General features: G+C 43.2%; 1 protein-coding gene and 1 long non-coding RNA gene across 2 annotated transcripts; both read right to left on the reverse strand.

Moving 5' to 3' along the window:
• Positions 1–33585: 33585 nt before the first annotated feature.
• LOC103650034 (uncharacterized) lies at positions 33586–40312 on the reverse strand. Its single transcript, XR_563865.4, has 3 exons — positions 40098–40312; positions 39331–39381; positions 33586–37128 (listed from the first exon to the last, which is right to left on the reverse strand). It is a non-coding gene; the product is annotated as an uncharacterized lncRNA (long non-coding RNA).
• Positions 40313–40800: 488 nt separating this feature from the next.
• LOC100274709 (uncharacterized) lies at positions 40801–44041 on the reverse strand. The gene is made up of 7 exons (NM_001349895.1): positions 43954–44041; positions 43315–43473; positions 43121–43234; positions 42767–42862; positions 42593–42690; positions 42007–42422; positions 40801–41758 (listed from the first exon to the last, which is right to left on the reverse strand). Exons 6-7 carry the CDS (start codon positions 42245–42247, stop codon positions 41325–41327), a joined length of 675 nt encoding a protein of 224 aa, NP_001336824.1. The 5' UTR covers positions 42248–42422; positions 42593–42690; positions 42767–42862; positions 43121–43234; positions 43315–43473; positions 43954–44041; the 3' UTR covers positions 40801–41324.
• Between the last annotated feature and the right edge of the window lie 28048 nt (positions 44042–72089).

Genomic DNA, 72089 nt, shown 5'->3' on the forward strand with positions numbered 1-72089 from the left:
CTTGGAGTTTTTGCAAAAGTAACCATCATTGTTCGAAGTGCAGCAGAATAAAACTAACGGCAATTAAACAGAGAGATGGGGAAGCCTGTCCCATCACTCCTCATGCTCCTCCTCAGCCGAGGCGGGGTCCCACTCGACAGTCCAACCCGGTGGCAAGGCGGACGGCCAAGTCACTCCAGCAACCATGTCCTCCAGAGAACCTGTAAAATTATGCCACAAGCAAGGCTGAGTATACTAATACTCAGCTAGACTTACCTAGTGTGAGGAGTCTACTCCTCTACCTCTAGACATGCAGCTGTTTGGCTATGGGGTTTAGTTGCCAAAAGCACTAGCTGAGTTTCTAAATCAAGTTTTAATTTTGTCAAATTTAAGTGTGACTCTCTTAAGGCTAAATGTGTACTATATACTCATACATAGTAGCAAACATTTTTAGCAATCAACATCTTGTATCCTCTCATCATATTCCCACTTGTTACTCAATGTAGCAGCATGGATCAAGCAGTCTCATTAGCTGCGAGAAACAGACGATTCGAATCGAGTTTTATCCTTGCAAGGTAAACCTAAACACACGACGTGGCGAGGCACTCCGTCCCCACACATATCAACCGTCCCCATCGATTCCCTGGCAACAGAAAGGGGCTCACCGCCTTGGCGTACAATGCCCCACTGACCCCGACTGCCGTCGTGCAGTGGCCGCACTTGTACCCACCATAACCGGAATGGGAGACCACGTCTCAGGTCGCGTGAGGAGAGCAATTTGCGGGCAGGTTCACTCAGGTACTAGGCTTACCGATTTACCATATTTCTCGGCATGTGCTTAGTACGTTCAAACGCTTGACTCACAGTACCACACCTTAATCCTTATTCCAGTTTTTGTCCCGTGAACAACCAATCCCCATGGATTGTTGCCCACAACCAACATCAATATGATAAGAAAGTGGGTACAACCAATTCCTGACCTCGCGCGGGTGCTAGAAAAATCACTCGACTTCTACCGAGATCCTATTTAATAAAGCAGCTACTCGTCTTAGCATACTAGTATTCATCTCAATGGGGTTCCTGAGATCATGCAACTAGGGTTTCAAACAACTCCTACACTTAAGTGCACAGTACAAGCCTACAAACATTAAGTGTAGTAAAATAGCATAAATAACAGGTTATGCATAAAACCGGGGCTTGCCTTCCAAGGCTGTGGCAGGCAGATCCTCTGGTGCAGACTCGGGTGTTGGATCTGGGGCTACCTCCTGAGCAGCTCCTTGCTCCGGCACGAGGACGTACTCTCCGTCAGCGAGGTTACAGTCTATCGTAATGCAATGAACATGTATGTCATGATTATGCAGGATTTAAAAACATTACGCTAAGAGAAGAACACTAAATTAATGAGTAACTTAGGGTTTCCAGGTCATACGTGGCTTTTGGTGGTTTATGTTTATCACCTTTAGGTTTAAGTTTTTATTGAGGATAAGTATAGGGAATTGGTATGGCCTTTATATACTTCAGTGGACAAGTTATAAAGAGTTTTTAGGATGACATCAATTTCCCGTTATTCACTTTTCCCCTTCCTTCATTTTTCTACTTATGGTTTCTAGTGTAGGTTTGAACTACGACAGTGATTTAACATTTTCCAAAAATTCTGTAAAAATTACAGTGGGTTGTCATTTGCTATTATAGCCTGTTGTAAGAACCTGAGGCTTAAAATATGAAGGCTTTGTTTTAGACAAAAATAACAAGAGTTGTGTAAAATGGGCCACTTTGTACTACAACTCTTAACTAGGAGCGGGTTCTGCCCTAAGTATTATTTTTGTTGGCATCTAATAGTAATAATAAACCTCTGTGCCAAAAATCACAAAAAGTTAATTGGTGGTTATTTAGTTGTGATTTTCTAAAGTTTTATGCCAAAAAGGTGCTTATAACTAACTTGTCATTTGAAAAATATCAAACAACAGATTTTGTATTTTTCCTATGTTCATAATAACAAGACATTAGTTATCCCAAGGGTTGGGGTGTTTTCACCTTAGGGTTATTTTTGTACGGTTTTTCTAAGCTTTCCTTGTTTTCTTAAAATAAAAGGGATCTTACTTATTTTATACTACACAAAGGTATGATAGATTTTTCTAGTAAACTACATGGAATAAGTACTCTAACAAAAACAGGGGTGTCCTCTGGTTCATTATTTAAATCATCTTTTCTATTTTTCTTAATCTTAAGCATATTGTAAAATGAATGGCAAAAACTAATTTAATGGGGTGGACAGAGAGGTTTAACATTTTTAAACAGGTCAGTGAGTGGATAGAAACTCTTCCAAATTTTTCTAACCCTAGTCAAAAAGTACAACTATTTTTCCTTCTATTATTGAGCTTTTGGCCAAAACTATAATTAAATCAAAACCTTATAGTTTTCTATAGTACATAGGGGTTTTTATATTTTTATTAAGTGGGTCACATTATTTAGAGTCTGACAAAATGGGTTTGACCAAATTTGGATGAACTAAACAGAAGTTATGGATTTTCCAAGTTTCTGTTCAAATTTAAAATTAGTTTTAATAAGGTTTTATGAAAAAGTAGTTTACACCGAGGTCCCTGGGTTTAAACTAAATCAACCCGCACAAATCTACCCCTACGCCACTATTCCCCTGGGTCGCTGACAGTTCAAAAAGCCCCCTGACCTTCTCTTCCTCTCATCCGCGGTCCTTCCCCCAATGTAAACAGTACCCGCGGGAAAGAAAAGGGTGGCGCGGCTTACCGGCGGCGAGATAGGTCTGGCGAAGGGCGGGGTTGGCTCGGGGAGGCTCTGGCGGTCACAGTGAGGTGCGGCTCGATGGCGGGAATGACCGTAATCGCTCGGTCCACGTGCGCAGGCGGGTGTTCTCGTCGGCGGCGAGTGTACCGGCCAAACCACGGTGATCTGGTTCAATCCAGGGGCACGGTGAGTTTCACGGGGTAACGTAGAGACCGTGTGCACAAGGAATCAGAAAATGGTTGAGTGGATTACCCGGTCCATGTACTCCGGCGGGGTTGTGAACTCCGGCGACCGTGGACTGGCCTCTCCGGCGAAGCAGGCTTCGATTCCTCGCTCGGGGAGCTTCACTGAGCTATGCACACTCATCTCCGAGGGTTGGACGGGGCTGGGAAGGGCTGGGCTGGCCGGTCCACGACGGCAGGGGCTCGGGTGGCCGCAGACACGCCGTGCTCGGGCAAACGACGGCGAGTCAAGCTCCGTGAGGTTTGAGTGTGCGCGGAGGAGTGTGGCCGATGCCTCAGTGGGTTTTATAGGCGCGGGCGCACACAGGGGACACGGGCGCGGCTCGGCGCGGCGCGGGGTCAGGCGCGGCTCGGCGCGGCAAAGCGCGTCGAACACGTGGAGCTTTTCTTCTGCCCTTGTTCCACAACTCACCCAAGTCGCAAACGTGCGAATCTTGGCAAAAATCTGGCGCAAGTCTTTTCCTGGCACCTAGGGCTATCACTCATCTGTGAGACGCCATGGCAGATATGGCCTAGGGAGGGAGATCTTGGGTCGCCAAATCGGGTGTGTCACTCTGCCCACCTCGCGACAAAAACCATGCCAAGGCATGTCAAACGTCCGAGTCTCGGGCTCAGCTTTTTCCAGTGGGTGCCTTAGGTGGTATGCCACATTTTTGGTATAGAACATAGGTGGATTTGGTGCCAGCTTCGAGGTGAACACGACTGATCTTTAGTGTAGGTATAGTTTTTAACTTAGAGAGAAATAGAGAGCTCTAGCTCTCTCTCCTCTTGGAGATTTGATTTGGGGTTTCTCCAGGGGTCTTTTTGCAATATTTCCTTCCCCTAATTGCTGGTTATAAGGTTACTTAAGGTTTGGTTGAAGATTACCCATGTTTTGCACATTTGCTCACTCTCTCCCCCCCTCTTATTCATGGCCTTGAGATATATGGTTAAAGAGAGGTCTAGGGTTTTCCCCCCTCTTATCCAAGGTAGTAAGTGTACAAAGATTTGAGTAATACTTCTTAGGTCATTAACCAACTTTGATTAACACATGATCTCCAAGGTTCTTATGTGGTTCCTTAAGTCTCTACCACATATGATCACAGTCCTTAGTGCCAAGGTGTGCTCTAGCCATGGTAACACCTGAGGTGTCACAGCCCTCCCCCCTTAAAGGAATCTCGTCCCGAGATTTTAGGCAGAGTCCTCAGGAGGGTGCCAAGAAGGTGTGCTGGTGTGTGGTTTCTGCTTTCCTTTAAGTTTTCTTTAGTTAACTGTTCTTCGAATGTCATCCTCTTTGCAACTTCAAAAGGAAGCCCCTTTTAAGTTAAATCCACAACTCAGACTATCCTTGTTATCTAAGTTTTTCTTGAGTTCAAAGGGCAGGTGGGGGTGGAATTTTGGGGTTACGTACCGACTCCTTTGGGCAGAAAGTCGGGAAAGCGAGAGCGTAGAAAATCCTCCGTCTCCAACGTAGCTTCCTCTGTTGAATGGTGACTCCACTGAACTTTATACATTCTAATTGATCTTGTCCGTGTTGATCTCTCCTTCTGATCCAATATCTTGATGGGGTACTCTTGATAGGACAAGTCTGGTTCTATCTCAACCTCCGGTTCAAGTAGCACTTCAGTGGGTAGGCGGACACATTTCCGCAGCTGAGATACATGGAATACATCATGAATAGCTGACATGCTGGGTGGCAACTTCAATTGATATGCTACAGGCCCACAAGTCTCCTGGATCTCATAAGGTCCAATGTATCGAGGAGCTAACTTGCCCTTGATCCCAAATCTCTGGACACCCTTGGTGGGTGATACCTTAAGATAAACATGATCTCCCACCTCGAACTGTAGAGGCTTCCTCCTTTTATCATGATAGCTCTTTTGTTTGGCTTGAGCAGCTTCTAAGTTCTTCTTGATGACTCTGACCTTTTCCTCTGCTTCAAGTACCAAATCTGGCCCAAATATTTCCCTTTCTCCTGCTTGAGACCAATTCAGCGGGGTTCTACATCTCCTCCCGTATAAGGCTTCAAAAGGTGCCATCTTCAGACTGGACTGATAGCTGTTATTATAAGAAAACTCTACCAAGGAAAGATACTTGTCCCAATCCTTTCCGTAGTGTAGTGCACATGCCCGCAACATGTCTTCCAGAATTTGATTCACCCTTTCTGTCTGGCCATCTGTTTGGGGATGGTATGCTGAGCTCCGTATCACAGGGTCCCAAGTGATTCCTGCAATTGTTCCCAAAATCGTGCCACAAATGGTGCTCCTCTGTCTGACACTATAGTCCTTGGTATCCCATGCAAACGAACTACCTGGTCGATGTAAATCTCTGCATACTTCTCTGTCCTGTGGGTGGTGTGCACCGGCAAGAAGTGAGCGGTCTTGGTCAATCTGTCCACAATAACCCAAATGGAATCATGATGCCTGGAGGTGTTGGGCAATCCCACGATAAAGTCCATGCAAATGTCCTCCCATTTCCAAGATGGTATCACTACAGGAAACGCCTAAATTTTCGTAGGCCGATATATTTTCGTCGGCCGGCCCACGAAAATAGAAGGTTATTTTCGTCGGCCTTTGGGACCGACGAAAATGCGGCCTATTTTCGTGGGTCAGGCTGTATTTTCGTCAGCTTGCCGACGAAAATACGAAAGTTATTTTCGTCGGCCTCTAAACCGACGAAAATAATCTTTATTTTCGTCGGTATCCGCTCGGCCGACGAATATACGGTGTTTATTTTCGTCGGTCTCCGCTCGGCCGACGAAAATACGATGTTTATTTTCGTCGGTCTCCGTTCGGCCGACGAAAATAAACTTTGAACGGACCACTATTTTCGTTGGCCCCAATGAGGCCGACGAAAATAAAGGCTGTTATCTTCCATCCCGGCCTTCTCTCTCGTCTCTCACGCGACCTCACTCTCTCACGAATCCGTCGCCGCCGCCGCAACCGCGCCGCGCGCCCGCCCGCGCGCCCGCAGCCGCACCGCCGCGCGCCCGCAGCCGCGCCGTCGCGCGCTCGCCCGCCCGCCCGCGCGCCCGCAGCGTTGCCGTCGCGCGCCCGCCCGCCCGCCCGCGCGCACACAGCCGCGCCGCCGCGCGCCCGCCCGCAGCCGCGCGCCCGCCCACCGTGCAACCGCCGCCGCGCGCCCGTCCGCCCGCCCGCTGCGCCGCGCGCCCGCCGCCGCGCCGCGTGCCGCACCCTCGCCGCGCCGAGCCGCCTACCTACGCCGAGCAACCGCACCATCGCCGCGCCGAGCAGCCGAGCAGCCGCACCCTCGCCGCGCCGCCTACCCACGCCGAGCAGCCGCACCTTTGCCGCGCCGCGCGCCCTCGACGATTGCCCTCGCCACGTTGCGTGCTCTCGCTGCGCGCCCTCACCGCGCCGCGCCACGCCAAGCCGCCTCCCCACGCCGCGCCCACTCCGAACAGCCGTCCCACGCCGCGGCCCCCTCCACCTTGCCACGGTAATGGTTTTACTTAATTTATAGTAATTAGTTAGCTAATTTACTTTATATAATGTATAGATTGATATCTATTTACTTGTTAGTATAGATAGTTAGCTAGGTATTGATAGCTGTTCATTATGTAGCTATCGTGCAGTATTCTGTGTTGGCAACCATCGTGTTGTTGTTTTTTGCAGGTTTTAGAAACATCACTTTATAGTGGAGGTGCTGCCGATTTTTTTATTGACAATTACATTGTTTTCATAATTTCGGTTAATGTGTCATTTATTATTTACTATATAGTTATTAGTCACCCGTTCGGAGGGTGATCGGAGGGTGATGTCTTTTGTTTAATCTTCGAGATATTTTTTAATGTTTAGAGTTCAGTTTTAATCGTTAACCGTAGCGAACCTTATGCGTCACCCGTTCGGGAACGGCGAACGTCACATTGGCTTGTGAGGTTCGCCGTTCCGGAATTGTCCACGTATTTTGGACAGCCTGAGAGTGTAAGCCGATGCTTGTGATTTGTGACATGTGCCTTACGATTGACGCGGAATTTCGGTTGTGTAACCCAGTTGTTCTCCAACACACCATGTTCAGGCGTGTGCTTGGAGAGCAGCGGGGTTATGCTGCCGAAATTTCGCGGCAATCGTAGGCTACACGTCATAAATCACAAGCATCGGCCTACACTCTTGGGTGGGTTTAGGGCCTTTACCTAATAGGGAGTTCACCTAATTAAGCCACGGACGATCGTTGATGTTTTTTTACTTTTGTTTAGCCTTTGAAATGGACGGTGATCGGAGGGTGATGTATGACGGGTGGAGAAAGGATGGGGCACATTCGAATGCATGGATGGGTGTAGCAAAGGCTTTTCTTGAGCACGCTTTCAAAGATGCAACTGGTCGTCTAGTGAAGTGTCCTTGCAATCGCTGCGAGAACAAGTGGCCTCAGAATAAGGAAGAAATGGAGAAACACCTTTGCAAAAGTGGGTTTATGTCGAACTACCTTGTATGGTACCAGCATGGAGAGTCTATTAGACACGTTGACGCGGAGGTGGAGCTTGATGACGATCATGATAGGATGGCCGATATGTTGCATGATCTTGGTAGGGAGGTTGAAATGAACGCTGAGGAGTCGGGGCAGCTTCCACGCGATGCTCAAGAATTCTTCCGGCTACTCGCCGCGGGAGAAGAGAGACTGCACGAGCACACTCCGATGTCAGTTCTTGGGACTCTCACAAGACTAATGGCGATAAAGTCGAAGCACAACATTTCAAACAGTGCTTACAACGACATCGTCCAACTTATGGGCGAGGTTCTCCCGGAGAATCATAAGTTGCCTAAGAATATGTACTTCGCAAAGAAGATGTTGGCTGGTCTTGGGATGACATATGAGAAGATCGACGTGTGTCCCAACAGTTGCATGCTATTCTTTGAGGAGGATGACAAGCTGGACCGTTGTAAGCATTGTGAAGCTTCTAGATATGTCGAGGTGACAAATGATGAGGGTGAATTGGTAGTTACGAAGGTCGCGGCTAAGCAACTTCGTCGGTTGCCCATCATTCCTCGGCTTTCAAGGTTGTTCCTCAACAAGGAAATAGCTCTGCATATGACGTGGCCAAAGAATGGTGTACGTCTCATCACTGATCCAGACATAATGGTCCATCCGTCGGACGGTGATGCGTGGAAGGCATTTGACGAGTTTGATCCCGAATTTGCAAACGACCCTAGGAGTGTACGGCTTGGTCTATCGACGGACAGATTCACACCTTTCAATACCAGTGCAAGCCCTTACTCGTGTTGGCCTGTCTTCATTGTGCCATATAATCTTCCTCCTGAGTTGGTCAATAAAGAAGAGTTCATGTTCCTTGCACTAGTCATCCCAGGCCCCGAGCATCCAGGGCCAAAGCTGAATATGTTTGTTCGCCCTTTAATTGAAGAGCTGAAACAATTGTGGAGAGGTGTGAAGGCTTATGACAGCCATACTGAAAATGAGTTTACCATGCGCGCTGCTTATTTGTGGTCAGTGCATGATCTGCTGGCGTATGGAGATTGGTCTGGATGGTGTGTCCATGGTCGGTTGTGCTGTCCCATATGTATGAATGATACGGATGCATTCAGATTGAAGCATGGTGGGAAAGTGTCATTCTTTGATGCTCATCGACGTTGGACTCCATTCAAGCATGATTTCAGGAATTCGCTTACTGCATTCAGAGGTGGAGCCAAAATCAGAAATGGGCCACCAAAGAGGCAAACTGCACCGCAGATAATGGCATGGCATGCTTGTCTGAAGCAAGGAGAAAATGATAGGTTCCAAGGCTACGGGGAGGACCATAACTGGACCCATATTTCATCAATATGGGAGCTTCCGTATGCAAAAGCCTTGATCATGCCGCACAACATAGACTTGATGCACCAAGAGCGTAACGTTGCTGAAAGCATCATAAGCACATGTTTCGATGTGACTGATAAAACGAAAGATAATATGAAGGCAAGAAAAGACATGGCTGAAATTTGTAAGGGGCCGATGCTCGAGTTGAAAGTAAGCGATAAAGGGCATGAAAGTAGGCCGCGAGCTGATTACTGCCTCAAGCCGGATGAAAGGAAAGAAATATTTAAGTGGTTGAAGAATTTGAAATTTCCAGATCGGTATGCGGCAAATCTGAAACGGGCAGTCAATCTGAAGACCGGTAATTTGATCGGTTTGAAAAGCCATGACTACCATATTATTATGGAGAGGCTGATGCCCGTGATGTTTCGAGGCTATTTTAAGGATGAGCTTTGGAGCATATTTGCAGAGTTGATTTACTTCTATAGGGAAGTACGCGCAAAGACGGTATCGAAGAGGTTGATGCAGAAATTTGAGAAAGAAATTCCAATTCTTATTTGTAAATTTGAAAAGGTTTTCCCGCCAGGATTCTTCAATGTGATGCAACATCTAATTGTGCATTTGCCTTGGGAAGCTTTGGTAGGCGGACCAGTGCAATTCAGGTGGATGTATCCTATAGAAAGGGCGTTGAAAAAGCTCAGGGCGTCTGTTCGAAACAAGGCTAGAGTCGAAGGGTGTATTGCGGAGGCTTTTGCCCTTAAGGAGATATCTCAATTCTCAACTAGGTATTTCACTCGAGCCAACAATGTGTTTGCGCCTTCAGTGCGAATTCATGTCGAAAATGAATCACCCCAAAGCACCCTTCAAATTTTTGCGAATCCGGGTAAAGCAGTTGGAAAAGGGAGTGTACGTCACATTGAAGCATCAGATTTGAACACGCTAATGCTATATATGTATAGCAATATTGACAGCACACAGGAGGCCTTCGAGTAAGTTTTCCTCATAGTTACGTCCATTTTCTCATCTCATAATTTCTATAGTGTGTAATCTCCATGTTTGTAATATGTCCAGCATGTTTGATGAAGAATGTTGGAAATCTACTAGTAAACCTATGGCCATCCAATTAGAAAATCTTCGACGTGATGGGTTGAAAGGTGGACCAAACTTCGTGCAGTGGTTTCGTAATTATGTTAGTAATTGTCGTTCTCTCATTGTCCATACTTAATCTTTGAATTTTGGACTTGGAAGATATAATGCATATACTAATTACTTGTATAGGTTTCCAAAAACTCTGTGCACCCGGACTTGCAGCAAATGGCACATACCTCTGTGTCCGTCCGAAACTATACTCGCTATGATGTAAATGGATATCGCTTCCGAACCGCGAAATTGGAGAAGAGTCGACCATTGGCAGCCACCACCAATAGTGGTGTGTTGCCAAGTTCATATGTTGACGATGACAAAGTAGTGGACTATTACGGTGTTCTTCAAAACATTGTAGAGTTGATTTTCGATGGCCCCAAAGAACTTAAAGTCGTGTTTTTCGAGTGCGACTGGTTTGATGCTCATAGTGGGACTCGTGTCGACAAGTATGGTAATGTCGAGGTGAAGCATAGCTCTAGGATTCCGAGCAGTATGAGCGATGTTGTCCTTGCAAATCAGGCAAAACAGGTGTACTACCTGCCATATCCTCACCCAAGCCTTAGGGCTTGGTGGGTTGCAATCAAAGTCAACCCACAAGTCGTCGCTCCAGAGAGTGCTGACTACGTGAGTACGAGCAGGGACAACGATGATGCTGTTTTTCAACCAGAAGCGGCGTCGAATCAAGACATAGCTCACCGATTCCATGTGACCAATGGAGAAGGACTTGAAAATCTCTGTTGCAATTCAAGCGACTTAATTGAAGAACCTAGGTCAAAGCGCAAACGACCTGTCGTCGTTAGAAGATCAGTAAGGATCCAACGAAATCAAGAGCGTATGAATAAACAACGAGCCGACGAAGCATCATCGGATGCGGATGACTTTTGATTAGTATGTTTCTTTTAGTTAATCAATTAAGCTATGTATTCCAGTTTCCACATTATTAATTTTCATATAATTTGTTTTATATACTGTGGTTTGACATTAATTTATCTACAGTTGAACATGTTCAAGCATAGGAGATCGAGGAGGAGTGGGGGCAGCGCGGCCAGCGAGGACAGCTCGGGCAGTGGGCTTTTTCAGGGCACCTCACAGAGCCGACAGAGGCAGCAGCAACTTCTCGACTGTCTAGACGAAGTGCAGGGTGAGGAGGGTGAGCAGGAGACTCCTCAGCAGGATGCTCATGTGCTGGGTGAGGAGGGTGAGCAGGATGAGGAGGGTGAGCAGGATGAGGAGGTTGACCCAATGGGGGCAGGCAGCGCGGGCGACGCGTCAGATGGTTCTACGTCCTTCAGGTATTATTATGCATATTAGTTTAATTGATATTAGTTTCTAATCATTTCATCATATTGAATTTACTTGTATACTTAGGTATAAGAAGAGCAATGCGCTTGGTCTGAGACCTGCCGGGAGGAGGCTCATCCGGCCGCATGGAGAATGGTGGGGCTTATTTCTGTTGTGTTAATTTTTTAATGTGAACGTGATTGCACTAGTTTACTTGTTTTATTAAATTTTGTAGGTCATGGGAAGACTTGACTTGGGACGGTACAGGCAGACGTCCCAAGGTGAACGCGGTGTTGGGTAGCCTCTGTCGCTTCTACTACCCTGGCATGGTGGAGCTGAATGGCGAGAGGTTCGCGGCTATGCAGTGGGCTGACTGGGGTCTAAAGGACTATGTCGAGCCAGGGGAGTCAGGGGAAAGCAGTAGCGGAGGGGGAAGTTCGGAAAAAAAACGAAGGACTTGTCAGGTGGCTGTGTGGGACGAGTTCTGGGTGAGTTTACTTTCGTATATAAGCAATTCATTGAATTATTGCTTCTCCTAATCTTACTTTAACTTAACTTCTACATTGATATGTAGGGGAGGTTCCAATTGCCGGATGACATCGAGGAGGATCAGGCTCAGTGGACACGTGTGAAGAGGCACTTTCGGAAGTGCGCTGATAAGATAATCAAGGATGCCATGTACAATGCTCGCATCGCGGCCGTCAACTACTACTACAAGAAGATAAAGGGGCAGAAAATGAGCAAAGCATTAGGGGCCAATGAGATCTACCTCACAGAGGAGCAGTACCTGGAGAGCGTTGTGGATTGGCTGGCGAAGGACATGGAAGCCTGGAGGTGGTTGGCTAAGAGATGGGCGTCGCCTGAGTGGATTGCAGAGTCCAACAAGCACCGTGCCAACCGTGGCACTGAAGGACCGGGGCACAGGTACGGCGCCGATGGACACCTTGGTACCGCACGCCGCATGGTAAGTATATAAATCAAACTTGTATGTTACATCTATGAAAATTATATGGTTTAACTCTTCTTTTTCATGCAGGAAGCTGAAAGTGGAGTTGCTCCAAGTTTTATGGAGGTTTACGTCCGTGGTCACCGTGGCCCTGATCCGGCGAACCCTGATGTGCTATGCAGCGAGGCAGCAAGGGAGAAAATGGTAAACAAGTTTGTATTTACGAATTAAATTGCATGTTTTGTGTCTAACTCCAACTTTCTTTGCAGAATGCATATGGGGAGGAAATGACTCAACGCCATGGGCCTGACTTCGACTGGATGCATTCAGACTTAGATGCCTCGGCGTTGTACCATAGTGGTGGGGGTAGAAAGCATGGCAGGTGAGGTGTTTGTGTTTGATTCGACGATTTCATTAACAAGAATGTGTCCACTTAATGGCTCAACTATGTGTACCATGCAGGTTTGCCTTTGGCACCGGCGTTGTGGAGTACAACAGGACATTAGGTCAAGGGAAGGCATCGTCTTCGGGAGGGAGTTCTCGCTCCTCCAGGTCTGCTCGAGAGGCTCAGCTGGAGGAGGAGACTCGGGCAGCACAGGAGCAGGCTCGAGCAGCACAGGAGCAGGCTCGAGCAGCGCAGGAGCAGGTTGGGCAGCTGACGCAATATATGGCTTCTTATTTTCAGGTAATTCATCTATCTCATCACGTGTCGTCATTGAATTCAAAGTATAATGTTGCGATTCTAACGTTGCATCCATTTCCAGGTAACACTATCTGAACACTTCAATTCCATAGCAACTTTTTCTTTATTATCAAAAATGACTCGCAGGCACAAGGATGGGGACAGTGGCCAGGACAAGCTCCAGCGTCGCAGCCACAGTGGACCGGTGTTGGGTGGACGCAGGCACCTCCAGGCACTTGGACGCCTCCACCCCAAGGATCGCAGCCATTTCAAGCGTGGATGGCACCGCCACCGACGGGGTGGGTGCCACCACCTCTGGGGTGGCCACCACAACAGTACCCGTGGATGCATGCACAACCTCCTCCTCACCATGGATCACAGGTGACGTTTCATGTTTAGTTTTATGCAAATATTGACCAAACACAGCAATGTATATGTATAGTGATAGCAAAATACAGCCTTATTTGAATGATTGATGAATTGCAGGGTTCAGCGTCACATGCTCATGGATCGGAGGGTGGTGTCAACGTCCAAGACTTCCTCGTCCATGGTGCTGGAGGGAGTGGCCACCTTCCTGGTGGCGGAGGAGGGAGTGGCCAAAACTCCCACAGCCCGCCGGAGTGATCAGTGAGGAGTGAGGAGTGAGTAGTGAGTAGCTTATGGACTTATGGACTCTAGACTTATGGACTAGAGTTTTGTGAATTGTGTATTTGAATGGACAATGGACTTATAGACTCTAGACTTATTTGAATGGACTACGGACTATTTATGTATATGTGAATGTGTTTTGTGAATTATGTATTAGGCTTGTGAATCTGTATATGTGAATTGTGATATATTGTGTATATTGCTGTGAATTATTAATAGGTGCAGAAAAATCTGTTTTGGGGGGGAACCATTAATTTTCGTCGGCCTCGGTGGTGGCCGACGAAAATATGTTCCCAGACTATTTTCGTCGGCCACCACCTAGGCCGACGAAAATAGCCTGCATGTATTTTCGTCGGCCACCACCGGCCGACGAAAATAAATGGTCGACTGCCTATTTTCGTCGGCTTTCCCAAAGCCGACGAAAATAAGTTATTTTCGTCGGCACCGACGAAACTAGCCGCCTATTTTCGTCGAACTTATTTTCGGCGGCTATTTTCGTCGGTTTAGGCTTATTTTCGTGGGTTTTTGGCCCACGAAAATTTAGCCGTTTCCTGTAGTGTATGGGAAGGGGTTGTAGAGGACCTGCTGCCTTCAAATGACTGGCTTTGATCCTTTGGCAGGTGTCACACTTGGATATATACTTGGCAATTTCCCTCTTCATTCTGGTCCACCAGTACAAAGATCTGAGGTCATGGTACATCTTGTTGCTACCAGGGTGCATGGAGAATTTTGAAAGGTGAGCTTCATCCAGTATTTTCTTTCGGAGCTCAGGGTCCTTGGGAACAACCAATCGATCCCCAAACCATAAAATTCCCTTACTGTCCTGACGGAAGCACTTGTATTTTTCTGCCTTCTGCTTGAGCATGTCTTTGATAACCTGAACACCTTTATCCCCAATCTGTGCCTGGACTATTTGCTCTTGCAATGTGGGCTCCACCGAGATATAACTTAATTCACCGGAAGGAACAACTTCCAGGTTCAGCTTACACAACTCATCACATAGGGTGGTAACTCTTGCATCCATGCTCATGCAGTTACACTGGGCCTTTCTGCTCAAGGCATCTGCCACAACATTGGCCTTGCCAGGATGGTAATGCACCTCCATATCGTAATCCTTGATTAATTCTAACCATCTTCTCTGCCTCATGTTTAGATCTGCCTGAGTGAAGATGTATTTGAGACTCTTGTGATCAGTGTACATGTTACAGTGAGCTCCCATCAAGTAATGCCTCCAAATCTTGAGAGCATGAACCACAGCTGCCAACTCCAGATCATGTGTAGGGTAGTTCTGCTCATGGGGTCTGAGTGCTCGGGAAGCGTAAGCAATCACTCTGTTTTCTTGCATCAAGACACACCCCAATCCCGTACCAGAAGCATCACAATAAACTTCAAAAGGCTTGGTGTTATCAGGTTGAGCCAGCACTAGGGCTGTTGTCAAATGCTGCTTTAGTGCATGAAAAGCATCCTCGCACTTCTGGCTCCAATCATATTTGACTCCCTTCTTTAATAGCTCTGTCATTGGCTTGGCAATTCGGGAGAAATCCGGAATAAATCGTCGATAATACCCTACCAATCCTAGAAAACTCCGAATCTGCCTCACTGTAGTTGGGGGTTTCCACTCCATCACCTCTTGTACCTTCTCAGGATCAACTGATATCCCTTCCTAAGAAATTGTGTGACCCAAGAATTTAATCTCCTTCAGCCAAAATTCACATTTAGACAACTTGGCATACAACCGATGGTCACGCAGTCTCTGAAGTACAGTATGCAAATGTTTAGTGTGCTCGGCTTCATTCTTGGAATAGACTAGGATATCATCGATGAAAACGACCACGAACTTGTCCAACTCTGGCATGAATACCGAGTTCATCAAGTACATGAAATAAGCTGGGGCATTGGTCAGCCCAAAAGACATCACCAAAAATTCATAAAGCCCATATCTGGTTGAGAAAGCCGTCTTGGGAATATCACTGGCACGGATCTTGATCTGATGGTATCTCGAGCGAAGATCTATCTTGGAAAATACCTTGGCTCCTACCAACTGATCAAACAGAACATCAATGCGGGGCAGTGGGTATTTGTTCTTGACGGTCACCGCATTGTGAGGGCGGTAGTCAACACACATTCTCAGACTCTCATCCTTTTTCTTCACAAATAATGCAGGACATCCCCAAGGTGAAGTACTTGGGCGAATGAACCCCTTGTCCAACAATTCTTGCAGTTGTTTCTTCAGTTCTGCCAGTTCCGCGGGAGGCATCCTGTAGGGTCTCTTGGAGATAGGAGCAGTCCCGGGTTGCAACTCAATGGCGAACTCAATGTCTCGGTCAGGTGGCATTCCTGGCAACTCATCCGGAAAAACATCTGGGTAGTCACAGACTACTGGGATCTTTCCCACTGGGGATTCTATCATAACGAAGGCACAAGAACGGGTACAACCCTGATCAGGCAAATATAAAACAGTCTCGCCATAAGCAGGGGAATGAATCTCAATTGCTCTGGCTGCAATGTCCAATACTGCCTGATGCCTGGTCAACCAGTCAGCTCCCAATATAATATCCACGCTATCCAATCCTAAGATGAGAAGGGTGGTTCTAATCACAAGGCTACCAAATTTTATAGGCACTTGCCTGCTGATTTGATTGGTGGCAATCCTGCCTCCGGGTGTTGAAATTGTGATACCCCCATTGGTGTGATGAAAGGGCAATTGACACTTGGCACTAAACTTGGCACTAATAAAGCTATGTGATGCACCAGAATCGAAAAGAATAATAGCAGGACAATTTAAAACGGTAAAGATACCAGTCATGACGGGTGCTCCCTCGGGAATATCAGCCATGGTGGTAAAGTTCAGCTTGCCCTGCCTCACTTGCACCTTCTGCCTCTTGCCCTGGTTTTGATTGACATTCTACCCCTACCTCTGCTGGTTCCTGGGGCAATTCTTGGCATAATGCCCGGTGTTGCCACAGGTGAAACACCTGTTGTCATTTTCCTGGCGATACTGCTGCTGTTGCTGATTGTTCCTTTGAGCTGGAAACTGGGTGAGGTTGGGTGCCTGTTGCTGCTGCTATGGTCGGATCACCCATCTCCCTTGCTGCTGCTGGGGTCCCCTGTTCTGAGTGTCAGACACAATCCTGAAACGCTGTGGCTGAGCTGAGGGTCCTGCCACAGGGGTCTTCCTCTTTTTCTCTGCCTGACGAGCTGTGATACAGTCCTCCTGGGAAATGGCCATATTGACCAACTCATTATAGCTGTTGGCCCTGACAGTGTTGAGACGATCACGGAGCTTAGTGCTGAGCCCCCATTTGAACCTGTCCCTCTTCTTCTCGTCCGTGTCTGCATGGTACCCAGCATACTGGCACAGATCATTGAAAGCCTGAGCATACTGCAACACTGTCCTGTTGCCCTGAGTAAGTGCCAGAAACTCATTGAGTTTACGGTCCATGATGCCAGCTGGGATATGGTGTCCTCTGAAAGCTGCCTTGAACTCTCTCCAATCCACTTCATGGTCAGCCGGTTGCATAGCAAGATAGTGGTCCCACCATGTCCGCGCGGGTCCGCGAAGCTGCTGGGTGGCGAACCGGACCTTTGTCACCTCAGAACAAACTCCATTGAGTAGTGGGAATTTAGATTCCACTACCCTCAGCCATACATCAGCATCAAGTGGGTCCTCTGCCCTAGTGAACAAAGGCGGCTGAGTACTGAGGAACTCTTGGTAAGTGACTACGGCAGGGTGACGCTGATGATCTCCACCACCATAGTGATGAGGTGGTGGCTGACGCTGAGCTAGCTGCCTCAGGATCTCATTCTGCTGAGCCATCAGCTCCTACAGAGTGGGAGGCGGTGGCGGCGGTGGAGGAATGCGCTCATTCTGGCCACGGCGCGCTCTCCCGGCCATCTGAAAAACCACATATATTCTCAATAACACATCCTCAAGTTTAAGGTTTAATCACGGCGAAAGAGTCAAGGGCGAATTGATAGATTCTGACATAAATAAAAAGGATTTTTGAAAAGGCATAAATTTTTCTTCCAAGTTAAGAACTAAAAGCATCCATCAATCATGCTTCCAAAAGAGTATATCACGGTTACATTAGTGTCCCCAAAAGACTCAACTCTATCTAGCCTAGTACCCCAAAGGTGCAAAAGCTAAGCTAGCTGTGAGGAGTCCTACATTACCAACCTCTATTTCTACTCCAGCACCTAATGAGCGAACGAGGCAACACTCGACTCGGGGGAAGATGGTCTCCCTGAGCCAGCAGTGTCTACGCTGGAAGTAGGCTCCTCCCCTCCCTCAATGTCGACGTCCTCGTCAGCCTCCCCATCATGGATCTCCTGATGATGCATATCAAGGTGCTCATTAGCCTCTGCGAGCTGCTGCTGGGTGTTGAGGAGCTGATCTTCGAGAACCTCGATGGTGTTCTCCCTCGTCCCCACCAATTCCTCCAGCTCATGGATCTCATCAAACAATTGCTCCACTTGTAAATCTTTTTCCACCAGCTCCTGGGACAAGTCAACCACGAGCTCCTCCCTGTTATCCAGGGTGATCTTGGTTGCCTCCAATAATGCCATCAGATGAGACATTGCCTCTCCACGCATCACTTGCAGACGGTACAGGGCATTCATGCATCGCACCGACAAGTGAGCCGTGTGGCCTGGGTAGAGAGCCCAGATGTCCTTGGCATGCTCCACCCGATCCTTCCACATCGGGTCGTCCTCCTTTTCCGCGGGGAACAAGCCAATGGGGTGGGTAGAGAGCTCCAAGGGATGGAATCCACAAAAAGTCATCAACCCGTGCAGAGCGATCGCCTCAATCATGTCCTCCGCCCGGTATCCGAAAGACTCGGAGTCCAGTGAACGCCAGCCTGGCTGCAGGGGATGAGGCTCCAAGGTCATCCTCACCCTACAGCGGGGCACCCGGTGCTTCTCGAACTGCTGCACAGCGTACTGAGGGGGTGTCATGTACCCAGCCCCCTGAAGTACCTCCCACAAAATACGGGGGAAGCCCTCTCGTGCAAGCCCGTCAGTGTGGGTTAGTGCATTCCCGTCGTCTGAGGATCCGTGGGAAGTCATCTGTGTACGGGGAAGCGTAAGTAAAAGAAAAAGAATTATAAAAAGAGTTAAGAAAAAAAAGAGAATAAGACTCTGCTTCTCTCCATTTATAAAATAGTACTGAGGCACTTAGTTGGTCATCATATTGTATTTAAGTCCTTGCCAAATTTTCCTCTTGTTTAATTTAATGTAAGAATGCATGCATGCTCGTCCTGAACGACCTCACATCAGTATCAAGGGAAAAATAGGGAAGAACTCCCATCCCTTAAAGTGGCCTGTGGGGCCTAATTATTTAGCCACCTAGCTACCCTTCTATCATCCTAAGGCTTCACGTCCTAGGTCTATCCTGCTCGTCCTACGATCTATCCAACCTTGTTTCTATCAAGTTTTATTTTGAAAAGGGATGGTATTCATATCTTATTGATTCCTCTGTGGTGGTACAAGCTCCGATACCAGCTGTGGCGGAACTGCCCAAATTATTCTGACTTAAGTGCCTACGTCCCGCCTTAGAGGCTAGACCACACTTAAATGGGAATAACCCGTCAATCCCTCGGATCTAGTCCGATGAGGCCACTGACAGGATCAAGTACCACAATCTCACTCGAAGGTGAGTCACAGAGCAAATACAATAAAGCATAAAACCATGCATGTGAAAGTATTAAATTATTACATCATCATCCTTGGAGTTTTTGCAAAAGTAACCATCATTGTTCGAAGTGCAGCAGAATAAAACTAACGGCAATTAAACAGAGAGATGGGGAAGCCTGTCCCATCACTCCTCATGCTCCTCCTCAGCCGAGGCGGGGTCCCACTCGACAGTCCAACCCGGTGGCAAGGCGGACGGCCAAGTCACTCCAGCAACCATGTCCTCCAGAGAACCTGTAAAATTATGCCACAAGCAAGGCTGAGTATACTAATACTCAGCTAGACTTACCCAGTGTGAGGAGTCTACTCCTCTACCTCTAGACATGCAGCTGTTTGGCTGTGGGGTTTAGTTGCCAAAAGCACTAGCTGAGTTTCTAAATCAAGTTTTAATTTTGTCAAATTTAAGTGTGACTCTCTTAAGGCTAAATGTGTACTATATACTCATACATAGTAGCAAACATTTTTAGCAATCAACATCTTGTATCCTCTCATCATATTCCCACTTGTTACTCAATGTAGCAGCATGGATCAAGCAGTCTCATTAGCTGCGAGAAACAGACGATTCAAATCGAGTTTTATCCTTGCAAGGTAAACCTAAACACACGACGTGGCGAGGCACTCCGTCCCCACACATATCAACCGTCCCCATCGATTCCCTGGCAACAGAAAGGGGCTCACCGCCTTGGCGTACAATGCCCCACTGACCCCGACTGCCGTCGTGCAGTGGCCGCACTTGTACCCACCATAACCGGAATGGGAGACCACGTCTCAGGTCGCGTGAGGAGAGCAATTTGCGGGCAGGTTCACTCAGGTACTAGGCTTACCGATTTACCATATTTCTCGGCATGTGCTTAGTACGTTCAAACGCTTGACTCACGGTACCACACCTTAATCCTTATTCCAGTTTTTGTCCCGTGAACAACCAATCCCCATGGATTGTTGCCCACAACCAACATCAATATGATAAGAAAGTGGGTACAACCAATTCCTGACCTCGCGCGAGTGCTAGAAAAATCACTCGACTTCTACCGAGATCCTATTTAATAAAGCAGCTACTCGTCTTAGCATACTAGTATTCATCTCAATGGGGTTCCTGAGATCATGCAACTAGGGTTTCAAACAACTCCTACACTTAAGTGCACAGTACAAGCCTACAAACATTAAGTGTAGTAAAATAGCATAAATAACAGGTTATGCATAAAACCGGGGCTTGCCTTCCAAGGCTGTGGCAGGCAGATCCTCTGGTGCAGACTCGGGTGTTGGATCTGAGGCTACCTCCTGAGCAGCTCCTTGCTCCGGCACGAGGACGTACTCTCCGTCAGCGAGGTTACAGTCTATCGTAATGCAATGAACATGTATGTCATGATTATGCAGGATTTAAAAACATTACGCTAAGAGAAGAACACTAAATTAATGAGTAACTTAGGGTTTCCAGGTCATACGTGGCTTTTGGTGGTTTATGTTTATCACCTTTAGGTTTAAGTTTTTATTGAGGATAAGTATAGGGAATTGGTATGGCCTTTATATACTTCAGTGGACAAGTTATAAAGAGTTTTTAGGATGACATCAACTTCCCGTTATTCACTTTTCCCCTTCCTTCATTTTTCTACTTATGGTTTCTAGTGTAGGTTTGAACTACGACAGTGATTTAACATTTTCCAAAAATTCTGTAAAAATTACAGTGGGTTGCTATTTGCTATTATAGCCTGTTGTAAGAACCTGAGGCTTAAAATATGAAGGCTTTGTTTTAGACAAAAATAACAAGAGTTGTGTAAAATGGGCCACTTTGTACTACAACTCTTAACTAGGAGCAGGTTCTGCCCTAAGTATTATTTTTGTTGGCATCTAATAGTAATAATAAACATCTGTGCCAAAAATCACAAAAAGTTAATTGGTGGTTATTTAGTTGTGATTTTCTAAAGTTTTATGCCAAAAAGGTGCTTATAACTAACTTGTCATTTGAAAAATATCAAACAACAGATTTTGTATTTTTCCTATGTTCATAATAACAAGACATTAGTTATCCCAAGGGTTGGGGTGTTTTCACCTTAGGGTTATTTTTGTACGGTTTTTCTAAGCTTTCCTTGTTTTCTTAAAATAAAAGGGATCTTACTTATTTTATACTACACCAAGGTATGATAGATTTTTCTAGTAAACTACATGGAATAAGTACTCTAACAAAAACAGGGGTGTCCTCTGGTTCATTATTTAAATCATCTTTTCTATTTTTTCTTAATCTTAAGCATATTGTAAAATGAATGGCAAAAACTAATTTAATGGGGTGGACAGAGAGGTTTAACATTTTTAAACAGGTCAGTGAGTGGATAGAAACTCTTCCAAATTTTTCTAACCCTAGTAAAAAATTACAACTATTTTTCCTTCTATTATTGAGCTTTTGGCCAAAACTATAATTAAATCAGAACCTTATAGTTTTCTATAGTACATAGGGGTTTTTATATTTTTATTAAGTGGGTCACATTATTTAGAGTCTGACAAAATGGGTTTGACCAAATTTGGATGAACTAAACAGAAGTTATGGATTTTCCAAGTTTCCATTCAAATTTAAAATTAGTTTTAATAAGGTTTTATGAAAAAGTAGTTTACACCGAGGTCCCTGGGTTTAAACTAAATCAAACCGCACAAATCTACCCCTGCGCCACTATTCCCCTGGGTCGCTGACAGTTCAAAAAGCCCCCTAACCTTCTCTTCCTCTCACCCGCGGTCCTTCCCCCAATGTAAACAGTACCCGCGGGAAAGAAAAGGGTGGCGCGGCTTACCGGCGGCGAGATAGGTCCGGCGAAGGGCGGGGTTGGCTCGGGGAGGCTCTGGCGGTCACAGCAAGGTGCGGCTCGATGGCGGGAATGGCCGTAATCGCTCGGTCCACGTGCGCAGGCGGGTGTTCTCGTCGGCGGCGAGTGTACCGGCCAAACCACGGTGATCTGGTTCAATCCAGGGGCACGGTGAGTTTCACGGGGTAACGTAGAGACCGTGTGCACAAGGAATCGGAAAATGGTTGAGTGGATTACCCGGTCCACGTACTCTGGCGGGGTTGTGAACTCCGGCGACCGTGGACTGGCCTCTCCGGCGAAGCAGGCTTCGATTCCTCCCTCGGGAAGCTTCACTGAGCTATGCACACTCGTCTCCGAGGGTTGGACGGGGCTAGGAAGGGCTGGGCTGGCCGGTCCACGACGGCAGGGGCTCGGGTGGCCGCAGACACGCCGTGCTCGGGCAAACGACGGCGAGTCAAGCTCCGGTGAGGTTTGAGTGTGCGCGGAGGAGTGTGGCCGATGCCTCAGTGGGTTTTATAGGCGCGGGCGCACACAGGGGACACGGGCGCGGCTCGGCGCGGCGCGGGGTCGGGCGCGGGCGTGCTCTGGCGCGGCAGAGCGCGTCGAACACGTGGAGCTTTTCTTCTGCCCTTGTTCCACAGCTCACCCAAGTCGCAAACGTGCGAATCTTGGCAAAAATCCGGCGCGAGTCTTTTCCTGGCACCTAGGGCTATCACTCATCTGTGAGACGCCATGGCAGATATGGCCTAGGGAGGGAGATCTTGGGTCGCCAAATCGGGTGTGTCACTCTGCCCACCTCGCGACAAAAACCATGCCAAGGCATGTCAAACGTCCGAGTCTCGGGCTCAGCTTTTTCCAGTGGGTGCCTTAGGTGGTATGCCACATTTTTGGTATAGAACATAGGTGGATTTGGTGCCAGCTTCGAGGTGAACACGACTGATCTTTAGTGTAGGTATAGTTTTTAACTTAGAGAGAAATAGAGAGCTCTAGCTCTCTCTCCTCTTGGAGATTTGATTTGGGGTTTCTCCAGGGGTCTTTTTTGCAATATTTCCTTCCCCTAATTGCTGGTTATAAGGTTACTTAAGGTTTGGTTGAAGATTACCCATGTTTTGCACATTTGCTCACTCTCTCCCCCCCTCTTATTCATGGCCTTGAGATATATGGTTAAAGAGAGGTCTAGGGTTTCCCCCCCTCTTATCCAAGGTAGTAAGTGTACAAAGATTTGAGTAATATTTCTTAGGTCATTAACCAACTTTGATTAACACATGATCTCCAAGGTTCTTATGTGGTTCCTTAAGTCTCTACCACATATGATCACAGTCCTTAGTGCCAAGGTGTGCTCTAGCCATGGTAACACCTGAGGTGTCACACAATGTGTTCGCCGAACACGTGGTTCATGCACCTTTGGTACGTCGCACCCGCATTCCTTAAACCAAATGGCATAGTAACATAGCAGTACATGCCAAAAGGTGTGATGAAAGAAGTCGCGAGCTGGTCGGACTCTTTCATCCTGATTTGGTGATACCCTGAGTAGGCATCGAGGAAAGACAGGGTTTCGCATCCCGCAGTGGAATCCACGATTTGATCGATGCGAGGCAGAGGATAGGGAACTTTTGGGCATGCTTTGTTTAGACCAGTGTAGTCTACACACATCCGCCATTTCCCTCCTTTCTTTCTCACAAGCACGGGGTTGGCAAGCCATTCAGGATGGAATACCTCTTTGATGAACCCTGCGGCCATCAGCTTGTGGATCTCCTTGCCTATGGCTCTGCGCTTTTCTTCGTCGAATCGGCACAGAGGTTGCTTCACGGGTCGGGCTCTAGCTCGGATATCCAGTGAGTGCTCGGCGACATCCCTCGGTATGCCAGGCATGTCCGAGGGACTCCACGCGAAAACTTTGGCGTTTGCGCGGAGAAAGTCGACGAGCACTGCTTCCTATTTGGGGTCGAGCTCGGAGCCGATCCGGATCTGCTTGGAGACGTCGTTGCTGGGGTCGAGTGGGACAGACTTAACCGTCTCCGCTGGCTCGAAGTTGCCGGCATGGCGCTTCACGTCTGGCGCCTCCTTGGAGAGGCTCTCCAGGTCGGCAATGAGGGCCTCGGATTCGGCGAGGGCGTCGGTGTACTCCACGCACTCTACATCGCATTCGTACGCGTGTCGGTACGTGGGGCCGACGGTGATGACCCCGTTGGGGCCCAGCATCTTGAGCTTGAGGTAGGTGTAGTTGGGGACAGCCATGAACTTGGCGTAGCATGGCCTCCCTAGTACCGCGTGGTAGGTTCCTCGGAACCCGACCACCTCGAACGTGAGGGTTTCCCTTCTGAAGTTGGAGGGAGTCCTGAAGCAGACGGGCAGATCGAGTCGTCTGAGGGGTTGGACGCGTTTCCCGGGGATGATCCCGTGAAAAGGCGCCGCACCGGCCCGGACCGAGGACAGATCGATCCGCAGGAGCTCGAGGGTCTCGGCGTAGATGATGTTGAGGCTGCTGCCTCCGTCCATGAGGACCTTGGTGAGCCTGACGTTGCCGATGACGGGGTCGACAACGAGCGGGTATTCCCTGAAAGCCTGCGGGCCGGGCGGTTCGGGCGAGGGGCTCCGATCCTCCCCGCTATCGTAGCGTCCCCCACGCCTGGGGTGGTAGCCTCGGCGCACCCTCTCATCGAGGTGGGCTCGATGGTTGCGGTGGTGGTGCTCGTTGCCGAGGCGTCCTGGGGCTGCAGGCGCTGTGTTGCGCGTGCGCCCGGTGTGGACCGAGGCTTCCTGCACAAATCGGGAAGTCGCGGCGTGGTGCTCCGAGGGGTATCCCTGCCTTCGGGAGGCAGAGCTCTTGGCCCGTCGGACCGCGGCATCCTCCAGGAGATTCTTGAGCTCTCCCCGGATCTGCCGCCCTTCGGTGGTTGATGGTTCCGGCATTGCGCGGAGAAGTATCGCTGCTGCAGCCAGGTTCTGGCCGACCCCACTTGAAGCCGGTGGCGGTCTTGTCCTGACATCGTCGGTGATGCGGAGCTAGACGCCCTGGGGTAGATGACGTGCTTCTCCGGCCGGAGCTTGGCCTACCCATTCCTGCCCGATGTTCCGGCGGAGCGGCTCAAGTGTTCCTGCCCCCTCGTCGAGCTTGGCCTGCATCTCGCGGATTTGCTCGAGCTGTGCGTTCTGACCCCCCGCAGGGACTGGGACCACAGCTAGCTCCCGAAGGATGTCAACGCGAGGCGCAGGCCTAGGGGGATCACCATTTTCCGGTATACCAAGATGGTTGCCTTCATCGGGACCCCCTAGATCGACGTGGAAACATTCACGACTTGGGCCACTGTCTCCGTCACCGAAGCTGTGGCTACCGTCGGAACAATCGGAAAGGCAGTAGTCGCATGCGGTCATAAAGTCCCGGATGGCGCTGGGGTTACCGAGCCCGGAGAAATCCCAACCAAAGTCGGGCTCGTCATCTTCCTCAGAACCCGAGGGTCCGTAGGTCGAGACGGCCGTTAGCCGGTCCCAGGGTGACCACATATGATATCCTAGAGGGCTGGTGCATGCCTCTATGAAGGCTCCCACCAAAGCGGGGTCGCTTGGTGGGTCGAGGCCGAATCCAAGAGGCATAAGACGGGAGTCGGTCGGTACCTCTTGGTCGACAGGTGGTGACGTTGTCACGTCGGGGGCGGACTACACCATCGTCTCAGGTACGAGGGTGACGCCCAGCAGGTCCTTCGCGAGCGTGCTGGCGTCGTCCGTCCGCTTGGAGTTGGCGTGTTGCAGGGAAACGGCGCTCGTCTTCGTCTCAGACGCGAGGTCGACGCCCGACGTGTCCCTCGTCGGGGCGCCGGCGCTGTCGACTCGCTCGACAGCCGATGAGGTGCCGCCTCCTGCTTGGCCACATGGCTGCCCCGCCTCCTCCTCCTCCGGCGGGGGAGGTGACGGGACAAACTCGGACGCCGTTCTTCCGCCTCGTGGGGAAGACGCCGTCGATTCCGCCGCCGGTGGGCGGGTTGTCGGCCGCCATTGTCACCGTCGCACGGTGGAGGAAGGAGTATCATGTCGTAGCTGCCGTCGAGGGACATGAACGCAAGACTCTCGAAACGGAGCAACGTCCCGGGTTGGAAAGGTTGCTGGAGACTACCCATCTGGAGCTTGACGGGGAGCTGTTCGTCAACACACAGCAGGCCCCTACCTGGCGCGCCAACTGTCGGCGTTTCGACCCCAGGGGGTCCCTGGACCGACGAGTGAATTGTCGCCGCGTGTCCCAGCCCAGATGGGTCGGCGCGAGACGGAGCACGAAGGGGGGTAGAAGAGAGGGGAAAGCCCACGGCCTCCGTGTTTGTCCTGCGCCCGGGTCGGGTGCGCTTGCAGTAGGGGGTTACAAGCGTCCGCGTGGGGGGAAGAGCGAGGGACTCTACGTGTCGCCCCGTCCTCCCGCGCGGCCAACCTTCTCGTAAGAGAGCCCTGGACCTTCCTTTTATAGGCGTAAGGAGAGGGTCCAGGTGTACAATGGGGGGTGTAGCAATGCGCTATCGTGTCGAGCAGAGAGGAGCTAGTGCCCTAAGTACATGCCTTCGGGGCAGCTAGAGAGGTTTTGGCACCCTGTTCATATGATGTCGTGGTCGTCGGAGGAGCGCTGGAGCCTTGCGGAAGGACATCTGTCGGGGCTGTCGAGTCCTTGCTGACGTCTCCTTGCTTTCGTAAGGGTTTGAGGGTCGCCGTCGTCATGGAGCACGCGGGGCGTCATCATTATCTGTTTTCCGGGGCAAGCCAGATGGGACGCCGGTCCCATTACCCGTAGCCTGAGCTAGCTAGGGATAGGGTAATGATGGCCTCCCCTGTGACATGGTCGGTCCGAGCCCTGGGTCGGGCGAGGCGAAGGCTCCTCCGAGGTCAAGGTCGTGTCCGAGCCCTGGGGTCGGGCGAGGCGGAGTTCGTCGTCTTCCGGGACCGAGCCCGAGTCCGAGCTCTGGGTCGGGCGAGGCGGAGTTCGTCGTCTTCCGGGACCGAGCCCGAGTCCGAGCCCTGGGTCGGGCGAGGCGGAGTTCGTCGTCTTCCGGGGCCGAGCCCGAGTCCAAGCCCTGGGTCGGGCGAGGCGGAGTTCGTCGTCTTCAGGGGCCGAGCCCGAGTCCGAGCCCTGGGTCGGGCGAGGCGGAGTTCGTCGTCTTCCGGGGCCGAGCCCGAGTCCGAGCCCTAGGGTCGGGCGAGGCGGAGTTTCCTATGGCGCCCGAGGCTGGACTTGGCTGCTGTCAGCCTCACTCTATCGAGCGGCACAGCAGTCGGAGCGACGCAGGCGGCGCTGTCTTCTTGTCAGGCCGGTCAGTGGAGTGGCGAAGTGACTGCGGTCACTTTCGGCTCTGTCGACTGAAGGACGTATGACAGGATAGGATGTCAGGCCATCCTTGCATTAAATGCTCCTACGATTTGGTCGGTCGGTGTGGCGATCTGGCCAAGGTTGCTTCTTGGCGAAGACTGGGCTTCGGGCGAGACGTAAACCTTCCGGGATCGGCTGCCTTCGCCCGAGGCTGGGCTCGGGCGAGGCGAGGTCGTGTCCCTTGAGTGGACCGAGCCTTGGCTTAATCGCACCCATCAGGCCTTTGCAGCTTAGTGCTGATGGGGGTTACCAGCTGAGATTTAGGAGTCTTGGGGGTACCCCTAATTATGGTCCCCGACAAAGTTCCTTTATAACTTAAAATGTTATTTAATATTGACTTCAAATATAATAATATAGGCTATGTGTTTTCTAATGAAAATAAAAGATAGTTATTTGTTTATTATCTTTTGCATAAAAATCCACTTAAGATCCATAACCTAACTCGTCTTAAATAGGTGATTAATAATATAATTATGACCTTTTCACATAAAAAGTTGTTTAATCTATTTATAAGCTTTTTATAAAAGTAATGTCTAATAATGTGTTTCATAACTCATTAACCTTAGATATATAACCTATATCTTTTCTAATAGGTTAAAAATGTTTAATATTATTATTACATGTTTTATCGTCTTATAAACCCTTAATCTTAGACATATGACATATGACGTTTTATAAAAGATTAATTTGATGAACCTAATATTTGTATATTTTAATTAAGATATTTTAAGCTCATGTCTTATTTTATAAAGTATAGATCACATGTTTGAAAATAATACCTTTTTATTATAACCCTTGCATGTAATGTTTTTGAAAAGCGAACGCTCTTTTCGTTAGATTTTCTTTTAGCTTTACGTATGGTGAATGTGGTATGTTATTGAGTGGTGTTTGTTCTTCTTATTTGTTTATATGTTATTCAGTGGTCGATCTAGTAGTTAAGAATCAAGATCTATTCCTATCTGTGGAAGAACCTCAAGTTTTTAATAAGCAAGGCAAGTGGACTTCTCCCTCTGCATACTCTGTTTGATCCCAAACAATACATTTAATAAAATTTATTATTTCGGATATATATATGCATAATTTGACGGGTTACCTATTTAGATAACCTTTCCAACCTTAATCCTTGTTTAACCTGGGATTATGATCCAATGAAGTAGCTATGCTATTGCTACAACTTAACTTTATGTAGTCACTCCCGCTTATGATATTAATGTTCCAAATGGTAAGTGTACATTGGTGTTGTTAACCCGATGGTTAAACAAGATTATTGCATATTAATTGGAACATGGAGTGACCACCCGGGAAAACAGTGCTACCATGAGAACTATCATGGCTCTGGTATTGGCTAAATAACTAGGGAAGTCTTATGTTGGGTGTTGGTCGTGGTCGACCGGAACGGGGGCATCTGGCAAGTGCTTATAGTACCGGCTCAGGCAGATTGGATACGGGCATAGTTCTCAAAGCTTTACCCTATGGTCCGGACTATAAGTTGGTACGGTAGGTGTGTCTTATGCAGTTGACCATTTCCAACATTTGCGTAATGAGGACTCTAGGGAGAAGCCTCGTAGTGAGACCCTGGCCATTCACCTCGGAAGTGAATACGGGTCTAGCTAACCCGGGCTAGAAGGGAATCGCGACTCATGGGTAAAGATGCGCCACCTCTGCAGAGTGTAAAACTGATATATCAGTCGTGCTCACGGTTATGAGCAGCCTGGACTCCTCACATGATAATTGAACTTGAAGATGGAAATAAATCGAGATCCGATGATCTACCAATGGTTTGCTTAAGTGGTTTCACTTAAGTGTTTTTGATTTACTCTTGTACCTTTGCTTAATGGGAATACTTGGGATTCACACTTATTAGTAAGACATGTGTTGTTAATAAAATGTTGACCAACTAAAATGCTTACTGCTCAACTTCCGCCTCACCTTGTTAGACTTGCATTAGTTTTCCCCCACTTGCTGAGCCCCGACCATAAGTGAGCTCACCCTTGCTTAATTTTGATCAGAAGTTGCAGATGAAGATATGATGCTGAACTCCATGGATGCTAGTCTAGTGATACCCCCGGTCATCTTCCTGTGGATGGATGTCCTTGTTTTGCTGTACTTTGATGAATAAAGGTTAAGACATTATGTCTGTTCGAAGTGTAATATGTTAATATAATCGTAATTTACGCTTTTATGCATTGTTGTTTTGATATATTACACTTGTGACGTCAACATATATGTGGAAATAGATCCTGGCACACATATGCTATGCACCCGGCTCTGTCTCTCAGAAAAGAGTGTGACAATAATTTACGTGGGTATTGTTGTGAGCCGTCGTAACGCACGGGTAACCGACTAGTAAAGTATATATGTCCTCGCGTGTATTGTTGTGAGCCGCTCCGTTCCCATCCCGCTCTCACAGTCACGCTCCATTACATTCACTCTGCAACCAAACAAAAAACAGAGCCGCTCCGTTCCAGATTACCAAACACAGAACAGAGCGGCTCTGTTCCTAGAATCAGGGATGGAATGGCTTCGTTCTACTTGGCTCCTCAACCAAACAATAACTTAGAGTCCATATAAATTCTATTTAAAAACCCTATTATAATCACTTTGTTTAGTATTTTAAAAACTAAAAGTGACTAAACTTTATACTTGGTACTAGTGGTGACCTGCATATAGTCCTGGCCCGTAGAATACCGGATTTAAGGCTAAAAACGTCTGCAGTGGTATCCAGAGAGCGGCTCCACCCCGTGGATGTGGGGGACGACGGAGTGTGCGGCAAGTCCTCTAGCTCCCGGCTCCTCTTCGCGTGACTGGGTGGAAGACGAAAGACTTCACGCTCCTTCGCTTGCCCGGGCGGAGGTGCACAGGTAGCGGCGAGCCGACTTGCCGGCGGAGTGGAGGGGGCAGGCCGGGGGTGCTTGTGGTAGAGCGAGCAGCAAGACGACGACACGATCGATAAGGAGGTGGTGGGCGACCGGTGCGAACGCGGCTGTTCTTGGCGGCGTGCCGACCATCCTTAGTCAAAGCTTAAGAAGTGGGAACCATATACCCCTCCCTCATTGAAACGTCTCATTTGGAAAGAGTTTCTGACAACATGTTTTTAGTGATGCATTCTGTTTCGCAGTCATGGGTCACATCTAATCAATGATGCAATCCGTTTGCCCATGATAATCATTAATTAGTGACGTTTTCTAGCCTGATTCAGATGATTCCTTAATTTGTGCTGTTTTTGGCATAGTGTGTGCTTTGTCGTCAGGTGCATGGTGTAATATAGTTTGGTCACGTGTTACTTATGTAGATCTCAGCTATAGAGACAAATTTTATGTCGGACGAAGAATAATACCCTACCGAGCAGTATTAAGATGCCGTATTTGACCAGCAACAATAAAATTGTGTACGTGCGTCAATATATGCCTGCTACACGCGCGTCGTCATTATTAGTCCGGCCAGCCATGCGTGCGTCACTATACTGGTTCTATTAATTTGTGCATTGATATTATACCTGCTCTTAGATCATCGTTAGAAAAAATAATTAATTCTTCAATATCTCTTATCCACAAGCTTTCTAAGCAACCATTCACAATCATTGATAAGCATGGACTAGTTGGATTACTCTAGCTGGCAGCCATAGTCATCATTATCGTCTCAAATGGCTGACAAAGTGGTAATAACCATTATAATTATCATTTGATTTGACTCGCACAAACGCCACGCGTGATTCTATTTCTATTTCGTCAACAAGAGGTACACGCACAAATGAATCATTATTAGAGCCATGCTCCTAGTAGGCCCTCACTAGTTTCAATGATTTATAACAACACAAGATTGTGACCGACATACGTTTTGAATAGACATTTGAGTTATGTCACGATAATGGGGGTTCTCTACTGCCAAAGCTCCTCTATATTAATACATCCATAGTTTTTAAGTCTGTTTCAGGTCTTTTGAAGCAGTAACAAAGCTGGCGTTCATGCGGAAGCCAGTGATTAAACGATATACATACACTACAGTAAACTAACAAACATCCGACGGTCTATTTATCTCCGAAGGCGAAGCTAGAAAGCTTCAGCTCCAAGATCTGACTACGCAACGACAAGCGAACGAGGGAGAAAACCTAGAGACTTGCTCAGCATGTCTGCAAAAGGAAATGATAATGGTGCCCCTATAAGATCATGTAGTCTCAATGTATAGGATCTAGGGATATGTTTGTAGTTTCATACAAAAGTTGTACTCTGACTCACCAATGTAAATAGAGTAACAATGCCATGCTCACAAACACCTTTTCTTTCTCGAGGAAATCCATATTGCTGAACCTTCGAAGTTGTGAATTTCTTACTTCGTGTTGCCAGGTACCAGTTAAAATTTTCTATGTTTATTGGAATGAACACGTGCATCGAACATATGCATTAAAATTAATTTGCAAGTGTTGTGCACCAATATATTACATGTATTAGAAATGAATTGATTTTTAAGTTAGCCATGCCAGCTTGTAAATAGTTGTCTTCCTTACAATTTAAGAGTATCCTAGGATCACCATCACGCTTAAGCAAGCTGGAAATGAACGTGCTCTCCAAAAAGACCTTTCTCCCTTCTCTATGAAGTATATGCTCTTCATCTCTAATAGAATGTATATATGCATTGAAGACCTATCTACCAAAAGAATACAATTAGTAGATTAAATTTACAGGTTAGATTTAAATTTAAATACCTTACAATATAATAGGATAGATATAAAGATATATATTTTAAATTATATAATATAGATGTACTTGCCTCGCCAGTCAATTGCAAGTCACCATGGAAAAGACATTCCATATCATATCTATTTAACCAAACGATGTCGATGTTCACCACAACTTTTTTCCCAGTAGTGGTTTAATGTATTCAATAAGTTGAAGATCTTTTGTGGTGCACGTATAATATATATATATATGTATATATATATATAATGAACAAATTATACTTCATATGCAAATGATATATGAGAAAACCGATAGGATGCAACAAGGTAAGAACCAAAAATAATTAACTTTGGGTAAAACTCGAGCTACATTCAACTTCTTTGGTTTATTATGGTCACATATCTTAATCGAAGTGTCCAATTTTCTTGTTTGATCTGCTCCAACGTATCCACATCAGAACTTATTTGAGTTGATTCATTTTGAACATCCAAGGATGGCAAGGGAGTCACATCTGTGTGAGGAGTAAAAGAAACATCAATATATTGACAAAAGCATTATTTAGTAGAAAATTATAAGACAACATTTAGTAATCATCAGACAGAGAGCATTTAGAAATCTGGATAAGAGAGCCTACTCGGTTGTTCTCCAACATTGGCTTTAGTCGACACATGAACTAGGTCACTGCTACTGCCACAACATCAAGCGATTGTTCTACAACATTATCAACACTGGCCTTATTGATCTCTCCCTCATTATTATCTATGGTGCATAAGAGAACAATTAGGTGTCAAACAAAAAAATATTGTTGCAATTACTCCAATGTAGTTATTGATAACAGCTCTTACCCAATTCATGTTTGTCACTGCATTTGCTTGGAATTTGTGCTGAACAACCACTATCCGACATAACCTCAAATGACGGATTAAAAATATTGCCGACATAAACCTTTTCCTCATCCACCTCTATATCCATGGTAATTTAGTCTATATCAGCAGGAGTGAAAGTGTCAAACACAGTTTTATTGACAAAAGTGTTAAATATATATTATTAGACTACTGCTCACAGCCTACAACATATAGTGCTTGCTGACAGCAGCATTTGTAGTCTCACTATGAATTTTTTAGACTGCATCATTGTATTTTTTCAATTAACCCCTAGAGACATTTCAAAAAAAATCTCATATTAAATGAGGTTCTACATGTTATTATTGATGAAAAATAAAGTTGTTGCGCGGGTTGGAGGCACATCATCCTTTAAGCATTATAAAAGGAAAACATATTGCATTAGAGAAAGCATTAGAAAGGAAAATATGTTTTAATCTCCTTTGCATATTGGATTACGCTAGAAAACAAGCAGACAAATGAAATGGATGTAGGCCAGACAGTAAAAACGGACGCGCTTGTGCTCATAATAATCGGCGTGGGTGGAAGGAACATATAGAGCATTCAAGCAAAGGAAAGCTTTAGTGGAAAATCAGACTGGTAGAGAAATTAAGAAATTGAGAACCGATAATGAATTCGATAATGGATTAGAATTTTGCAATAGTGAGTTTAATGCTAGTTTATGGGATAAGCATGGTTTGTGGGTTGTCCTTGTTTGAACAACTTTTTCATCTAAAAGAGGTATATATAGTAGAGATATAAAAACCGTGAGTTATGACGGCTAACAAAACATTTGATAAATTGCTAGTGCACAACGATTACATAAAAATGAGCACAAGCATACATTATCGACCTCAATATCTCACAAATTCTTTGGCAACAACTAATACATAACTAAACTGATACGAATCAAATGTCTACTGCAATGTGAAAATGTCACAAAAACAAAGTCTAAGAAGTGTGCACTTCTTTGTACACTATATTCTTTGTATATGTCTCATTCGAGTTTTTGCTCAAAACCATTTCTCCAGCCGCAAGAATCTTTACATTGCTTCTCATTGTTGCTCGTGATAAGGCAACATATAACTGTCCATGGGAGAAGACTGGATGTAGTAGATATACTCCAACATGGGGTATTGTCTGTCCCTGTGCTTTATTCACCGTCATAGCAAAGCTGAGTCTAAGAGGGAATTGAGTCCTCTTAAAATTGAATGCGTGGTAGAAAAACTCTCTTCCCTGCATGTTGTCCTAAAACAATATCGGCATCAATTGTATTTCTATGAAAATCATGAATTATTAATTTTGTGCCATTGCACAAACCGTTGGGAGGATCAAGATTTCGGAGAAAAATCACTGGACAGTTGACCTTTAGTTTGAGGATGTGCGGAGGCAGTCCACTCGGTGTGAGAGTTTAAGAACTCAGGAGGATAGATGTTGTTAGGATCATCAACAGCAATATCGAAACTATGGTAAACCATCTCTTGTCCTGAGAAGCGATCGATGAACCTCATATTTATTTTGTCAACATTTTCATTTTTTGTTGATAAGATGGCTCAAGATGTGATGTAATCTCAATTATGCATGTTCGTCTCTAGCGATGGAAATATTTCTTCAATTAAACTATCAACATCATCATCTTCACCGGTGTAAGGAATGCATATCTCATCAGGTAATCTCACATTATCATCGTTGCTGTCTCTTCGATCCCACCGTTATATGTAATCCACTATATAATGTGAACAACAATTTCAATGCAGGTAATTTTTGAAATACTTATGTTCAAAATGATGGGTGTTGTGATGGAAAGGATTGAAGTGTATTGTTGTATAATCAGATGACTCGAGGCACTCTAGAATTGCACATTTAAATCTCCATTACCAATCATTTTAAGAAGAAAATAATGACAGATGTGTTTGAAAGATGTAGGTACATATATTTTTATTACCTTGCCTTCTAAATCGTCGAAACATAGTCCAATTATTATGGTACAATTCTCCTTAGCCAACACCTAGTGGAGTGCATTTTTGTTTAGCAAGTCACCCCAAACTTTAATGGTATGTAGAGACCACCTAGGATTATGATGTTGAGATGAATAAATTAGTACTATTTCGAATATTTTATGTTTTACATGTTATCAATAATTAATGGGATATACCTAGCATTTATGACAACAATCTTCCTGAATGGACCCCACATTGTGCAATGAATTGTATCTAAGTAGACTACAATAGCCATAATGTCTACAAAAGCATGATGAAAAATGGATTAATACTAATTTTTGTGTAGAAGGTATCTAAAAATATTAGAAGATTTCCATGTTCTTACCAACTAAAGTCCTGTTTGGTAGTTTGACAAAATCTGCAAGGTTCAAGATTATATATTTTGGGAATGGCAGCATTTGAAATGGTACTTTGTACGGCTCCACAACAGTTTTTCTGGTGAGATACAATTCCATGGGATCACTTATATGTCAAAACTGATGTTCACCCATACTAATATTGAAATCTACATTGTGCATCTTGAAAACATGCTTTTCATGTAGCAAATTGTTAAAGTGCTTGACTGTCTCGTATGAATTTGTCATTGCCATGATCTTGGCTCCATGATATTATTCCAGCAGAAAAAAAGGCAGTCGTATGGAGATTATATAATTTTTTTATATTTTGAAATGTAAGTTATATAAATGTTGGCTTACATTGATGTCCGACAAAATAAAATGTTGTCTGTCACGATAACATGGTTCAATCGGGAATTTAACTTCTACTCGAGCGACAATACTGAACTTCCACAGTAGCACATAATAATCTTCATCGCGATAGTCATCGAACAACCTAAAACTATATTAAACATGCAAATAAATAATTGTCAGATAAGCTTCATTCCTTGTAACTATTCATATATAACTTACATAGCCATCCTTTTTCAGTGGTCTGCAGCATTTCTTTCACGGTTCAATACAGCCAATTCCATCAAAACTTTTTTATGGAAAATTTGTTAGATAAACTTGCATTTTCAGTTCAGTTTAGTAAAAAAGGCGTTCATGTTCAGTTCAGTACTTATTTCATGTGAAGAAAAGGAAGTTATATCATGATGATCTAAAAATCACCATTTACCTTGACTTGTCAAAAACTGAATTTGTTTGTATGAAATTTCGTGGAGTTTCAAAATTTGTTTCTATGAAATTGTGTTGGTTGTGACTTGAAAATGAGAGTTGTGATTTGTCCTTGTTTAATAAATGAGGTTCAATAAAAAGCTTATGAGGTTCAATAAAAAGCTTTCTCATTATTGGTAGATCCGGAATAGAAGAATAAAGAGAAGTGGTTGAGAGAGAATTCTGGACGGATGCAGGTGCTGCATACAGAAAAGCAGCCTTCCATCTACCATTTTATCTAAAAAAGCATCAACCTCTATATACCAGCCGCATGCGTATAAACTTTATATCCCAACCAATACCCCACCACACATCAGTTTCACATTATTATATTCCTCAATCTTTTGCATATATAAATTTTAATTCTAATTCAATATAATTCATGTGCTTAATTATCAACCATTTAATCATAAACCCTAAACATCCACTAATCGAAGCATATGTCAAATTGTGATGTGATATTAATTCATGACATAACAAGGCATGTTAAATCTTTATTAGCAGAATAGTCTAGTCAAATATATTTAATTATGACGGATTAATAAACCACATGCAATAATAATATATAACAATAGAGGATGACTGACCTCACTGATCGGAACACAAAATGTTGTTCTAGAAAATGCAGCTCTAAATGCTTCAGTAAATCAAACAAGAGTAAACCAAACAAGAGGAGAGCCTAAAGCACGATAAGTCAAAAAATATATATAGATAAGTAGACAGAAACAGCAGAACTGACCTATACTATATTATATTAAACGTATATGATGACCACCATTTTCTCAGATTAGAGAGAAAAAACAAAATAAGAAATATACACACCATATCAGAATAACAAGTGCTTGCATATAAACACCAGAACACACCATATCAGAAATGACCACTACTCTAGACCAGTAGGGAATGCAGCAATTCAGAATTACAGTTCACATATCAAAAATAATTGAAGCATGGACAACACTATTATTCTAGCTAAACATGCATGATAATATTATAGTTCACATAGTAACACAATAATATGTCTTTTCTCTTGTGCACTGCTGTTGCTAGCCTGCAGTAGGTGTTCAACTTCTTCATATATAAGGTAGGGATAGGGAGCTTCACCTTCCCTCCTTGAAAGCAAATTTGCAGCACCTCCCAGTACATGGTATTCCCAGCCTTGAACATCAACTTTGATCATAAGAAAATCAGAATAATTGCCAAACTGTAATGCCTTATATGAATGCACAATTTGTTTATGCACTATGGCAACCAATCAATCATGGTTTGCTACTTCCTACTCAGGTTGCAGTTAATATTCCAAACAAAAAACATTCTCTTGTTAGACAAAGGGAACTGAAGCATGATTGCTGAAATCGAGACCATAATCACCAATTTGAGACCATAAATGGTAGAAGATTATTTCTTCATTTTGTTATTTGCAAACCGAGACCATAGTTACTTGAACGCAACAAAAATTATACCAACCCATCAATTACCAGAATGAAACACTGAAATGACCACAAAAGCACAAGGATCTTGAAATAAAGATCATACTCAACTGACCTCTTTTTTCTTATCATACTCAACTTAAGTCACTAGCCCAAACAATTTAGGCGGTTCTAGATATGTAGAGAGGTCAAACAACAGGCATATCTCTACAATTTAGACAGTTCTAGATAAAAACGGGACAAGGCTATAGAAGTCTAGAACTTGTAGAGCTTGTTTAGTAACAGACATCAATTCCAGAATGTGATTCAGTCAATTGGATGTTTACTTTTTTCAAGTAAATTATTAGAGATTTATTATGTAAAAGTGTTTCAGATGCACAGTAAGGGTCTAATATCCACGTAAACTAATATGTTTTGAACTGCAGAATTTTTTTAAGGTCTAATATATTTCGTCCTAGTTTCAGCACTGGTAGGAGTTGGTGCCATTGTCTTTATACAGTATCACTATGAAAAAAGTTGTATGCCTACATGTATCTGATCCAGAGATAGAATCTGCATTTAAGGAGTTGTTGGCTACTAGTTGGAATGAACTTCCAAATTCTATCGTAGTGGAAGCAAAGACAGTAGCATCTAAAGCCACCATGATAGTGCTGGTCAAGAGGCTTTGAAAAATGTAATTCATGCAACTGAGGCATGTGAAGAATTTATTGGAACTTTGATTACCCTAAGAATGGCTCTTGATGATCTTTGTGGCCTGACTGGCGAAGTCGGTACTTGTTATCTCTGTTTCCTCATGTATTTTTTAGGGTGCTTATATCAGTCTGATCAAGACAAAAACTTTTGCAGAATGTGGGTCCCTAACCTGGTTATATTGAAGATGCTATTAAAGCTGCATATAATCGCTACATGACATATCTGGAGTCCTTTGGTCCTGAGGAAAACTATCTAAGAAAGAAGGTGGAGACTGAGTTGGGGACAAAAATGATACACCTCAAAATGTGATGCAGTGGCATAGGTTCTGAGTGGGGAAAGGTATGTCTTCTGAATGTTACTTGTCTCTGGTACATTTTTACTTTAGTATTATTGTCTTACAGTGGTAGAAAATTAGAAAAATGTTGTTTGATACTTTTGTGATTCTTGAAGTTTGTAAAAGTTTATCTGTTTCTAATTGTGCCATAGTTCCTTTTAATATTATGTTCAGTTTTTGTTCCATATGCAGTGTTACTGCATTTTTATTAAATTTTATCTTGTTTATTGCTTGACTGATTTTTGTATCGTTGATTGAGAATCTCCCATGCTTGGTCTTTTGTCTATATGAAGAAAATCTATTAAAAACTTGAATCTGTATTTTCTGCAACCATCCATACATCCATTATTTTCCATACCAGGTGGAAGCCTTCGACTTCTATAAACTGGTGTTAATTGTTCAGTTTCCAGTGGGATCCTAAACCTTGATGTTGATTGTATTTCACTTGGGACAAAATTTTTGGGGTAACTTGAAGTGGGTAATATGTACTTCGGGATGCTCAAATAGTTTCGTATCTCCTTTATTACTGTTTGATTTTTAAGCAAATTATGCATAAAGACTGACTCACTGACATAGCTGTCTGTTCATGCCCTGAGTGTCATAGCAAGATCTGGCAAGAATTGTTAAATTAGTTTGTCATGTATGTCATAGCCAATTAGCCATATTATTGGTTCATAGGTCATAACAACAGTTATATTACATACATGACACACATTTTCCATTTTTATATATTTTCAACTAATCTAAAACTATTAAACAAGCATACCACAAGATAAATCAATACCTAAGTAAATAGGCATCCAAAGGACATAAATTTTTACTATAACACATTTTGAATATGAAGTACCAAATATACCCCAGATCATATAAATATTTTTTAGCAAATAACTACTAACTATAAATTCATATTCATACCTAATATTGAAAGCTTCTTTTCAGCTGCACTTTATTGTCAAACGGTGTAATCTGCAAAACACGGATAGCAAAGAAAAATGTACAGTGGGGGAACTCAAGTGAGGAACCATATATAGCAGCTCATAAAATGCTACTCGCACATACTGGTTCACTCGATACATGATTATCACTAACCCCTAGTTACAGATGGGTCATCAAAAGATTCAGCACTTGCACTTCTAGCAGGACTACGACCAGGATTTGGAAATCATGCATCAGTAGGTGCATTGAGGAGACCCTTGACAAAGTGGAAGAGAATCCCCAACAGCACCAACGACAAACACAAAACATGTATCAGTGAGGATGCATTCTAGATAAGGTCATTCCCTATCTGTAAGAGTCGAGACACTATTGTAGCTGCTGCTTGAAGTCCTAAAGGTCTGCTCCTTGTCCACCGAGGAGCAAACCTAAAACTCAGGCAAAGGGTCGACAAAAAGGAAATCTCTGGTGTCTGTAATTGGATACAGCGCAGATTTCTAATAGGAAGCTATAACAATCTCTAATTGGACACAGCGCATATTTTTTTGGTAACAAACAATCACAACACCTAGCGCAAGAAACTAAACAGTTGCCGAGCCCAAGCAATTTCTAATTTCCACGGCATAACACAATCATAATCCCTATGCAACCTATTTGGGGCACACATGTGGACGTCGCCTATTCACGATTACAGGTCAAACAAAAAATGGGAAAAACAATCACGATTAATAATCGAATATATATCACACCTTTTCTCCAACAACCCGGTGCCTCTCTCGACCTCGGAGCCTCCACCCGGCGAGCGGACCGGCGTGGTGGCGCGCTGGCCATCCTCCGAATCCAACGAACCCTCAACGAATCGAGACAGTGCTCAGGAGGACGAACCTTTATATCTAAGGGAGAGGGGGGATTCGGAGGGGACAACGCCGCCCGCAATAGCCGGGCTTGGATGCCGTGGGCGCGAGGCCAGGGCTAGCATGTGCGACATGTGCGGCGGCTATTGCGCGAGGCCGGTGGCGAGGACGGTAGGGGCAAGGGTCGGGGTCAGGCTGGCATGTGCGGCGGCTGTTGCGCGAGGCCGTTGGTAGGGATGGTGGGGACCGCAGGGGCAAGGGTCGGGGTTTAGGGATGGCGTGACGGCTGTTGCGGGAGGCCATTGAGATGCTCGGCAGGTTCATTTGAAAGAAGTATAAGGGGTTTTTTGCAAAAAGATGACGTAAGACGATCGTTGAAACTGGTGCTTTAAGTATAGTAATGTATATATATATATATATATATATATATATATATATATATATATATATATATATATATATATATATATATATATACTAGGTGAGTGCCCGTGCGTTGCAACGGGAACATATAATACCACGGTAACTTATATACAAAATGTGTGTTATATTAAAAACGAGTGCAAAATAATGACAAACAAGAAAAACACAAACACTAAATCAACAACAGGCATATTTTATGAGGCTATGGTTCACAGCTTCCAGAGGCTTGGGGCCGAAAAGATAAACACAGGTAAATCCACCCTCGATATACAACTTCAACTTTCTACAAGGAAATGTTGCTATACGAACCCTATACATCCACCAGATGAAAATTATTGAATAACTGCCACATAAACTACTCTATGCAAAAGCTCCATGTACATCACCAAAAGACTGCTTTTGGAACAAGGCTGCCTTCATATCCTGTTCATCTGCAGTTTGAAAGCATTCCCAGCTTTCCCCTTGCTGCGATAGGATCCTATCCATGGCCGAGAAATATGGCCACGTCTTCATGCTCTCCACGTCCTTCTTGCTTTCCTGCCAACGACAGAGAAATTACCGCTGTCAGACATTGCAACCGCAATCTGAAGCTATCTTGCTTCGTTCTACAGATGGAGCAAAACATTCTTCTGTACTTGCTTTCCGGTGGTGGGTTTTTAGAACTCGGAAGAAACAGAATTTGTCCCTAACATCGTATTTCTAAACTAACGATGTCCAAAGCGATTTGCACTGTGCCAGAGTACGACTTATTCCTTGCTTCAACATGTTGTCAAAAATCTCCTCCCACAGGACCATTCTTCCTTTCACGCTCTGAAATCTCCCATTCATCTCGCCACGCATCTGTATTAAGCTCTTGATTTCCTCAGGTTTCCACTTGTTCTTTTTTGAAGATTTAGCTGGAGCGGGAGCTGACTGGATTGCTGAGTCCTTACCCATTATGCCAATCTTGCCGAGATTGTGCTTCTTCCCCCCATTGACAATCCGTGCAATTTTAACAGCTGTAGGAGATTTGAATGACTCCCATAAGTACTCTAATGTTTTAGGCTGATGTAAATCTGAAGAGAAGAATGCTTCACCATTGGAACTTGTGGTTGCATCATCCGGTGCTGTTCTCGTGGCCTCAGGAAGGGTTTCTGTGTAACGAAAGTAGTGACAGGGTCAACATAGTATCAGACGATGAAAGGCATGCGACAATGCACATCCATATGAATTTAATGAAAAACTAAAAAGCCAATACAGCATGAGACGGTTGATGCCCGTTTGAGTGTAGGACTGTACCTGCCCTGCAGACCACTCTAAAGTTTCAAGACATGCTATGCAACACCTTATTCGAAGATACTACAGAATTAGAGTGATTCATAAGACAATCAGTTACGAGTACCTTTAGCATCCACCTCTAGGTTGTCTGGGTGTGTTTTATAACTGCCTTCAAGACTCATAGCTGGACTCCTGCTCAGATGGCTAGTAGCTGAGGAAGGTTCAAAATTTCCAGATGATTTAGCATCGAGGTGTTCTGAGAAACTTGCTGTGGTGTTCTCCATAGCAACCGCAATGATGTCAGGCCTCTTCCCACTATACTTCCGTACCATTTTCCTCAAGATTTCAGCTACCATCCTCTCCATGTGACTAAGTGGACAATTCACAGGACAGCTTGACAATGCAACATGAGCTGCTTTGTAGAGTGCGTCCAACAATCTTCCATTATCAAGCCATAGACATCTTGTAGTAATCTTAAATTTTCCTTTCAAACCAGTCTACGCTAAACCATGTTCCTTCTGAGGTCGAAAGATCTCCATGCTGCAAAGGAGTAACATGTAAAATGTTTAGGTGCACCGAACAATACTATATATGGTTTACCATTTTGACTATCACAAGGTTCGACATAAATCACTATCATTTCACATGCAAGGAGAAATTTTTGCTGAAGATAAACCTAGAAAATACTCCAAAACTGTACAAGAAACTACCTGACAAAAATAATGCCATCAGATGCGATTCTTAGTCTCTCATCAATGCAGAGATCAGTGGATGTACCAAAAGCCTTATCACCATCACTATACATGAGCTGTAATATCATATATCATGTTAGGTATCATAACTGCAAAAGACAGAAAAAACGACGTGTAAAATAAATGGTTCACCTGAAGATCCTCCTTCCCTAATGAAACAAACCCATTGGACAAAAGTCTTCTGTTTCTTAGATGCGATACACCAAGCATTTCTCCATTTTTTATTACCTGCAATTATAGAAGCAAACTAAGAACCCTACCAATGCTAACAAATATGAGCTTTGCTGTATTATGGCAATGCAAATAATATTTGGATTTAAAAAAATACAGATCAAACAAGGTTCTTTGTGAATACTACACTGCTACTATAGTCCTACATTTCTTACTGCTTGTTGAAATTCAATACCCACTGCAGACTAAGAAACATGCACATATTCTCTCCATTGGCATACAAATCCAGAGCACCAAGTTACTGAGATTACTTACAGTTGTGTGTCGTATGCCAGTTGATCTTCCAAGTGATTCATGTTCTTTGAGAAATAGGAGTTCTCCATGAATAGGCAAGAAATGTTGTGGTTTAACAATCCGAAGAACTTCCTCCTACAAATAATATATCAAAGGCCTCTTGTCATCTTAAGGCAACAGCACAACACCATAAAACAAGTAGAACGAAAATTTACCAGCTCCTCTCAGTAGGCATGCCTAGAGGTATGCAGGCCAGAATCTTTACCCATATATATATATCCATGAATAAATCATACTTCATGTAGTCTCTTCTGGGTATTGCTCTCAGATCCTAGAAGAACTCCAATAATATTATTTCCTGGGTGTGCTTCTGCCTGCAATGGCCAACAGCATACAGTAAATGGCATAGGCAGTCAGCTAGACCTTATGGGCCAGATCGGAAGTAGGGAAGGCTCATTAGTGTTAGGATTAGAGATTTAGAGATAAGATTATCCACCTTTATTAGAAGTCAAGTAAATCTCTCCATATATACAAAAGGGGAGTTGTATTAATTGTAAGTAAGCAAATTTTTACAAGGAGAGATCCTCATCTACCTCAGCCCCTGGGCCTTGAGATTGACCGCTGTCCCCAGCGTGCCCAATCCAAAGTGCTCAGTTTGGCATCCGTTCACCCTACCACCAACAATCACCGTTGTCCCCAGCGTGCCCAATCCAAAGTGCTATGTTTGGCATCTGTTCACCCTACCACCCACAATCACCCAAATGACTAATGTTCTGCACGCCCCTCTAATCAGGGACATGATGATAACTTAAAAAGATCTACCAAATTTTTTAAAAAAGGCTAAATATTAATACCAAAATGAAGTATAACACAACATAGATAAAAAACAGATCGATCAACAATACAGCTATTGGAGACAACCCAAGCTGTGATGCATAATTCTAGTACATTTCAAGGAAAATTGAGATAGGCTCCTATTGGTGTAATTCGATTGTTCAAGTACAAGGAACTCTTGGAGTATGAGAAATATAGCGGCAAAAGAACAAAAAGGTCAACGAAATCTTTGCATACAAGTAAAACAATTAATTAATGGTGAAAGATCAAAACAAACAATAAGCATGATGAGGTAGTGACCTTACATACTGGAACAAGAATTTTTGTCTCCCTAAGTACTGGTTTGTAGTTCTTAGGTGTCTTATATCTCGGATTCAAACGGAGTATTTCACCTACAGATAATATGCACCAAAGTTAAGCCAACAAATTCCTTTGGAGACTAAATAAAGATATTTAACAAGGCCAACAGCAATTAACAAGAACTTCACATATTTATTTTCAAGCAACTACATGAAGTGTCAAACAAGATACTACTCAATAAAGAAACCTCATGGCCCCATTAGCACCAAGATGCATTGACTCAGGCACATTTATTTCCACTTGAGTAAAAAATGAAGCCATGAATATAGGAGAAAAAGATAACTTCTCTGACCGATAAGCTCTCGTCTTTCAAGTTCCAATAGTTCAACATTTCCCAGCTGCAAAAAGAGTAAAAAATGATTAGCAAATGGGAGCATAAAACCATTTTATCGTGATACACTATGGGCTCGCATCCAAACAAAAAGCATGTGCATGTAACGAATCAAATACAACTTTAACTTCTTATCTACATGTTTAGAAATGATGACGTGCTTAAGCTTTGAGTCCTTCCTCTTCAAGGCTTCCTCTCTATTTCTTTTAGCAACTTCGTGGTCTTTTATCATCCATGAGAGAAGTCCTTTTTTCTGTTGGATGTCTGTCCACTGGACCCAGCAACGAACAAAAGCAAGCTTTTCAGATTCAGGGCTCTTCACACTTAAAACATCCATTTTGGATTTCTCAAATTCAGCTTCAACATCATCACCAGCAAAAAGCCTGACGTATGAAAAAAACAGCTTGTGATCCTGTATACTACGATAACTTTACTTTCTCCAATGTTCCTCAAGTGGTTAATTGTACATTCTTATTATTAAAAAACAGAATGTACCAGATTCAACCGTGATAGATAACAAAGAGAAGGTAGAGTGAGAAGAGCCACCAAAGATTAGAAGATATCGGTCAGCGTAAACAACAGCTGAATGATCATACCTAGGAGCCGGACCACCTTTCCTGTTTCACAATAGGAAAGCAAAACAATAATCTCAGCAAGAGCTTGGAATCAACGCATTACTGAAAGACGTGTTATAACCTGGAAGTGAAGGTGGTCGATAGTTGCAAAGCCGCCCAGATTGTTATAACCAACTCTGGAGAAAAAGTAACAGAAGTCAGAAATAGATAAAATGAGGCAATGGAGGCATGGAGCAAGTAAAAGCAAGCAGGTTCAAAATATCATTTTGTCTGCTAGTACTAATAAACAAAAACAAAATAAATCATTTCTAAAATCTTTATATCTAGAAAAATGATGTGTCAATCTATCGCACAAGGATTACAATCACTAATCTATACATAGTATATATCTAAGTGCATACCTAAATCTTTATATCTAGAAAAGTCAAAACATCTTATAATTTGTAATTGAGGGAGTATAATTATTCGCATGCAAGTCACTTAGGCCGTCTGCAACAGTCTAACCAAAGTTTATCAAAAAACACTGTTTTGTACTATTCTACATTGTAGACTGCAATGTTCGTAGAGTGAAGTTTTAATATGGATATATGGAATGTGGATAGGCAAGCTGCTGGAGATAGCCTTAGTAACATGCAAAGTCTCAATTACAAATTCAAATTCTGTACGGGTTTAGTAGTATCGATCCCCAAACTGAAAGCGACCTTCAGACATCAGAATCAAGCAGCTCAACCACCAAATTTCTTTACCTACGAATTAGCTATCACCACTGATATAATCAGATCATGCAGTCTTCAGATGATTATTGCCAAACCACATATTCCTTGAAAATGCAAGAAACAAGACCAAATACTCCAACGGTTGGTAAATGCTACCTCCTAAACAAGAGAGAATAATGACATATTTAAAAAGGATCAGCAACACTATACATAGGCTAGGACTTGGTATACTCCTGCATGATCAGTACACCCTTTGTTTCTTTTTAGATGTCACTGGATAGTGCAAAATTAAACTATCCAGCGACAATTAAAAAGAAACAGAGGGAGTACTTACATAAGCAATGCATGTGTGAAATCTAAACTCAACTCTCATTTGATATCTTCTATTATAGCCAGGTCAACCACCACTCTAGGATCCTAGTATCCTACTACAGTTGATCTGACATTAATATAAAATTGTGCAGTATAATATAAGCCATCTTAAACAACATCCAAAGTACAATAAGTGTCAGTGTATCATGAGTTATAGTCATGGGCCATTCAAACAGACAAGACCTTGAAACTACCTTCCTACTAGGTTGGTCCCTCCTTTTTTTTCTAATTACTGAAACCACCTTCATAGAATGACTCGCGATGAACTGATGATTGGGCTGCATGTACTGATGTAACATTAATACAGTATATCTATGCAGGAATCGGCACTCAACAAGAATGACATTGTTGGCATGAACGATACTTCAGAGCAATTTCAGCACCATATGACAGAAAATTTTAGAACAGACCCCCTACTTTTAACCGCAAGCAATAATTTCAACAAAAAAAATCAATGCTAAATGTTGTTGGGACATTGAAACAATTTTACTATGATGAACATGATAACTGCAGCCAAGCGAAATTTTGCAATGTTTTTTTCCATAGTAAAACACAATTAGCACTCTCTAAGTTTAAGGCACTAACTCAATAGCTTTGAGAGGATTACAGACAGCGTCACTCAACACTTAACTTAAGCTTTAGCTGGTTGACTACCTTTACAGACAACTTCACAGCAGTGACACCACCTGCACATACCCTTCGTCCTCGAGCACTGCCCTTGGATCCAGCCTTGCCTACACCGGAGAAGTGCCTATCGCCGCCCACCTTGTCAGCTTCACAGAGAACGCGAGAGGAATACCAACTGCCTTATACGGGGAGCCGGCAACCACGTGCGAGAGTCCTCCTCACCAGAGTTGGGGGAGAGGATGGGGGAGATCCAGGTCGAGGCCGAGGCTCAGACCCCGTCCCCAGCAAGTTCATCTCACCAAGCGTGGGATCTGGGCGCTGGTACATGGAGCAACCTCGAGGTTGGACTCGCCCATGGCGCGGAGGAGCTCGTCGCGGCGGGAGGCCAGGAAGGCCGCGAGCGTGGGGAGCGGGTGAGAGGAGATGGCGAGCACCAGCGCCTACGCAGCGGGGAAGAGGAAGGAGTGCGGCGGCGGCGTCTGCTGCGACCGCCGCGACGTGGGGGCGGGCGCGGTGAGGTGGAGCAGGAGCGAGTCGAGCGGGACCGAGGAGCGGTTGCCAGCGCGTGGAGGAGAACTGCGAAGGGAGAGGGCAGAGGGAGCTAGGTTGCTCGCGCGGATGGGGAAGGGGCGGATGGGAGTCGAGGCACGTAGGACGGCTGACAGACGACGCACGAAAAATATAGATGTGGGATGGACGGTGGAGATTAAGGGATGGCAGAACGGCAGAACGTAAAGGAGGCAGACTACTCTTACCTTCTTAATAAGTAGTATATATATATATATATATATATATATATATATATATATATATATATATATATATATATATATATATATATAGAGTAGGGGAAGCCTTAGCCAGGGAGGTCCAAGCGCGTGTGCTGGATGGTGCATGTGAGGATAGGGCCGACACACGTGGGCGATCGTGCGGTAGTTATGGTCAGGGTTGGTCTAAGCGTAAACCGTGGGACAGAATAGCGTAAACGAGTCAAGTAATAGCGTAAATCCTGGAACCTTTACGTAACAGAAAATGGAGACCGATATACGCTTGGAAATCGAACGAGTTTAGCGGTTATTTCTCCTTGCGTATTGCGTACCATTTTTTAGCGTAAAAACACAGAAAAACCTGGTGTGGTTGTTGAGAAAAAACAAAGAGGGCACTGTGCGATTTCAGATAAGAAAAATCGGCTGGCGTCTGATATTGCATTGTGAGTTCCTCGGCATTTTCTACCGCGTGTTCCTGGGCACACCATAGCATCTGCGGGGAGAACTCCACCATCGCACACTGATTTTTCGGATCCGTCGGCCGGTGGACTAACAGCCGCATGCTGCGAGGTAGTTCTAGCAAGATATTCGAGGGCACCAGTAGGAGGAGCCCGTTCATCGCCCAATATTGCTGGTATGTATGTTGCATCTCCATGCGTTACAACTCCAGGCAGCAGGGAGGATGAACAGAGGGGGGTTGTAACACCACTAGCAGAGTTGCGGGCGCCAGGGGTAGATGCTGGGAAATCAATAGAGGCTATAACAATGAGAGGATCATGTCAAGGGATGCCTATGCAGACCATCAGTGATCACGAACAAGACACGGCGCCTCAAATCTGTCAGAGCCATGTAAGTTGTGTTGATTGGTTTTACGCTTGTGCTCTAGCTTAGTTACATTTATGCATGGTGACATTATTACTTTGCTTAACCCTATTCACATTAAATTAGTAATAGAGCTGTTATATTACTGTGTATGATGGATAACTACTTATGTGTACGCGCAGCTAGAAAATACTGATCTAAGAATGGTACCTAAGGTCCGTATGGCATTTGGTAATGTGGATGAAGCGTACAGTTTTTATAGCCGACGTGCATATGAAGTTGGATTTCCATTAAAGAAGTATAGGGAGAGAAAGAACTACAAGTGCTTAAACTGTTCAATCGGGGGTAAAAATGCATTAAGGGCTACTGGCAATCAGTGCCGGTCCTGACATTTTAGAGGCCCGGGACAAGACTTATAATAGAGGCCCTCGATAATATTAATTACTACACATAATTATAATGCACATATATATTGTTAATAAATATTTTTGTATATTTGAAAACGGTGTTCATATTAAATACAAAGTAACTAAAATATAGCATAACATCTCGTAGAAAAATACGACATATATATGTGTCCAGATGACTCAAAAGAATGTTACCTCGAATAGTGATTAAATGGATATAATGTGTTGTGAGATCAATCGATCAGGTCATGTTAGTTTTGTGTTCGCTATGTAGGGCAAGACGAAAGCGCAGTTGTACCCAATGTCGTGTGTTGGCTACCGAGAGGAGAGGGCACGACCGTCTGTCTGTCTGCGACTGAGAGTCTAGGCAGATGGGCCTGAGACTACGAAGTACTGCTACTAGAATATAAAAATTAAAATTGATGAGCTACACCTTGCTTGTTGTTACCATGTTGTTGACTTATAATTAGGTCTTTAAAAGTTCTGTAGAGCCAACAGACATACATATACAATATACATTATATGTCTGTATATATGTACTGATATTTAGTATCTAAAATGAGGCCCCATTAATCTAGGGGCCCTGGTCGGGGGCACTGCTCGACCCCCGCCAGGGCCAGCACTGCTGACAATCCAAAGGTCCGGAATACATCCTCTAGGTGGACGATGTGCAAAGCCGGGTTGAAGTTAAATTTTTTTTTATGATGACGCTAAAGAAAACATTGTAGCGGTTCGGATTGATCCGATACACTTAGATCATAATTAAGAATTCTTTAAGAAGGATACTGAAAAAAAATCAGCTAAAGTGCAACAAGACTCATGATCCCGAGTACATGGAGTTCTTGAGTGCGATGCAACAAAGCAGGATCCCGCAACACTGTATCATGGACTTTGTTTCTGAGATGCATGGTGGTCCTGAGAACGTTCCAGTGACAACACAAGACATGACTAATTTGTAAGTCGTGATATATTTATGATTTTTGTCATTACATATTACCTTATGTGTTGAATTAGTTTGCAATATTTGTAAATTTATTTATTGTACTATATAGGAAGAAAGAGAAGCAACGAGAAAAAACACCAATGATGTGTCTAAGCTTTTGTCTTTTTTGCGTTATGTAAAAGGGATAATCCATAGTTTTTCTCTGACTTCCAGCTAGACAAAGAAGGGAAGATATTGAGTATTTTTTGGTCTCATGCAAGCCAACAAGAGTATGTTGATTTTGGAGATGCAATTACATTTGATACAACGCATAAGACTAATCTATATGACAAGCCGTTGGGCATGTTTGTCGGTGCAAACCATCACCTACAATGCATAATTTTTGGCTTCACGTTGTTGGGAGACGAAATTGTTGAGACATTTGAGTGGGTGTTCAATGCATTCAAAACATGCATGGGGGTGAAGGTCGAAGAGTGATGCTGATAGGTATGGTTTATGCATAAGCAATTTTTAAATATAATAATCCAAGTTGATTTTGGTGTGGTATTGTGCATACATTGCTTAGAAAAATAATCATATGTCAATGCATAACAATTTATGGTTGCAGATCAAGACCCTGCAATGCCCGTAGCATTACGCATGGTCTTTCCTAACACAGTCCACAGGTTGTGTCTATGGCATGTGCAGAATAGGTATATGCCATTTTGAATGACTTGTATGCAAGATTTGTTGAGGATGATTTCAAGACGAAGTTCCAATCTATAATACATCATCCATTGAATGTGATATAGTTCAAAGCTGCATGGGCAATGATGCTTGATGAGTTCCGTCTGCACAAGGACAGTACCCATCAAAAATTATATGAAATTCGGAAGGAATGGGTCCCTGCTTTTTTCAAACATGACTGTTGTCGACTCATGATCTCTACACAACATAGTGAGAGCATGAACAAACTCGTGAAGACTGCTCATGTCGATGCAAACACACCACTTCATGAGTTCTCTAAGCAAATGTTGAAGCTACTGCACAGCCGGAAGATGCGAGAGGCAAAAGAGACGCTAGGTTGTATGGTAAGTAAAATTATTATTGTAGTATACTATTTAACATAAACACAATGAAAGTTTAATTTGGTGATGTGTAGGAACAAAAAGAGACCTCGACACTATATATGTTCGTGTGAAGTTTCAAAATTTGAAATTCAAATTTTGTAAACGGTCTCGGATCTAGAAACTATCAAAATAGAACTTGTATATCTCGAAAAGTTATGCAACTTTATAGTTGGTCACATTTTCAAATGAATTCATTTAGTATCTTAAATAATCAAATTACTCCCGGTTTGTTATAATACATGAAGAATGAAAAATTGAAAACGTAATATAGATATAATTGATGTAGTAGTGTAGTGGTAGAGGAGGGTATGCGCGAGTTCGAATCTCACCATTCACAAAACATGTAAATTTGATTCAAAATAATAGTGAAAAATGATAGGGCAATGGGTATGGTTATAGGTAGTGGTTGGAAGTTGTTCCTATAATTTTAAAAAAATATTTTGCTGTTTTTTGGGTTTTTTCGATTCTTAATTTGTCGAGTGCTTTTCTTTGCCGAGTGCTTTTCGACACTCGGCAAAGTGTCAGAAAAAAAGTACTCGGCAAAGAACCCTTTGCCGATAAAATGTTTGCCGAGTATTCTTTGCCGAGTGTAACACTCAGCAAAGGCTTTGCCAAGTGTAAAATAGCCTTGAAACAGAAAGGAACAGTATATCATACAAGGGAAAACATTATAAAAATGTGCAATAAGAAACAGAGCTCGCTTCTACAGTCACATGACAAAAAGAAACGCCGAGATCGAAGTTACGATTGAGAAGTTATCGCATTTACGTTACACAATTATGAACTAGATCATTTAACCCGACATACTTGTATTAATCGACATTTATCAAATGTAAACTAGAGTTATTACCTAGTTTTGATTAAACTTCTAAAATAACAGCTCTCTGTTAAATAAGTAATTTAATTAATATGAGTGCTTCTAAGCGAGGCGAATTAACGGCGCAAGACAAAGTGCGCAACGTGCGAAACAACACGACAACAAGCAAACAGCATGCGCACAGCACGTGCGAACGACGTGCGGACAAACGCGACACACGGGAACTACTAAATAGATGACGCGTTTATACTAAACAATTATTAGTAAAAGAGTCGTTAAGTTAATATTAACCATGTTGATATTTATTTATAAAAGCGCTAGTTAAAAACTATAAATTAGATTTAATTGGAACGATAATTTAATAATCGTTGGTCAAACAAACATTTAATAAATTATTTAAAATATGTAATAGCATGGAATATCATTTTTAACATGTAGATAACTTTAATACGAATCAACGCGACTTGAACGGAGCGACTCAGAATTATAACGCAAAAGATATTGAATATTTAAAATCAATCAAACTTCTGCGCGTAGTTAAACGAAATTTCAGGGTCTGTTTTGCAAAAAAGTCATTCTTCCTCCTTCCACAACCGCCATGGCAAGGGGGTGGGGGCAAGGGCCACGCGGGGGGGGGGGGGCACGGGACAGGGGCACGCCGCCGAGGCCACTCGGCCCGGCCATCTATCGCCGCCACCGCGGCGTAGGGAGGGGAGATGGGCACGCGGGGGAGGGGAGGGGAGAGAGGAGAGGGGTTGCAGGGAAGGTGGGACGCATACATAGAAGAAAAACGAAGACTTCCATGGGTAGCAAATGGATAAAACTCACCAGAGAAGAAAGCCCTCGCCGGAGCCAACGAGAAATCTGTCGATTGACGACGAACCGAGGTCGGATCAACGGATTGAAAGCACCAAAACGAAGCCCTTGACGAAAAACGCAGCGGTACTCTCGGAGTTTGCCAACGACGCATGGATTGAAAGTAATCTGGGGAGACGGTTTCGAGATTTGGAAAGGGCTCGACGAGAGGGTTCCAGCCATATATTTATTTCTAGGGTTTGAAGATATTTTATTTTCCATAATAAATCAATTTTTAAATTTAAAATAATTCTAGAAAAATGCTAAACTCGTATTTAACGTCCAAAAATATCTCGAAGGCTCCAAAAATTCTAGGAAAATGCCTAGACATGATTTGGCACCCAAAGGACTCTACAAATATTTATAGCTTTTGAAAATGTTTTTATGTTCCTCAAATAAATAGTTTTTGCTTCTTAGAAAATAGAAAAATATTCAGAAAATATGAAAATTTACCGGAAACTTCTACAAGGTATACTAACATGTTTCAAATACTTTTTGCACTTAGAAACATTATTCAACATCATGGATGCAACAAACAAATCACCACTAGGGCTCACTTCACTAGGCTCATGCTAACATATAACAAAATAACTCTCTATTATTTTAGTAAAGAGAAAAGAATAGCAACGAAAATAGAGAGTAACACCTGAATTTTGAGTATAGAGCAAAGAAATTTTTATACCCCAAAATTTAGGATGTTACAATATGCCACTGCTTATAGGATAGCACCCGATCTAGATGGTGGTGCAAATGATTGGGTGGTGCAGCATACTGCGAGATCGAACAAAGATCTGTTGGGACAACACCAATTCAGAGTGATGGCAGATGTAGAAGCTAAGAAGTGTACATGTGAGTGCAAACAGTGGGAGCACATAGGTATGACGTAATTTATGATCATTGCAAGGTTCATACTGTGTGTAATGTTGTCTTATTATTTTGATGCAGGCTTATTTTGTGTGCATCTTATACGTGCATTCATGCATATTCCGCTGGAAAGGATACCTAAGGAGTACATTCTACAAGATACACCTATTCACCTAGACAGGATGTGATTTTTTTCAAGAGATGATAAAAAATTGAATGGCAAGGATGGAGAGACCAAATCATATAGACAAAAGATGTTGCTTAAAAAGGCAATGAAGGTAGTACACCATGCTAGTTTGTCTAGGCCGGGGAATGATAGGGCACTAGAGGTGTTGGATGAACTGTTGAAGGTGCTTTTGTAATTAGAGCCAGATATAGGGTGTGATACGAATTGTGGAACAAGTGATGTCGATGGCAACCAGGTAGGTGTTGTTATTTACAGTGTTCACATATATTATATCGCCAAGTAAAGGTTCCAACATCAAAGTTTGCATGGTCCAGGGCGACGATGTGGATGCTAGAGATGTTGAAGGAGAACATGTGCCTAGAGGCGTAGATGGTGGTGGTGTATGTGTATGTATACTAATTATAACATATGTTACTTGAACACTTTTATGCTTATAAGATCATACAAATTGAATATATTGAGGTTTGTGTTTCATGTTTTGACAGGAAATTGTGGTATTCCCTAATGTAGAGCAAGGGATCAAGAACGATATTCGAAGAGATAATGCCGCTACAAACATTGCAACCGGTAATATATGACACAAATGCATGGAAATGTTTATATTATGAAAAATTGATGATTAAAACATTGTATGTATTATGGTGCATTAAATAATATTTAGTGTATGTGATGCTCGATAGGATGATAGAAGCAATGTTGGTGTGGAAGAACATGCTGATTTGCAAATAACCTATGCTAGGCATATCAGTTGAAATCGTAATGCTACTAGTTATTTTTTTTCTTGTGCGCATATACATATCAGTTGAAATCGTAATATGGGTTACTAATATGGTTTTTATGGTATGTAGAAACTTGATTTTGCTGTCAATGGCATAAGCTTGGCGAGACCAGATAACACAAAGCCAAAGGGAAGTACAATAAAAATAAGTTATGAAAGAGTTGTTAAACTAGATGCGAAAGGAGAGAAGAAAAGACCCGAAGATGCCAGAAGTGTGGCATTGCTGATGGCCACAACAGCCACACTTGTCTATCTCTAAAGGAAAATACGGTTAGATTGGATAGTCTACTGGTCGAAAGAGAGGGCGACCTCCTGGTTCTTGGAACAAGCATTCAACATCTCATTGGAATGAGACATCAACTTCGAAGAAACAAAACTAGTTGTGTCTGAAGATGATGGATCTGATGAAGAGTAGGTGACAGTATTGTGAAACATGTGATATGCATTCTTTACATTTTCGTAGATGGTGGCAATTATTTATGCATAATTACATGACGTTATGATATCTATAATTTTAATTGTGTTTGTAATTTACTAGATTACCTGATATGAAGATCAGTGACATTCTCTATCTTGATACTTATCTAATGGTGAAACTAGTGCTGCTGTAAGGCATGCCATCCAAATAGGAGCAAACAATTAAATTGTTTCAAGCAAACGACTATATGTATATATATATTTACAGTATTTTATATTAATCTAGCACAAGCAGACAATTGGCTTAGGGTCTCTTTGCGAGCGCTCTCGGATGCTCGGGCTCTAGCTTTTTTTGCTGCTCCGGCTCTGATCATAGAGCCACCTTTGCTCGGCTCCTGGGAGAGAGCCATCAACTATGAGAGCATTATTCACGGAACCAGACGGAGCCGAAGCCAGTCCATTGAGCACGTGTATTGTCGGATGCTGGTCGGCTGGGAGCCGGAGCGCCCCAAAGCTCTCCCAAAGAGATCCTTAGTGTTGTTCGTATGCTTCTAGATGCAGTCAGGTGATCATGGGTACGAACCCCTCGCCTAAGCATATTTTATGTTATTTTACTATTATTCGGCATACTTAAGAATCTAATTAGGGGTGAAAACGGAAACAGTAATTTTCGAATACTGGAAATCGTTTTCGAAGTTTTATCGAAACTTAGGTCTAAACGAAAACAGTTACTGAAAATACAGAATCGGTAGAAAAAATTGGAAATGGTTTGTGACTCATCTGATCTTTTATAGAAATTACCGCTTTTATTCGGTATTTTACCATCGGTAATAAATTCGGTATTTTTTAGAAAAATATTAAATCTGAACTGACCTTTATAAATTCATAATAAATTCAACTTAGCTTCAAAAAATATGAAACTAATTTTATTTTTTTCCTAAAATCAAGATCTATCTAATGGTATATAGTTTAGAATTGTTTGAAACTTTTATAAATCTTATTTACGTTTTCTTATCTATTATTACTCTTGATACATATATTCATAATTTGCACGAGAACTTAAGAAGGACCAAGAGGACACTAATTATATTGACTATGCCAAATAGTAGGAGTACAAATAGAATGTAAGTGTCATATCATTATACACATTTCGATTCTACTTTATTTAAATGCATATGATTTTATTATTGTATACTTCTTACCTTATATATTTAATGTGACCTCCTACCTTATATATTATTACTAATTTTATATGAGTGTAACATGTTATAGTTTTTACCGATCGAATTTTAGATTCCCATCGCAACCGGTGTAATTTTCGTATCAAACTTTCGTTCCCGATCTTCCGATTTACCGATGTCGTTTTCGTTTTCGGAGTTACCGTTTTCGATCTTGTTTCCGAGGAAAAATATGAAAATGAAAATGGTTTTAGTGTTTGCCGATCGTTTCCGATAGTTTTCACCCCTAAGCTAATCTATAATTCTGTTAAAACTTCCCAACACATAGAAACAACACCTTACATAACAAACCATTTCAGAAACAGCATATCATAACTGCACATAACAAACTAACATTGATGATGATATACCCATAACAAACTAGCATTGATCATGATTAAGTGCTAAGCGCTAACAAAAATCCAACACAACATTGTCTGCAAAATGTAAGTCGATGGTAATGCTCTAGACTAGTCTACTACTATGAGATCTTGAATCTTTCTAATTCTAGCGGCAGAGGGCATGCTTGGTTTTTGCAATGAAATAGGATGTAATACAGAGCAAGAGCACGAAGGTCCCTTGAATTATCCTGCAAAATATTAACTGCAATGTGTGAGTAATGTAGTAGTATGCATAAATTGTATCACAGTGCAAAAACAACTATGTTGCGAATGCACACCGGATCTATAAACTACATTGGTAGCTCCATTCATGTAGTCATAGTATTGCATATCTCATAACAAAGAATCCACAGTCGTTGGACCCCACACACATTGTTGGACAATTCAGGGCCAGTTCGATCTAGTAGTTCCAAAATAAAGGGAGTGATGATCTTGGACGAACGTGATGTATGGCTAGATTTAGCCAACTTATCATTAACCTAACCCACGATAACAGTCTATCACCAAGTCCATTATTACACCATGGTAAATATCCCATGTAGTCCCACCCAGTTCTGTCCCATAAGGATTGGAGTCTAACACATGTATGCATCCAATCTGAAAATTAACAACATACAAGGTCCAATGTCGTGCGTGGAACATAGGGACCATGATCTGGTTGCAAAAATATAAAATTATAAGTGTTGGTTACACTATGGTGTTATGCATAGACAATAAATGGAATAGCATAAATTTGATATATATTAAGAGTTGCGTTATTCAGCAGAGAAAAAGAATGTACCAAGAAAATCATGGCATAAGGTTGAGTCATTGTGAGTACAAAAAAGTTAGTAGAAATGGACATAAAAAGGATAAGGTCAAGAAATTGCTTTTTACCAATTTGTACTCATCAAGATGATTGAACGAAGGTAGCTTCTTTGCAAGGTAATTCTCTAAGATGGAAGGGTCAAAAGGGCGGGGGTCATTGCTATGTTGTTCCTGCTCCTCGAAATTCAATATAGCCTACATAATAAAGGATAGTATTATGTATTTAGAAAATGTACCAGGTGTTAAATCGAAATGGTCTTAAAGTAGTAGTGAAAACACCATCATTGAGACTCATAGAGACTACATGCTAGCACTCAACTTGTCATGTGTAACAAGGTTGCTCAGGTAAGTATATTCTAGTTCAGATGTGCTAAAAGCCTAAATATTTCCCATGCAAAATGCATAGATATGATCTTTAATGTTTTGTTATGAATCGTTCTATACTTTATAGGTCACATGAGATATGTTCATTAAAATTTGTCCTTTGTAGGTTACATGTATATATGTTCTTTTTGCTTCTGTATGTCATTTTCATTATGTGGTTTATTTTTTTATGCATGAATCAATCTGATTTTTTACCTTTTTTGTCCCTATTATCATATTATGCACATATATGAACCGACAGCCTACATAATAAATGACAATATATAGTAAATGTCTAGGATGAGTCGGTGAGCCGTCTTTGGAGGACTATGGTTATCTGCGTCATGACGAACACACTCAATGAAGTATTGCATGAACAAGATGTCGAGGCAGTCACCATCAACAAAAAATTGTTGTATATCGCCGCAATATTCACCAAAATCAACAACGCTTCTACAAAAAACAGTAACCATACGACAACGAAAGAAATGTTAGTTATATGTATGAATTAGACAATTACATAACATTGTGTAAAACACAGCCGTCCTCAAATACAAAAAACGATGATGGTGGCTCAATGACACACAAGAAGAAAAGCGAGCAGAAATTAGGGTGCTTACTAGTCAAAGACAGCTAGACTATGTTTGGGGTAAAAGTTGGTCAGGTTAGCTTGTCTTTTTAGAGATAAATACATTGTAGACATTTCCTCTATTATGTACTAGTAATAATTGTTTTACCAAAAAGTTTTATATAAACAGATTCACCCCAACCAGCAGAGCTTAAAAAATATCTTGTCCAAAAAAATTAAACTACTTGACTGATAAAGTTAAACTACAGGTTCAATTTGATTTTTTTTTAATGTTGCGACTAAATTCAACAGCAAGAAACCACCCAAACAGACCCCCATGTAAATATAAATATATCCCAGCGCGTTCGGACAAATCATAGCGATGCTCCAGGTATGATTGATCAGTTTGGGACTAATAAGAAAGTAGCAAAAATCTAAGTTTACTATATATGTATTAGACATTAAATAATGTCTTGTAATTTACGAATCTGTACATGTTCATCTCCATGACCTTAGCACACAAGAATTTTCGGAGGGCACGAGCACAGTCCATTTGCGTTTGCAGTGGGATAGATGCACCAAGTGTTTTCTGTTCGCATGGACCATACAAATGTGTAAATGTGAGTGAAAAAATGAAGGACAAACGGAAAAGTAGGAACAATAAGTACAACTACAAAAATAAACATGCTAATATAGGTACTATACTAACATTTCCGCTAGGAGTTTGGTCGAAAACTAGGCCAGAGTCAAATTGTACTGTGTCACCTGGCTTAGAGGAACCTTGTTGCATAAAACAATCTATGAGTTGGTTTTAATATGAAAAAGGTTAAATGGGAAAAAAGGAATAATAACCGATAAAGGTAAAGTTAGAAACTAACGATATTATGAGGTGTAAGCGCTTCATAAGGACATCTGTCGAATGCTCGTCGCTTTTGGGGCCTTCTTCTGAAGGTCCTAAAAAACGTGACTAATTATATGTTTTTTTAGTTCGACATAGATTATTACATGAGGCTTCGGCTCTCGGATAAAAGATCTTCTCTCATGGCGAAAGTATGAGCGGTGTAAAGGAGCAACCCGAAGGCGACAGGAACGAACGCCGAAGCTATTGCCGGAGAACTTCGTCTTGGTATGGTGACGAAGAACAAGGACGATGCCGACTTAAAGGGGGAAAGACTACTTAGTCTTTGATAATTTGCATTATGATTACGAGAAAATGTCAAGGGCGTGAATGTAATTTTGTCCGGGTTGCGTCCCATGCCTATAAATAGATGAACAGTAACACTGTACTGTTCATGTTGGATTGTAATTACTCTTGCGTCATTCTCGCATCTCCACCTTCTGGCAAGCCGAAGGTACCACTGTAATATGAATATTATTTGTTTGTATTCATTGAATGATTAATATAAATAAAAATAGACCGTTAATATATAATTATTATTTTCATTTTTATTCCTTTACTTTCTTATCTATGTTTATGTATTGAAATGATGAAGGTATGTCCTTCATGACCTTCGTCTGAAGATTATTACATCCGAGAGGAAATAATGCTTCGAAGGACAAAGGTCTTTAACCATTAACAATTGTGTTGCCTTGTTTTTGATTTATAGCATTTGAGAACAAGTGACCAACAGTCGTACTTTCTATTGTCTTTCCAATATATCCTCCACCTGACTACCAGTCATCTACGACTCCATCTGGGTGGTTATAATCAGTGGATCAGATACAAAATGAACACCAGGCTATGTGGGTGTTTATAGACATTGTCATATTTATAACTGTTTGAAAGATGTGTTGCATCAAATGGTTGCATGCATGATAAATATAACTAAAAGGACATCTGACCTGATGCAGTTGGATTTGAAGGTTCTAGAATGTGATCTTCAATGTCTAGGCTATCTGCCTCAGCTCAAAGAATTACGGTCAGGCCCCTCTTAGGCGAGAAGATCCTCTGGTGGCTCGTCAATTGCTCGCCGAAGATGGGTAGGTAGAGCTGATCCACACCACACCATGGGCCGACTCCTCCACTATATCATTGTCGGTAAGAACGCGTCGGTTCGTTTCGCCTTAATCCCCATGATGTTAAGAACCTATCGTGTTAGAGTTTGATGCGCCTCGGCCTTGGCGGGATGTTCGGTGGTGACTCCGCCGCCGTATGTGGCGCACGCGTCGCCGCCACTTGCCGGCTGAAGAAAACAGGTGATGCCTAAGAGGGGGGGTGAATTAGGACTTCTAAAAAACTTTTACTAATCTAGGCCATAAATAAATCCCTAGAGCAAAACCTATGCAAATAATCAAATTAGAATATGCAAACTAGGTTTTGTCTAAGTGTTGCTATCTCTTTCGCAATGGCTAAGTTTCAATCTACACTATATAAGCATAAAGACAAGATTGAAACTTAAATGCTTAATATAAATGCGGAAGTTAAAGAGCAAGGTAGATATACAAACTCTCATGGATGACGCCGGTATTTTTACTGAGGTATCCGGAACCACGCAAGGTCCCGACTAATCCTCGTTGGTGCCCCTACGCAAAGGGAAGCCCACGCGAGGGTGAAGCACCTCGGTCGAGTAACTCCATAGAGAGCCACAAGCCTTCTCCGCGCGCTAGTGGTGCTCTGCTTCTGGCTCCTCTCGGACGCTCCCCGCCGTCTCCACTATCGAGCTTTCGGCCGAAACGCCGCAGGCCTCGTTCCCTCCGGTACACGGTGGTGGTCGTGACACAAACGCGGTTGTCATGGTCTCGCAAGACTCTCACCCCACTCGGTACAATTACAACAGCTCACGCAAGAGCCGAGGGGTTGTGTGGTTTTACAAAACTCACTCAACTAACTAGGGTTCACCTAGAGCAAGCGCTAAAGTGGTCTAACTAACCTAAGCACTTTGCAAAGTACCTACGCTAATCACCGAGTGATTCTATTAAGCACTTGGGTGTTTGAGCTCTTGGAAATGTGCACTATATGCCTTGGTATGTTGCTTGGGCTCCCACACATTGGAATGGCCGGTTGGGGGTGTATTTATAGCCCCCAACACAATTGTGAAAAGTGCCTTCCTCAATGGCCCTATCAAGGAAGAGGTCTATGTTGAGCAACCTCCCGGCTTTGAAGATAGTGAGTACCCTAACCATGTGTATAAACTCTCAAATGCGCTTTATGGGCTCAAGCAAGCCCCAAGAGCATGGTATGAATGCCTGCGAGATTTTCTTATCACTAATGGCTTCAAAGTCACAAAAGCTGATCCAACTCTCTTCACTAAAACTGTTACAACAGACTTGTTTACATGAAATTTATGTTGATGATATTATATTTGGGTCTACTAACAAGTCATCATGTGAAGAGTTTAGTAGGATCATGATTCAAAAATTCGAGATGTCTATGATGGGGGAGTTGAAGTATTTTCTTAGATTCCAAATCAAGCAACTCCAAGAGGGCACCTTCATCAGCCAAATGAAGTACATTCAAGACATACTTAAGAAGTTTGGGATGAAGAATGGCAAACCCATCAAGACACCCATGGGAACAAATGGGCATCTCGACCTCGACACAGGAGGTAAATCCGTAGATCAAAAGGTATACCGGTCGATGATAGGTTCTTTACTCTATTTATGTGCATCTTGACTGGATATTATGCTTTCTGTATGCATGTGTGCAAGGTTCCAGGCAAATCCTAAGGAAATTCACCTTAGGACCGTAAAAAGAATCATGCGATATTTAGTTTACACTCCTAAGTTTGGGCTTTGGTACCCTAAGGGATCTACCTTTGATCTAATTGGGTATTCCGATGCCGATTATGCCAGATGTAAAATTGATAGAAAGAGCACATCAGGGACTTGTCAGTTTCTGGGAAGATCCCTGGTGTCTTAGGCTTCAAAGAAACAAAACTCCGTAGCTCTTTCCACCGTCGAAGCCGAGTACATTGCCGCAGGACATTGTTGTGCGCAATTACTTTGGATGAGGCAAACCCTTAGGGACTATGGCTACAAATTGAGCAAAGTCCCTCTCCTATGTGATAATGAGAGTGCAATCCGCATGGCAGATAATCCTGTTGAACACAGCCGCACTAAGCATATAGACATCGGGTATCACTTTCTGAGAGATCATCAACAAAAGGGGATATCGAAATTGCTTATGTTAATACCCACAACCAATTAGCCGATATCTTTACCAAGCCACTAGATGAGTAAACCTTTAGCAAACTTAGGAATGAGCTAAATATACTTGATTCTCAGAATTTTGATTGAAACATTGCACACATAGCTAATTCATATACCTTTGATCATATCTCTTTCAATGGTACAAATGCATATTTCTTATTCTTCTTGTACCAAGGCTAAGACTAATGTGCTTTCAAGTGTATTGCTATACTTAGTCTTAGATTGAAAGGGAAATGAAGTATTTGGCAAAAACAAGGCTTCCACTCCAACTCTGACGGTATCAATTGTCGCTACTTCTACAACTCTCAATGGTATAACCCTTCACTCGTATTCATTTCACCATTTGGGAGAAAAAATTAGGCCCCAAAGGGGGAGAAACTGTAAAAGGGCTCTCGAGTTCTCCATTTTTGGTGCTTAATTCCAAAGGGGGAGAAAATATTAAGCCCAAAGCAAAAGGACCGCACCACCATTTCAAAAATTTTCAAAATAAATCTTTGAAATAGTATACTTTCAATTGGTATCTAATTTTCAACTCATATGTGAGAGAAAAATTTCAATTGGTATCTACTTCAAAACCCTCTTGAAAGCTAAGAGGAGAATTTCATTCAGGGGGAGCTTTTCATGTAGTCAAAGGAAAAGCATTTGAAACAGGGGGAGGAATTTCAAATCCTAAAAATGCTTCTTGCAATCATATTCCAATACCTTTGACTATTTGCAAAAGATTTTGAAAGGATTTTTCCAAAAGTTTTGCAAAAATAAACAAGTGGTGCAAATGTGGTCCAAAATGTTATAAAAAGAAAACCAATCCATGCATTCTTAGTGATACTTTCAATTGATTTAACTCCAAGTAACCTATGCACATTCATCATATATGCAAACTAGTTATATTTCTGTACTTTATATTTGCTTTGGTTTGTGTTGGCATCAATCACCAAAAAGGGGGAGATTGAAAGGGAAATTGGGTTAACCATTTCCTATAATTAATTTTGGTGGTTGATGACCAATGCAAACATGTGGACTAACTAGTTTGTCTAGAATTCATGTATTACAGGTGTATAAGGTTCAACACAAACCAAGAAAGAAATCAAGTTAGGGAAACAATTAAAAATGGAGCAAGACCTAGAGTGTGCTGGAAATTGGCACACGCACCGGACAGTGTCCGGTGCACCAAGCCGCACAGTGATGAACCAGCCACTCTCGGGTTTCGACCAGGCGCGCTCCGCTATAATTCACTGGACTGTTTGTTGTGCCACCGGACTGTCCGGTGAGCCAGCGAAGCAACGGCTCTCTGTGCCAATGGTCGACTCTACAAAAGCAATAGTGCCGCGACAGAGTTAGAAGCACAGAAGTCAGATGGCACCGGACTGTCAGGTGTGGCACCAGACTGTCCAGTGCAGCTAGAAGACAAGGCACCCCAACGGTCAACTTCTCAGAACCCTAACGGTTGCACTCACGTGGCGCGCACCGGACAGTGCACAGTGACTGTCCAGTGGCGCACCGGACTGTCCAGTGCGCCCATCGCCAGCAGCCTTCACCAACGGCTATGGAAGTGGTTGGGGGCTATAAATACCCCCAACCATCTCATTCGTAATCATCCAATCTTACCGAATTCTTCATTCATTGCAAGAGCAAAAGCCTAACACTCCAAGACACAATCAATGCAATCGATCCACTCAAAGTCCCCAAATCAACTCTAGTGCTTTAGGACTTGTGAGAGGATCTCTTGTGTTCTTTTGTTGCTCTTGTCGCTTGGTTTGGCCTTTTCTTTTTACTTTCTTGTTCTCAAGATAATTGTAATCGAAGCAAGAGACACCTAAGTGTGTGGTGATCCTTGTGGGGTCTAAGTGACCCATGAGATTAAGGAAAAGGCTCACTCGGTCTAAGTGACCATTTGAGAGAGAGAAAGGGTTGAAATAGACCCAATCCTTGTGACCTCCTCAACGGGGAATATGTTCTTTGGAACCGAACCTCGGTAAAACAAATCACCGTGTTCACTTGTCGATCTTCACTTGATTTGTTTTTGTAACACCCCAATGCTCCCATACAATGAATGTTACCAAAAACCCTTCCCACAAAACTTAAACAACATAAGAAAAGAAATAGAGACAGAAAGTAATGCAAAATCCGGCAGCACCTCCCTTGAAAGTAGCATAACGAGGGGAACATAAAGTTTATACAGAATGTAAAAGAAAGATAACTCACATAGTATAATCGGAATGCAAAGGTAGTAACGAATATTCATGACCAAATAAAAGAAAGGAAATCCAGCCAACCCAAAAATCAATTCGACTACCATGAAAGGCTAGAACATATTAATCCCCTAGACTTGACCCCATGTTTAACATCATTATTAAGCAGTGGTTCATTTATTTAAAGGTGTAGTGGCCATGCTGCTACATCCCTTCTTTTCCCAAAGCAAAGATCAGGTGCCTACGTTAAACAATGCAAGAATGAGATGACACATCTCAACAAGTAAAAAGAGCAAACAACAATTGGACAATGTAAACAAACCGTGCTTAAACAACCACGTAGTTCACAACTTCCTTCTTGAATATTAATTTGCAGCAAGTAAACAAGTAACCAATTACTTAGTTCCAAGATGAATCACAAGGTAAAGATCTACACTATCCACACCACCATAATAGGTTCCACACTTCACCAATGAATGCACATGGCTACAGATGCAGTAATGACTTCTGCCTTCATACCTCTAAGGATATGTTGTTGCATCATACCCCTTCTCGGGCAACATATGATGCTCTTTGTACCGGTGTGGTCAGACCATAAGATCGCGACGAAACTTCCATGCAAAGGATGATGAATGTGTTATGCATGTCAACAACATGAGTCCTTCCCAAATAGAATGTGCTAAACATATACTTCCACCGATTCCAATTAATAAACAACATGGGTGACATGATCAAACCACACCCTCAACATATGTAATCAATACAACATGAATATCTTCAAACGATGTTACCCAACAAGGAATATGAATACGAACACAAATAGTACAACATAATCAAGTATAAGACACATTAATCGACTGACGGAATAACCATCACTATTTTACTTGCCTTCACCGGGGAGTTTGGACAAAGCCCTAAGTACGATCCGGAAGTCCACCACCTGTTTTTGACACAAAACTTAGTGCACAAATTTCACATAACACGCTCATAAACGATGTCGCACCTACGCACAATTTCAAACCTCGCCGTGGGTAATAACTCTCCCCACACCCACCAAACTGCAGCGGCGCTGCTTAACAATTTCATATCTTTAAAATTATGACAGCAGTGGTAACAAACAAAAACTCCAGAGGCATCTACATAAAATTCCCCACAAGTTTTGTATACAATTTATAATTAAATCACAACATCTAATTAGCCCAAAACCATCCATAAGGTACATCCTGCAATCTGTTTTTGGACAGCAACATACCCGGATTCAAACAGCGATATCTCTTAAATTATTACTCCAAATCGAGCGTATAAGTACTCGTTGGAAAGGTATGACAAAGCTCTATATGATTCTCATACTGATTATCACTAATTTCCTACAAAAAATTCCCAGAAACTGCTAATACTACTGCTGTTCGCCACCTGCAGAAATCTGTTTTTTTGGACAGCAACATACCCGGATTCAAACAGCGATATCTCCTAAATTATAACTCTGAATCGAGCGCATAAGTACTCGTTGGAAAGGTATGACAAAGCTCTACGTGATTCTCCCACTGATCTCCACTAATTACCCACGAGAAATTCCCAGAAATCACTAGAACTACTGCTGTTCGCCCACCCACAAAATTTCTGGACAGCACCTCTACCGATTCGCATAGGTAAACATATAATCAATTTGATCGCAGCACATAAACAACAAAAGATAATCACAAATTCACCTTGTGTTCTTCCTTTCCTCCTTCCTTCTTCCTCCCTCCAAACTCCAATTGAGAGCTCGCACCCACACGACGGAGAACCAAGCAGGGAGGGTTGCACCTTGGAGAGGGGGGGGGGGAATGGGGGTGGCGGCTAGGGTTTTGTGTGGTGGTGGCTGCAAGGGTTTGAGGAAGAAGGAGATGGGAGAGGGGAGGGGGGCGGCTGAAAAAAACCAAAGGGATTAGGGGAGGGGCGGCTAGGGTTAGGGGAACTAGTAGGCCAGATCAAGAACCACGGCCCAACTCATTCACACATCAACTCCCGACCTCCCAACGCATGAGTCTGACCAAAATTATACTGTTTTACTGGTGAATGCTTCCCAGAAATTCCCAACCCCAAAGGCGTACCACCCGAAAGAAAAAAGGAAAAAGAAACAAAGAAAGAATAAACTCGCACATCTCTTCTTTGCAAACTGGGTATCACAGTTTTTCCCTCTCTAACATTTCCTTGCCTATATTGTTTTGAGTTTGCTCCCAAACGTCATCCACATTATTTGAGCAACTCGTGGCAAGAGAAATAATCTTTCGGACTTGAATCTAATTCTAACGCTAACCCCGGCCTCTAGTGTGTGCTTAAGTTTATAAATTCCAGGTTTCGCATAATCACCCCCTCTAGGCGACTTTCACATAGGTAACAGAATATGATTTAACCACTTATGCATGTAGCAACACGAAAGTATGAGATATATAATATGGTCTAACCAAATGCTGGAGAAGACATGTAAGTAATGCTAAATGTAGTCTCAAAGATACCAATTGAAAGTCAATTGTGAAACAATTGAAGACCAATGGCAGGCTTGGAGACATAAGAATTCTTGTAGATTTGTAGTGGAAGCTTGTTGTCATTCTCCGAGAACTTCATTTTCCTTACAATGAGATTATTACATGAAATAGACTAGAAAAAGGTATTAGTCTCAAAGTCTTAGATTTTATAGAAACCTCCCCCTGAATGTGTGCACACAAGTTTTGAATACTTGTAGGAGACATGCACTTTGATTTGATATCAAGAGGGGCAAGTTATCTATAATCCGAGCTTTGGCACATATAAGTTAAATGATACCAATTGTAGGATGTAAGATTTAAAGCATTAGTGTCATTTACTTAGGAATATACAATAAGCTATGTGCCGTGCTTAAATAAACATTTTAAACCATATAGGTTTGCTTAAAAGTATGAATTGAAAACAAGCAATCCTGCCATGTGATTTACCTAGTATGCATGCATTTAAACAAAAGTAAATACCAATTGTAGTACTAGGCATGAAATGTAAAACTAGATACAAGAAAATAGATATGCATATCTATAAATGAGGAATACAATAAATCTAGTTACCTTAGTCATGGGTGGGGAAATTTGGGTCCAAAAAATTCACTAATCCACTTGGCAATAAACTTGATCCAATATGATGTATCCCATTATATACATCCCAACTTTGCCAAGTCTCCAAATTTTCTGTCTTTCTTCGGACTCCACACTTCCCTTTCAGGATCCAAACCTTCTTGGTGCTTTTCATGGTTGAAATTATTTCCTTTGGCACCCAGATGCGTTTGGCCCCTTTCCCTTTGTTGGCTTGCTTGTTGGCCTTGATTGCTATCACCTTTCCATTCTTTTTCTTCTTGGTCAAATATGGTGTAGCAGCCTTTTTATCCACCTTTTTGATGTAGGTGTTGGAGATTTTTCTTGTTGGCTTTTGCTTGGGCTATTGCTTTTGCTTATCCCCGGTCTTCGCCTTGCATTGGAAAGACTTGTGGCCTTCTTTGTGACATAGCCTATAAATCACAGTTTCGCCCTCCATAGGCTTGTTCACTCCCGCAGTGGTGTTATCCTGTGGAGGTTGGATTTGTTTGGCTTTGCCTTTCTTGTCATACAAGACTTTTCCAAAGCGAGCCACTTCTTGCTTTAATTGCTCATTTTCCATTGCAATCTCATCCGAACAAGTTTCTATAATAACATTCTTAATAAGAACTTGATTGCAGGGGTTAGAATCATCAATTAAATCGAAGCAGGAAGTAGACACATCTTTCTTAATAATTTCAGGTATTTCAACCAAAGATACTTCTGGGGTGCTACCAATGTTTTCTAGCTTAGTAATTAGCTCATTATTGTGTATGCTAAGAATTTCCATTTTCCATAGCAAATTTTCAATAGCTTCTTGGGAGCTAGCTAACTTAGCCTTAAGTTTTTCATTCTTTTTAATGAGGCCATCATCGGTAGCCGTGGATGTAGCACTAGACTATAATTGCTCAATTTTAGTTGATAGCTCACAATTTAAATTTGCAAATGCTTCAAATTTTCTAGCAAACTTTTATAATCATTTTGAGAGCTAATCAACTTATTTTTCAAAGTTTTAAGTTGGGCTTTTTGTTTAGTGCAGACATCCTGAAAAAATTTAACGGCTTCCGCAAGCTCATCTACGGAGGGCTTTCCCTCACCTTCATCATCACTACTACTTTCATCACTAGAGGATGGAATACTCATTTTACCTCTTGCCATAAGGCACTTGCCTGATGATGGTGATGAGTGTGAAGAATCGTCCAAAGTTTTGACACTTGTTAGCGTCTTGCCTTTACTCCTCTCCTTTTTGGGTTCAGCCATAATTGGACAGTGGTCCCTGAAGTGGCCCTTCTCCTCGCATGCGAAGCATCCTTTCTTTCTTTGCTTTTTCCCGTCAATGTTAAAGAGAAGATCCTCTACCTGCAGGGACACACCCACTAGATTAATCTTGCGGATCATCATCACTTTCTTTTTCTTCCTCTTCTTCACTTGAGGAACTTGGAGTGGAAGCCTTCTTTTTACCCTTCCTTTCATCACATGCAAAAGCATATGGCCTTGAGGAAGTTGGCTCCTCTCTCCGACACATCTTTTGCGACATCTCAAAGGCCGCAATTTTCTCAATCACAATGGTTAGGGTCATTGTACTCAAGTCCTCCATGTTGTGAAGAATGGTGATGATGCTCCCATATCTTTGTTGTGGTAGCAGGGAGATAATCTTCCTCACAATGTCCGCATCACCTAGCTTATTAATGCAAATAGAATTGAGCTCATTGATGATTAGATTCAAACGAGAAAACATATCTCTAACAAGCTCATTATCTTTCATAGCAAAAGAATTATACTCATTTAAGACTAGGCAATGTTTGTGCTCACGGACATTAGATGTGCCGTCATGGAGCTCATGCAATTTTAGCTAAATCTCATTAGCAGTTTTCAATGTAAAAACTTGATTAAAAATATCCATGCTAAGAGATTCATACAAGCAATTTTTGGCTCTAGCATTTAAATGAATTTCTTTTTCCTCACTCGTGGTGGGTTTCTTGGGATTTTTGGGTGGTTTCATCCCATCACGAGTGACTCTCCAAACACCTAGATCAATGACCTCTAGGTAACAAGCCATTCTAGCACTGTAATATGGGAAGTTAGTGCCGTTGAAGTGTGGTGGCCTATGGGTATCCATCCCTTCCTCTAAAAAGCGTTGGCTCTTTTAGTGGTGAAGCTAAAGTGTTTCAAATGAGCCAAACCAGGCTTTGATACCAATTGAAGGAAACAGGTGACGCCTAAGAGGGGGGTGAATTAGGACTTCTAAAACTTTTACTAAACTAGGCCACAAATAAATCCCTAGAGCAAAACCTATGCAAATAATCAAATTAGAATGTGCAAACTAGGTTTTGTCTAAGTGTTGCTATCTCTACCGCAATGGCTAGGTTTCAATCTACACTATATAAGCATAAAGACAAGATTGAAACTTAAATGCTTAATATAAATGCGAAAGTTAAAGAGCAAGGTAGAGATGCAAACTCTCGTGGATGACACCGGTATTTTTACCGAGGTATCCGGAACCATGCAAGGTCCCGACTAATCCTTGTTGGTGCCCCTACACAAAGGGAAGCCCACACGAGGGCCAAGCACCTCGGTGGAGTAACTCCATAGAGAGTCATAGGCCTTCTCCACGCGCAAGTGGTGCTCTACTTCCGGCTCCTCTCGGATGCTCCCTACCGTCTCCACTATCGAGCTTCCGGCCGAAATGCCGTGGGCCTCGTTCCCTCCGGTACACGGTGGTGGCCGTGACACAAACGCGTTGTCACGGTCTCGCAAGACTCTCGCCCCACTCAGTACAATTACAATGGCTCGCGCAAGAGCCGAGGGGTTGTGTGGTTTGACAAAACTCACTCAACTAACTAGGGTTCACCTAGAGCAAGCGCTAAAGCGGTCTAACTAACCTATGCACTTCGCAACGCTCCTACGCTAATCACCGAGTGATTCTATTAAGCACTTGGGTGTTTGAGCTCTTGGAAATGTGCACTATATGCCTTGGTATGTTGCTTGGGCTCCCACACATTGGGATGGCCGGTTGGGGGTGTATTTATTGCCCCCAACACAATTGTAGCCGTTAGAGAAAAGCTGCTGCTCTCTGCGGCACACCGGAAAGTCCGGTGGTGCACCGGGCAGTGCACTGTTCACTGTCCTGTGCACCTAGCCGTTGCTCTGACACCGCAGACGACCATTGGCGCGTAGGCTTTTCACACCGGACACTCTGGATGTCACACCGGACAATCTGGTGCTCTATTCTCCACAGTGCCACTGGGAACTAGTCGTTAGGGCTACTATTCCTGGTGCACCAGATAGTCCGGCGTATGGCACCGGACAGTCCGGTCTGCCATCGGACAGTCCGGTGCTCCTCGCATAGACAGTCTGCAGGCAACATAAAAGGGAAATAGGGTTAACCTTTTTCCATAATTAATTTTGGTGGTTGAATGCCCAACACAAATATATGGACTAACTAGTTTGCTCTAGAATATATGTTCTACAAGTGCATAAAGGTTCAACACAAACCAATAAATATTCAAGTTATGGTTTAAATACAAAGGAGCAAAGAAACCGAGTGTGTTGTGGTCTGACGCACCGGACTGTCGGGTGTGCCACCGGAAAGTGTCTGGTGCACCAGGACCGTACAGAGTCCAACTAGCCACTCTCTAGTTTCTTCGGGCGCACTCCACTATATATCACCGGACTGTCCGGTGTGCCACCGGACTGTCCGGTGTGCCATCAGACTGTCCAGTGCACCAGCGGAGCAACGGCTACTTCGCGCAATGGTCGACTGCAAAAGCAGAAGAACAGATGAACAGTGCGCAACAGTGTACAACAGAGTCAGAGGCACACCGGATAGTGAACAGGACCTGTTCGGTGCGACACCGGACTGTCCAGTGCCACAAGAGGACAAGCGCTCCAACGGTCGACTGAGTCAGAACCCTAATGGTTGGGTGACGTGGCGGCGCACCGGATAGTGTCCGGTGGCGCATCGGACTGTCCGGTGCGCCCATCGACAGCAGCCTCCCCAACGGCTTGTTTGGTGGTTGAGGGCTATAAATACCCCCCAACCATCACCACTCCAAGCATCCAAGTCTTCTAAAGTTTTCATTCAATACAAGAGCTAGTGCATTCACTTCTAGACACAAATCAAAAGATCAAAGCCTCTCCAAGTCCCAAATTCATTCCAACCACCTAGTGACTTGAGAGAGTGTTTGTTCGTGTTCTTTTGCACTCTTGTTTCTTGGATCGCTTTCTTCCTTCCTCATTCTTGTTTCGAAGCAACTTGTAATCAAAGCAAGAGACACCTAAGTGTGTGGTGATCCTTGCAGGGTCTAAGTGACCCGTTTGATTAAGGAGAAAGCTCACTCGGTCTAAGTGACCGTTTGAGAGAGGGAAAGGGTTGAAAGAGACCCGGTCTTTGTGACCACCTCAACGGGGACTAGGTTCTTTAGAACCGAACCTC

This window comes from Zea mays, chromosome 3 (genome assembly GCF_902167145.1).
Source record: "Zea mays cultivar B73 chromosome 3, Zm-B73-REFERENCE-NAM-5.0, whole genome shotgun sequence".
Classification (NCBI taxonomy): domain Eukaryota; kingdom Viridiplantae; phylum Streptophyta; class Magnoliopsida; order Poales; family Poaceae; genus Zea; species Zea mays.

What these genes read in the sequence shown, in the direction of transcription:
- LOC100274709 (NM_001349895.1), bottom strand. Translation starts at nt 42,247, where the DNA reads ATGGAGAGGATGGTAGCTGAAATCTTGAGGAAAATGGTACGGAAGTAT. An exon ending in CCTAGAGGTGGATGCTAAAG is followed by an intron (nt 41,759 to 42,006) that starts GTACTCGTAACT and finishes TTCGTTACACAG; the next exon opens with AAACCCTTCCTGAGGCCACG.